The sequence below is a fragment of the Strix uralensis genome, chromosome 10 (genome assembly GCF_047716275.1).
Source record: "Strix uralensis isolate ZFMK-TIS-50842 chromosome 10, bStrUra1, whole genome shotgun sequence".
Lineage (NCBI taxonomy): Eukaryota > Metazoa > Chordata > Aves > Strigiformes > Strigidae > Strix > Strix uralensis.
This window is the reverse complement of record NC_133981.1, coordinates 13,599,853-13,669,139: the sequence shown is the minus strand read 5'-3', so window position 1 is coordinate 13,669,139 and position 69,287 is coordinate 13,599,853. Positions and strand designations below refer to the sequence as shown.

General features: G+C 49.7%; 3 protein-coding genes across 9 annotated transcripts in view; 2 read left to right on the top strand and 1 right to left on the bottom strand.

The window, feature by feature from the left end:
- Nucleotides 1-3,154, top strand: part of OXTR (oxytocin receptor) — a 7,823-nt gene extending 4,669 nt beyond the window's left edge. Inside the window, exon 3 of the mRNA XM_074879233.1 lies at nt 1,454-3,154. Within this exon, the coding sequence (XP_074735334.1) occupies nt 1,454-1,701 (248 nt within the window). The 3' untranslated portion in view covers nt 1,702-3,154. The remainder of the gene's footprint in view (nt 1-1,453) is intronic.
- A 681-nt stretch (nt 3,155-3,835) lies between these two features.
- CAV3 (caveolin 3) lies at nt 3,836-9,772 on the bottom strand. The gene is made up of 2 exons (XM_074879234.1): nt 9,567-9,772; nt 3,836-5,803 (listed from the first exon to the last, which is right to left on the bottom strand). Exons 1-2 carry the CDS (start codon nt 9,678-9,680, stop codon nt 5,462-5,464), a joined length of 456 nt encoding a protein of 151 aa, XP_074735335.1. The 5' UTR covers nt 9,681-9,772; the 3' UTR covers nt 3,836-5,461.
- Nucleotides 9,773-28,011: 18,239 nt separating this feature from the next.
- Nucleotides 28,012-63,227, top strand: SSUH2 (ssu-2 homolog). Of its 7 annotated transcripts, XR_012630257.1 has the most exons (15): nt 28,012-28,182; nt 28,372-28,430; nt 29,797-29,895; nt 30,099-30,159; nt 30,670-30,799; nt 31,342-31,402; nt 31,893-32,017; nt 32,838-32,900; nt 34,938-35,032; nt 35,634-35,726; nt 36,536-36,641; nt 37,371-37,472; nt 37,910-38,083; nt 39,167-39,209; nt 47,108-47,183. XR_012630257.1 is itself a non-coding variant. In XM_074879226.1 (14 exons), exons 1-13 carry the CDS (start codon nt 28,160-28,162, stop codon nt 38,048-38,050), a joined length of 1,158 nt encoding a protein of 385 aa, XP_074735327.1. In that variant the 5' UTR covers nt 28,012-28,159; the 3' UTR covers nt 38,051-38,083; nt 39,167-40,154. The 7 variants fall into 7 exon arrangements, 6 of the variants coding, with proteins under 6 accessions (XP_074735327.1, XP_074735331.1, XP_074735333.1 ...); XM_074879226.1 differs by lacking the exon at nt 47,108-47,183 and having other exon boundaries at nt 39,167-40,154; XM_074879232.1 differs by lacking the exons at nt 28,012-28,182; nt 28,372-28,430; nt 29,797-29,895; ... (7 more) ...; nt 36,536-36,641; nt 37,371-37,472 and adding exons at nt 42,154-42,250; nt 47,796-47,877; nt 49,986-50,115; ... (6 more) ...; nt 60,669-60,776; nt 62,764-63,227 and having other exon boundaries at nt 38,016-38,083; nt 47,108-47,203.
- Nucleotides 63,228-69,287: the final 6,060 nt, after the last annotated feature.

The window sequence follows — 69,287 nt, the reverse complement described above, 5'->3', positions numbered from 1 at the left end:
AGAACGGGGTTTCTGCTGCATACACCTTACAGATAACATACGTTACAGGTGGCATTTTGAGCTTTGAGTCAGAGTTGGCTTCAAGCATCTCTGAAGATACTAGGGAGGCTGTGAAGTGGCATAGCTCTGTTACATTGGTCCCTTAATCTTGGGAGTTGGTGCCCTGGATCATGGACAGTGAGCAACAGCATCTCTGGATGTGGGAATCAGTGACAGTCCTTGTTTCATTTCCGTTCTGTAGTGGTGTTCACAGCAGAGCTCCCTTCCCCAGGCACAGCCTCCTGCCTCTGCTGACCCCTCCTGCCAGTGCAACATCCCCAGCCCCGTGCCGGGGGGCTCGTCCAGAGCCTGGGGAGAGCGAATGTTCCTGAGGAACAGAGCTGCGCTTTGCAGCGCCTCCGAGGGGTCTCCAGCAGTCCCGCCAGAGAGGGGACAGACCCACACTTCAGACCTGCCCTGCAGTAAGCTCCATCAAATTCAATTTATCTGCCACAGAGACAGTAGAGCTGAGTCAGCCCTTGGTAGTTTTTTTTTAAGTGGATAGAAATGCTATGATGTATTTCAGGTCTTGCGCCTGGGATTTGTAAGCCATTCCCCGTGGATTTCTTTTAGCGTATGTTTGAAATTAAAAGAGGTTGGACCGCACATCACTAGAGCAGGAATTATGCATGAGTTGGCTAAAGGTGAATTTGGAAACTGGTATTCATTATTCACACTTCTTTTCTAGTTTAAAAACTGTGAGTGGATTTTTGCAGAGACAGAAAAGGACCAGAAGCAGCCAAACCCACGTGCACATCCTTACTTCTGGCACGTCTCCTCAGAGCATGAGGAGACCAGAAGATGGGCTGAAAACACAGGGAGCAGAATAAAAACTCTGTCCCTCCCCGCAGGCACTTCGCGGAGGTGCTGCCCCATGGCTTCCCCACAGCCTGAGAGGATGAAAGCCACTAGTCCACGCCAAATTGGCCGCTGGTGGGGAAAAATGAGCCACCCGGCTCTTTTTGTTCCGGTCCCGCTCTTTACCATGGCAACTCTGAGAGGCCGTGCTCCCTCCTCCCCGATTTGGGCAGGATAAAGGCAAATTGTGTCAATGATGCTGGGGGCAGCTCTGCCTCTTGGTGAGGCATTTCTAGGGTAAAGCCGAGCAGGCAGCAGCACAGGACCTGAGCGGGGGAAATGCAGCTCTTCGGGGGTGGGGAAAAAAACCTAAACCCAGGTTGCTTAAACCCAGACTCGCTTCCCACTAGCTCCTCTTTACCGATGTACTGATGGTGGTGTTCCTACAGCCAGGGCAGCCCATCCCCGGTGGGGGAGGAAGTATCACGGTGCCGGCAGAGCTGGGGGCTCTTGGCAGAGCCCACCGTGGGCTGTGTCTGATGCCCACCACCTCCCTGGGTGCTGGTTCTTGCTGCCCACGCCGTGCCCTGACGCTGCCCTGCTTTCTGCCTTGCAGCCTCCCCCTTCATCATCGCCATGCTCCTGGCCAGCCTCAACAGCTGCTGCAACCCCTGGATCTACATGCTGTACACGGGGCACCTCTTCCACGACCTCATGCGGCGCTTCCTCTGCTGCTCCGCGCACTACCTGAAGTCGCGGCCGGCGTGTGACCTGAGCGTCGGCAAGAAGAGCAACTCCTCCTCTTTCGTCCTCAGCTGCAAGAGCACGAGCCAGAGGAGCTTCACGCAGCCGTCCACGACGTGAGGGCATGTGCAGCTGGGACTCTACCACGCTGCCTCTGACGCTTCCCTGTGAAAAGCTGGGATTCGGACAAGCGAGGCAGGGTCTATATAAATAGGTGTATATATGTCTGTGCGCCTGTAAGCATGTACAGCGGACATTATTTAACTGAGGCGGGAGTGGGGGGAGGACTTCTGTGGTCCAAATTTCAGTGCAGCTGGGGACTGGGCACCAGGAACCTGCTTCTCAGCCCCCAAACCACTGCTATCAGTGGCTTTTAGATACCGCCAGAGGGACAGGTTTTGCCCTGAACAGTGCCACACTGCTGGGGCAGGCATGCTATGTCCCTGTTGGGTACAGGGGGCTGGAGCACAGGCTGACAACTGCCACCCCGGGCAGACAGGCATTGGGCACCGGCCCCATCTCCACTCTCTGCAGGAATTCTGGGGGATGCTGGCACCTGGCACGCTTGCTTTGCTCAAAGATGCCCCATCCCTGCATCTCTGCTCAGTGCCGGCCCGGTGTCCCCCAGCCCAGGCTCACCGGTGGCACCGCTGGCACGGGGCAGGGCAGTCCTGCTGCCACAGGCTGGGGGGACAGCAGGGACAGGGCTGGGGACAGCCCTCCCTGGGGGACAACGCTAACGTCCGGGCATCCCTGCACCCCCCAGCGCTGCTCTGTGTGTGGTGCGAAGCTGCGTGCGGGTCAGCAGGACCCAGGGGACTGGACACGGCTGCAGGGCCAGGGGATCTGTGCAATAATATGTTTGCTGAGCAGGCTCAAAAGCTTCAAAGGCAGGCGTGTGGAGTGACAGCAGGGCTCTGTGGGGTTTAACAGAGAAACCCCTGCTGTGTCCCCCGAGGACAAGCTTTTGCTTTGGGTTTACCACAGATCGCATTTAGTCTTTTACACCCATACAGTTTTATTGCTCTGTAACGCACAAGGTCATGCTTTATGGCATGGATTTTTTATTGTTAAGAAACACCTGTAAATAAAGTTTTCTGACTGTGTCTTGATGGAAAGTGGGAGGGGAAGTGCAGAAGGAGCACCAGACTAAGAAAATGAAGGAAACCAATGGGAAACATTGCTTTAAACACAAGACCCAAGTATGCTCAGTGTAATGATGCTTTTGTTTGTCGAGTACTGCACCATTCACTCAGGACCTGCACGCTGCTTTATGCCATGGCACAAGGCTTGCCGTGATGTGCCCGTCGGGATTGGCACAGCCAGGGGGACGTGCAGCTCTGGCTGAGGGCAGCAGGAGCTTTCCCGGGAATCTGGTGGCACTGGAATCCGGTGGGGGCAGGTGCTACTCCAGCCTTTGCTCCCGCTGCTGCCCGGGTCTGTGGCCGGGGGGTGTGCATGCAGTCAAAGGGTGATGTGATTTGGCCTTACATATTGGGAATGAATATGAAAAATGCGTTTAAATGTGTACTTTATTTTTTCACTGTCATCAACAGGTACATTTTCACCTTTCATATCCTGGAATTCCTGATTTTTTTTGTAGTAGCTTCAAGGGACCTCTGAGCACATTTGCTGAATATGACCCAGCACATTCAGTCTCATCATATTTTACCAGACTGGTTTCAATCCTTAGGAAAGAATGTAGTGTTTTCCTCCCATGTTCACCTTCTTTCTCCTTGAGAATAATGACCTCCTGCACAACACAAAGAGGGGGGCTTCCATTTTATAGTGAACCTGGGGCATCCTCTGCCTGCCAGGAAGGGAATGCAACGTGGTGATAGATTTTAGCAGGATTGATGGCCGGAGGAAGACGGAAGGTTTGGGGGAGGCAGGACATTGCTTCGCGAGCTTTGGTTGTGATTCCTGCCTGTGGTTGTGGGGTCAGGCCGTGCCCCACGAGTGATGCTGCAGCCCATGGCCAAGCTCCTGCGCCGTCCCTGGGCTGCAGCAAGACAGGGATGGGGAGAGGAGTGCCAGGTTTGTTGCAGCGGAAGGATGTCGAACATGTTGCCAAAAAGTTTTTCATAAGGGTCAAAAGTAAAATAGAGGTGCTGACACCTGACCGGCATGTGCTCCATGTGGGGGGAGCCCACAGATCACTGTGGTGGGGAGATCCAGATTTTGGAGGTTTTTTTGGGGTTCAGGCTGTGAGCTACTAGAACAAAAAATAATTAAAAAGAATATAATCCCAGTATTGTTTTTAATCATTTTTATTCCCACAAAAAGCTTTAAAAAATGCTCATGATAAAGTGTTTTTGGAGAAGTTTTTCCCCCTACAAATATCTTTTTTTTTTTTTGTATCACTCCATCCATCTCAAGGCCCGGTGTTGTTAGAGCATGGGGGCTATATTGCTATGGAATAATGGAAGTCCACAATCCCAAGCCATTGGAAGAGCACCAATAGAAAATCTGGCTCTTTCTTGTCCTTGGCATGGCACTAGAAGAGATTTTTGGCTCTGAGTTTTGGAAGCCAAGGGAAAAAAGCACATGAATACAATTGAGAATAACCTCTGAACAACGAGACCTCCTGGGCCCTGATTCAGCAAAGCACTTAAGGCCAGAGCCAAAAAAATGTTTAAGTGCCTCAAAGTTAAAGTACGGTTTCATGGAAGATGGACTAAACAAATTAATTGACAGTACAGGGGAGGAAGTGGTGCCGAACTGGACTTTTTTTCCTCTCGTCCCTGTGTTTTCACTGGAGCCAGAGCGGCTGGGAGCGGGCAGTGTCCTGGAGGAGGCTCCTTCCTCCGCTCCCTGGCATGCGATAGGAAGGGGACTGGCTGGAGGGAAGGGTGCGAGGCAGCACACTGGATGGGGGTCTGCCCAAGGGTCGGTGTGGTCCTACCCCCCCAGCCACGCTCACTTCATCCCAGCACTGGGCCATAAGTGCATTACTGTCAGCTGGAGCTTACCCAGCACCACACAAGCAAGCACGTAGTAAATATTCTCCCCCAGAAATGAGCCAAAGCTTTACTTAAAGTCAAGCTTTGTCATTTCTCAAGTGAAATTATCAAGAGCCATCGCTTCTCGCTGCTGCCATGATGCTGCCCAGCTGCCCGCTCTGCAGCCCAGCGTGCTCGGGGTGATGCGCAGGGATGCTGCCCACCTGTGCTGTGCTGCCTGTGGAATCCTGACCATGAAGCACGACGGTGCCCCATGATTAAGTAGTGAGTGTCAAACTGCCACAAAGATTTTTGCAATTGCTGGTGGCCCCGACTCAGCACGTACTCCCAAAAGGCAGATGCAACATTTCATGCACTAATTGATCTGGATTGCAAAGCTTTGCTGAAATGTAAACACACATGAAAAAAAAGTTTGTTTTCACTATTCTATCCATAAAACTTTTGTGCAGCGTGATTTAATACAGAAGCTTCCACAACAACAATTATTTGCAGCAAATAATAATTCATATGCAAGTATTCCTCTTGGTGTCATGCTAGAGCGAAGGGATGCAGAAGCAGGCGGGGTTTGGTCTGTTGTCCAGCACCATCTCTGCACCCCTCGCTCTGCGGCTGCAGGTCGTGGCTCAGGGCTGTGGCCCGGGAGATGCTGGGGTCCCTCCTGCAGGAGCAGGGGTCCAGGAGGGCAGGGAGCTCTCCCTGGGCTGCTTGCTGAGCCTCCATGGTCTTCTCTTCTCCTAAAGCTGCTGGCTTTGGGATGGAGGAACGGGCAGCCCAGCATGCCTCTGTCTGCAGGCAGCACCCCCAGCGGCGCTGGCACCATGTGGGTCTCTGGGCATGGGTGTCCATGTGCCCGAGGGCAGGGCACGCTGCACAGGGGGTGGTTGTGTGCAAGGGCCAGTTGGGGCGGCTGGAGGGACCTAGATCTCCTTCCGGAGAGCAACTCTGACATTGCTGCAGATCTTGGAGAGTGCCTCAAATAGCGGGTCACAGAAGGTGTGGATGCAGAGGGAGTAGATTCGGCTGACGCACTGGATCTCTATCAGGTAGCTCTTGATGCAGGGCACCACTGCCCAGATGTGGCAGAAGGAGATGAGGGCAAAGAGGAAGCCCCAGACGACGGCCAGGGGGATGCCCAGGATGGCAGAGAGCAGCCGGTAGCACCAGTACTTGCTGACAGTGAAGGTGGTGTAGCTGGTTTTCCAGACGCCGTCAAAGCTGTATGTTCCCACAGGCTCAGCTATCACATCCTCAAAATCCACCTGGGAGGAGAGAAGTGTGAGAGACAACTTGTAACTCCCTGAAACAGGGCCTGAGAGAAACAGGCCTGTGAGAAAAAACAGCCTGAGAGAGTTAAGGGATGGGGGGAGCGAGGTTCCTCCGAAACAAGGAATTTCTCAAACACTCGCAAGTAACAAAACTATAGTCAGCTATACATATATATATATAGGATAATAAAGCTGCCTGGATAGCACAGAATGGGCTGCAGGAGGGAGCCCTGTGAAGGCAGGACGGTTCTGCTCTGGGGCATTGTGTAAAGCTTCAAGGGCCATCTGTCCTGTGAATGACCTTTGTTTCATTATCCACAAAATGCATATTAAAGTTGACACCCCTGCATATGCTAATGAAGATTAACAAAATCATGCTGATTACATCATCCCATGAAGCACCTTACCCCTCCCCATCCATGGGATACGTAGGTATGTGGGTCTACCTAGGGGACAGACCCAAGGAAAGTGGGTATAAATTGAGGGGGGGGTGAGGAGTGAAATATAGAAAGAAAAAAGAAGACATGAAGAAGTGAAGAAGATGGATGCATCCCTGACAAACTCGGACTGGACCAATGCAGGAACCCAGACCAGTGATCTCTACTTCTCTATCCTCTCTCTATCTCTTTTCTTTTTCTCCTTTCCCCTCACTACCATGAAGTAACGCAAGGCATACTATATCACCTGTCATAACTCGTTATATATTTAGCCAATTATCATGTATCCAGTTAATACATTGTGGGAAATTAATAAATGTCTGTGCACGGACTTTGAGACTTGTCTCACCGTTGTCCATGTGGCTGGGGATTTATGAATCTAAGTCACTTGTCTCCCTTGTCTGAGCAGGATGTGACAAGAAGATGGAGGTAAGGGGGGGTTTGGGGGGGTTAACAAGTCTCCAGTGCAAGGAGGAGGATCTGCTGCAGTGTGAGAGGAGAGCCAGAATGGAGGGGGCTGGGGAGAGCAAGGGCCGTGGCGGCGGGACAGATCAACTCCCTGAGCAAGGACAAGCCCTGGTGCAGCTGGGGAGCCCCTGCCCTCGCAGGGGTCCAAGCGGAGGATGGCATATGGCTCCCGGCAGTGCCTGGCCCCAGCCCGTGGGCAGCGTGGCACGCAGGCTTAACCCCCGGTATGAGAGCTCAGGCTTGGCTGCTCTGGGACACGTTCCCAGTCCCAACGCCTGAGCTGTGGCTGGTGCTTCCAGGTGCCAGGGCTGGGCACAGGCCCTCGGAACGGGAGCTGTGCATGGGAGTGTTTATCTGGAGGAGGCCAGAGCCCGTTCCTACCCTTTTTTAGCATTCAGGGACATAGGCTGCCTGCTCATCAAGAAGGTGGTTTGTGCTGATAAAAATCCAACAGCCTTCCTGATTTACGATTTATTTATTTCTATATGCAGAGGCGAGGTGCTCCATTCTGTCTGTCTGTGTTCTGTCTGAAGAGGGAGAGAGATCTGCTTGGCTGTGCCCTTACAGGGAGAGCATTGTTATGTGCAGCCACTGGGAGTGTCTCTGAATGACAAATCCTCTTAAAAGCCTCCGAACTACGCTTAGAGATCTCATTGTGGAGTAGCTCATTCCTAGGGAATATGTGAGCCAAGCTCTTTGCCTTGAAAAATAGCGTGGCCTTTCCTTGGGAAGCTGATGTGTCTCTTTGTACTTTTATGTTAAATTGCAATATCCATTCTGGTTTCGGAAGCACTTTGATCATAAAATCATTCTGCATCACCTTTAATTTCCTGGAGTGGGCAGGAGGTGCCAGGAGAGATACTGATGTGAGTTAGGATGCAGCAGATCACTGGTCCTGGGGTTCCCGATGGCAGCTCCCAGGAGAGCCCAGGCAGGCTGGAGCAGCAGGTCTCTGCACAGCTGCCTGATGAGCTAATCAGGGGGCAATTAACGAAGGGAGCAGCAGGCTATAAGGAGAGTCTCTGCCTTACTGCTCCTTTTGCTAACAGGGCACCAGAGGTGGGTCTGGAGGAGCAGCGCAGACAGAGACTGAGCCCTAGGCACTGCCCTGAGGTGTTTGGGGACCAGCAATGGCAGGTACCGTGCTGTCGCTCTCTGCTTTCCCTGGGACAAGGCTTCCAAAGCTCTGCAAAGCCTCTGTGGGTGCTGCCACTGCTCTAGCTGTAACGTGGTCCCAAATTCTGGCTGTGGCACTGTAATGCTCAGGATGGGTTTATCTATGGCCATGTGAACCCTTCAGCCTGCAAAGAGCCCTGCTCCCCCCCACCCCCCCACGCTGGCTGCCTCTCTACCTCCTGTACATTTAGAGCATCCTGCGCTTTAATGCCCACGGTGTTTTCCAGGGTGTTGCTGCCCACTGTAGAGTGGGGAGGCTTTGGCTTTCCCTTTGGGATGCTGTCCAGTGGCAGTGGGGTGAGTTGTGCTCCCCATCCCAGGGCTGGCTCTACTCTCCCTCCCCAGCCTTATCAGCCATGCTATTTTTAAGGCGGGAGGAATGTTAGGTAGCTTGAGCAAATGCTCTGAAAGCTTCCAAAGCTGATGAAGGAGTAGCGTGGCCATGTAAGTGGGTGAGCTTGAAAATCCTCTTACAGACTTTTGGGGATCCCCGAGTGGGGAAAGGCAGGGGTGAGGGAATGGGCCTGGCATGAGGGGTTAGGGATGGCCTAGAAGGTGTTGAAATTACCCCCCCAATAGTAGACATCTCCAAGCTGGGGAGCAGGTAGGTGCTGTTGGGCATGGGGGTGAGCAGTCTGCGGGCTGTCCCGGTCCTTGCCATGCTGGCAGCGTGGCCGATGGCAGGGCTGAGCACTGAGCCAGGGCTGTTGGGACGTGCTGTCATGGCACAGATGTGGGACGCACTTGAGGTACCGAGGTGCCCGGCAGCTGTGACAGGCACGTCTCGCTGTGCTGGAAGGGTGCCCAGCTAAGGCTGTTGCTGTCACAGCATATCTGGGGGACTTTTAAACTGACTATGCAGTGGTTTTAGCTGTAATAGTGTTTTAATGCACAAACGCAGGCTTGCATTTCAGCACTGTGATCGAGGTCACGGCCCGTTACAAAGCCTTTGTGAGCAGGCTTGGTGCATGCTGTCCCTTCTGGCACATCATCCATTTTGATCTCTCAAATACAATTTTAACAAAAGCCTTCCATCTCTTCCTGTTCTCCTTTGGGCCAAAATTATCTTTGGCATAATGCTAACAAAGCCTAGAGCACCCGCATTTCAGTGGTCAGCATTCAGGAAAATGTTTCCCTGTTCAGCTAGACTGAGAACTCCTCTTGATCAAAAATAGACTGAGGAGGCTCGCTGCACCCTCCTGCTGCCGTGTGGGAGAAACAACCTTCTTCCAAAGAGGACAATGCATATCTGCATGCTCTGGTGCTCAGATTGTCAGATCTTGAAGATTAGTCTTTTTCCAAGGTTCCCTGTAGATCAGTGATATGGGCTGACCCTGTTTAATTTTTGGCTCCCTGCTTACTGGTACAAAGGAAGGCATCTCCATAAATATTCAAGCTACAGCCCATGAAGTTGGAGAGTGCATTCAAGGAACGGGAAATATGGCATTAATTGGAGCCATGCATGCCACCCAGGGGGCTCCTGGATCCCTCTGGCAGCAGGGTGATGGCTTGTGGCAGGTCCCTGCACCTCAGACAGGACCACCTCTTCAGGCACATGCACCAGGGACTTACAGCCCTGGCTGAGCTCAAGCCAAGTGCACAAGGACGATACCAATATGCCAATCGCGTTAAGGAGGCAGCGATGCTACTGAAACACAGTGCTGAGAAAGTCCTACCTTGACAACATCCTCGTTTATATGCTTTGGGTCTCTGTTCACCAGGTCGATCTCCTTGGTGTGCTGGTCCTTGATGATGATCCTCTCCTCCAGCTCGGTTCGTTCCTCTGCCATGGCTGCTCTGCTGCCAGCTTGGCTCCCGACAGTCCCGGAACAGGGAATTGGGTCTCTGCTGAAGAAGGACCTGGGGGAGGGCAGGGTGTGGAGGCACTGGCCCCCCTCAGCCACCGCAGCAGCTGCCCTGCACCCCTGGCAGTGCTCCAGGCTAAAATTAATGTCGTGCCTCCTGCGGCCGCCCTGAAGTGTCCCTTAAAGGGGCTTTGCTGGGGACAGCCCCCATGGTGTCACCTCTGTGCAGGGGGGACATGTGTATGGCTGGCTCTTGGCCCTTGAGCTGGGGCAAGGGTGGCACAGAGGGGTGGGTGTGCAGCCCCCCCAGCCCAGCTGTGCAGGTGGGGTTTTCTCCCCGTGTGGGAAGGCAGTGTGGGAGAAACGATGCCCAAACTGGGGCAAAAGTCCTCAAAAGCCTGAGAGAAATAGTTGTTTACTAGCGAAATTATTGTTTATGAATCTGCAAACGAAGCGGCTCAGGGAAGACAGGAATCATGTCTATAAATATCGCCCAGAGAAGCCACGTTGTCCTGGGACAGCCAGTGAGCCTCAGGGTCCCTCTGGGAGCTCAGAGGGTGGCTCACGGTATCAGCTTGGATTTCTTCGATTCCAGCTTTTTTCATACAGAGAAACTCGAGGAAATCCAACAGACCAACCCACAGATCTATAGTGGTTGGGATATCTCCACAAACACTGGGCACAGTGACATTTAGTATATTAATGAAGATTTATTTAACTTGTGCTGTGTTTTGATAATCTTCATCAACCTTTTCAGTGCTCTCCTGGTTTTTGTAAACTGAAGGTTTGTTTGAAATTAATGGTTTTGTGGAAAAAAAATCCCCAACAAACCAACAACCAGACAAACCAACCACCCAAATCTTCTGCCCAATCACGTGTTTATAGACATGTTCATTTGAAGTAGCATTGGGATAAGAGCTCTGTTCTCCCACCGTGTGTCCCTTTGGTAAAGGCTGCCCTAGGGGTGCTCTGAAGCCTCTCTGTGCAGTGCTGGGGATGCCCTTGGTGACGACTGTGCTGTCAGGGTGACACAGCCAGTGGTTGTGACTTACCAGCAGCGAGCCCCACATGTCAGTACTGCACGCTGCAGCGTTCGGGGGCAAAACCTCTCAAGGGGGCAACGGTGTATTAACCCTGTTAATGTTAAGTGTTCATGAGGTGCGTGTGTCTGAGTTGTTCTTGAGCCATTTCAGGTGTGAACTGGCACAGACGTGGGGTACTGCTGGCTGGGAAGTGCTTTGGGTTTCCTTGCTGAGGTGAAACGTTGCCTCTGGCAAAGCCTGGCAGGGACAGCCGCATCGCTTTGCCACTGCAGAGCTCGTGTGCCTGGCTGGCTTGGCGGGGGGAAGTATTTTAACTGCAAAAGGCTGCTGCCTTCCAAAGCCATCAGTGCCTGTGCAGTGCCGTCTTTATCAAACCACGTGGCTTGCTGCCTGGAACTTTCAGCGCTGCAATAGTTTTGTTCCAGCCCTTTGAGTTGATATAATACAGTGCAAAAATGGGATTGTGTTCCTTCATTTGGCTGAGGTGTCGCAGGTGTCTCGGGTGTATTCATTTTCCCTGAGAACTTGTGATGGCGAGGGCTTGGCTGTGCCTTCCTGCAGATCAAAGACTGCCAGGCTCCTCTAACTCCTGCTGCTGCCTGTGGGGTTTTTCAGTATTTTTTTTCTGGAGTCAGGGTTTTTTTCAGTATTTTTTTGGTTCCTCAGTCTGGAAACTGTTTTTCTTGGGATTTCAGCTCTAGTGAAAGCAGATGTGGTGATGCCCTGGTTTTGACATATCCGTGGCTAAAACTTTGATGACTGTGGCTTGTCAGGGACCCCCTGATCCTCCTGTAGGGAGGGAGAGGGCAGAGCTGGGGGTGGGAAAGTAGCCATGCAAACCCACAGGGTATTGCTAGAGCAAAAAAAACCTGTGGAGTGGGGAAAACTCTGTGAAGGTTTATGAGTGTAAGGTTGTGGGTTTAGATCTGGGCAGGTTGCTTCTGGAGAGGAGTGCCCACCAGCAACCCTGTCCTGGCTGCATTCCTCAGGGTGAAGGGATGCTGGAAAACCCTTCAGCAACACTGGTTCCATGTCTCTGGGTCTTTCACCAGTGGGGTGGCTTGGGCTGGCCCCACTCCTTGGTCTTCCCACAGCATTGGCTGCCTGTGGTAAAACATGCCCGGAGCTGGTTGACTGTGGGAATACCCCAAGCCTGGCTTGAGACAAGCTGCCTGCTTGTCCTTGACCTTCAGAGGGGCTCTCGGACCCTTGGTCAGAGACCTGGCCCCCTGTCTGTGGTGTCAGCACTGGCTCCTCAGCAGCAGCAGCTGGAAGAGCCCAAACCCAGCACAGGCTGGCATTGAAAGTAAAAAATTCTCCATGCCCCAAAGCTTTGGGCACTGGCTTTAAGGCCAGAGTGGGTCTGTCATGGCTGAATTCCTCTCTATCAGAGTTTTGCAGCACCACTGCTGTGATGGCTGAGCAGATTGTGAAGGATGTTTTTGCAAAATAAGCTGTTTTCCCCTTACTCTGAGCCGAAGGAACACGTTGCTGGTGTGAGTGGGACTGTGAGCGGAGGCGGCATGCGTGAGTAAGAGCAATGCTCGCTTGGCTGGGAACCAGCACCGAATTTAGGAGGCACAGCTGCTCCTGGCAGTGCTGTCCCCCGACAGACGGAGGAGTGCGACACGAGGTATTTGCTCTGCTGCATTTTCCTTGACCCATCCTGTGTGGAAGGCTTTACACTGGGAAGGGGGGGGTTTGATGGTCTGGGGAGCTCGGCCAGCTGCCCTGAGCCCCAGGGCTGTGCGGAGGGATGGCAAAGCGGTCGTGGGGTGCAGCATGTGCTTGTCCCTGCTTTGCTGGGCCCTGCCCCACCTCTCGTAGGGGATTTCTAACAGCGTGAGTCACTTTCTGTCTTTAGGCTTGGGCTGGGCTGGTCCATGCTGTCTGCACTCAGGCACGCGGCTTTGGTGTCCCAGGAGTGGGAGTAGGAAAATGTGAACCCGCATAGTAGTTAATGTGCAGATAGTAAGGGTCTCAAGTAGCAATGAGAGAGGAGAAATATTCTGTTGCACCGTAGATGCTATAAATAAATCTATTTCCGAGTACTTTAAGACTGTGAATGGGACACCATGTAAAAGCTTCTGGTGTGCAGATGCTACAGTGGACTAACAGTAATATTAGTTTGTTAGTAACTAATGACAACCAGAAGTTTAATTGTCAAGTATAGATGATGAAACAATAAAAGTTTTGGCAAATATTAATGCTCCACTGGGGCTGGATATAGATGAGATGCACTGAAAGAATTTGCTGGCCATGGCATGTCTTGTGGAGACCCTCTCCCAACCTGGCCATACAAGAGACTCGGCCTTTAATCTCTTGGCAGTGCCCTTCACTAGTACCACCTCACACTTCAGCTGTGCAGCAATAAAGTCATTGTGCCTTTCAACACAAAGTTCAGCTTTCATATAGCAAGTGCATTCCTCCTTCCAAACCAGGGGCTTCTCCTTGCAGAGGTTTTCTTGCACCAGCCTGCCCAGGCGCTGGGCAAGTCCTAAGCTTCAGCTGGTCCTCTTGTCCCCTGAGAGCAGCTGCCCTCAGCCAGCCCTTGTCCATACATCTGTCCAGGTCTGAGTGTGGATGAAGGGGATTAGAGCTCATGCAAAGAATGGGGCAGATGGCGTGTTCCTTGCCTGCATGGAGCACACTTGGGTGTTTTAAAACCCAGCTCCACACCCCAGTGCAGGAATCTGGGGTGCCCATTACCAGAGGATGGCTCCTACCCTATAAATATGATATTGCTGGTGGCCACTGCACTGAGAAGCCTCTTTTATTCAGCTCTTTGCTGCTGCCATGCTTTCTTCCCATCTTATGAGCAGCTCCTCTTGAAGCTTTGTGCTGCAGCACGGATGGAGGAGGAGGTGCAACTTGTCTGCTGCTGGGGTCACCATTTCAGGCTAGAGCTTTCCAGAGAAGCAGGGCTTGGGTGTGTGGCTTGGTCCTCCTCATCCTGAAACCTTTCCAAACCATCAGGCATCCTTTAGGATATGAAGGAGACTCCACTGCTTCTGTTTAGCTTGGAGTGTTTTTCCTATACTTCCTGTACATCAAGTCTTTGAAGGTTTTTTTTCTCCCAGGAAAATGGAAAGAGTTCCATACACAGCGGAGGCAGGAGAGGCAATCCAGGAGGAGTGGGGCTCGGCAGTGCAGGACGTGCCTGCTCGCTGCTACTCAGGTCACTTCTTGTTCTCTGATGGACAGACCTTCTCCAAAACGGGTGCCACTGAGGCTTGCTTTGCCCCGATGCCTGGGGCGGGTACTGCTCCCCTTGCTGCTTCTCTGCATATCCTGGGTGTCTGGGGGCACCTGCGGGAGTCGAAGCCCAGCTGCACTGAAATTCAAATATTTTGCTTTGAGAACATTTGTCACAAGTTTCCCTCTGCAGAAACAAATAGTTACCATTGCCCCCCTGAGCAGCCTTTTACATGATCGCAAGGGGAGTATTACTTTTAGTAAATGGGTTATCAAAACCTGGGCTGGCTATGGGCTAGAAGGACTGGTGCTATGAACTGAGAAGCCTTCTAGAGGTCAGATAAATAACCTGCTGCTTGGTCCCAGCAGGTAAAATATATTTCTCTTGAGCAGAGAAAAATAAAGCAGAAATAAATCTTGCAGAAATCAAAACTCCTATGAAAATAGACCAGAATTGCAGTGAAGGAATAGTAAAGAAGGAGAAGCAATAGGGAGATTTTGCTGTCGAGTGCTCCGATAGTATGCAGTATGCTGTGGGAGAGAGGAGAGTCAGGTACAAAGTGATGCTGGCAAATTAAGTCTTAGGATAAAGCAGGAGGAATAACTCGGTGAGTAAATCCTGACCTCGGGGGCTTTTAATCCTTCAGCTCAGTTTAGCATGTGTAGCAAGGCAAGGAAATGAATGAGTATTTTGTGTGAGTGGAAGGCGCTTCCAGATGAGTGAGGGTAAAGGATCAGCTCTGCCTTCAGTGCTTGCAGAAGAGCTCTCCTTTCATCTTTTTTTAAAAAGCAAAGCAAAACTACTTTCATGTCTCCTTCCCACAAGCACTTTTTATCTCTTCGGATTATCTGTTGCAGGTTAAAGCTCAGTTTTAATGATCCATTCCCTAGTGTAACTTCTCCCTGAGAATGGGAGCCTGCAAGTGACAGTGTTGTGTGACACCCCCCCGCCCCCCCTCCGCCCTTTGGTTTCTCTTGCATCTTGCGAAGTGATGCTGCAAGTCAGAAGCTGGAGGCTGGGTCTCCTCTGGTGGCAGGAGAACGCGTGTGCAGGCTTGGTAGCGCTGGGATGAGTTTCTCTTATTTTGGGTACAAATCTGCAAACCTGGCCAGTGGATCTGTAGACAGATCCTCTCCTTGTCTTCCTTTGCTGGCTTGAGGGAGCACCAGGATGAACCGTGGGCAATGACTCTGCCATGTGAGGTTTGCACTTTACAGCATCTTGAGTTTCATGTACAGAAATCATTTATTATTAAAGTAAACAAGTTGGATTGAAATACACAGAAGCAAAAGGCCCAGGTAAGAAAACTGTTAAATGCACACTTTTCCTTGTCAAATCATGAACAGCTGAGGGAATTATGTGCAATTCCAAGTGAATGGGATGGGTGTTCTCTGTCTGCCTTCAATTCCCTCCCTCTGTTCCTGGTCTCTCCCTTCTCTCACAGGGACTGCAAACCAGGTCTCTCCTTGATCACAAACAGTACCTTGCCCTTTTCCTGCTCAGATCTCTTCTCTGTTAGTGTGAAAGAGGAATCTGGTCTTGCTGGAGCTGTTTGTGTTGGAGTCCTTGGGTGAAAAGTCTGGTCCCCATACGACTGGTCTGGAGACCAGTGCCCTGCCTCCCTGCAAGTGGCCCAGGGTCTCCTGTGTTTAGGCTAGTCCTCACTCTTCAGTCCTGAAGTACAGAAGATACAGAGGGTAGGGATTTAATAGCATTACCATTTCAGAGGCAGCTAAAATAGGTGACTGGCAAATAAAAGTTTCAGTAGAAGCTCTGTCATATTTAATATCAATTAAAATTAAATTTCACTGAGGAAGTACAGAAAAACATTCATTTATCATTCAAGACTTCTTCTTAGTTTGTTTTGATTCAAAGTGTTTTGCCCTTTAAAAGAGAGAGAAAGTCTATGAATATCAAATTCATGCCCCTGTGGACACACAACCACCTAATCTTTTTGCATTCTTGTCTCCGTAGGAGCTTGAAACCTTCTTCCTGGCGGGATGCAGTGGGCTGTGGATGCTCTGCTGGGCCAGAGAGTGAGTGCTCAGGACAGGCTGGTGCTGTTGCTTCTGCAGGTGTGAGCAGGAGGGGACAAGTTTAGGGTCAAACAGAGCAGAAGCTGGACTGTCCTGGTGGAGCCCCTCAATGTAGAGTAGGGAGGGAGAGCTCAGCTGTGACACAGCATGTGTAAAACTGCATTTCATCCTACAGTCCACAATCAAGAGTTCTTTTGTCTTTAATTTGAATTATGAGCTGCTCTTTGTTTTGGGGGTCCTTGTGCTGAGTCTCTGGGATGCCCCAGGGCTGAGGGTGCTCCAGCTGCGGTCAGAGCTGTTGGGTCTGGGCTGTTGGCAGCACGATCTCCCCCATGGCCAAGGGAGATGGGACTGCCCTCCAGAGTGGAGGTAGCAGCTCCGTGGGAGACCCGAGGAGATGGTGTCATGTTAAGGCACCCCAGGTACTCAAGAATTTCTGCTTCACCCAGAACATCTACGGCTGCATTTCTTGTTATGCAGCTCGTCAGGCGCTAATTGAGCCTGTAAGTAACTGCTAGCTATTTCCTAATTCCCTCTTAATCACATCCTTATGGCTGTGGGCAAATCTACCTTTAAGATGTTGAAAAATGACTGTGTCCTGTATCAGATTAGAGGGGAAAAAAATTGCATTAGGTGCTGGAGCAGCTGGGGTGTTTCAGTGGAGCAGTTGCCCTTCTGCAGCCACAGCCCAGTGTCTGTGGACGCTGTGGTGGGGAACACCCAGAGCCCCCCTGCACCCAGCCCATCTCGGGGACCCAGTGCCCTGACCCAGTGCTGTGAGCCCCAGCTGACAGGCCAGGCAAGCTGGGGGGTATCTCGCCAGCCCCTGCTAAGCCGAGCTCTTTGCAGGGTTGCCACTGGACGGTGCCAAGCCTGCTATGAGAAAAACTGACTTTAGGTAACTCGTGGGATGTTGTTCCTCCTCTGCTGAAGGCACAGGAGGACAGTTTTGGAGTGGCCCCCTTTCAGCTTGTGTTTATATCTCCTCTTAATCTCAGCTCTCTTCTCTCGCACCAGCACTCTAAATTCCTTTGGATTTTCATTTTAAAATAGCCTCGCTTGACTTTTCTTTATCAAGCGAGAGCCTTTTCTTGATTTATCACTTGTGACATAACCAGTTGGGTAGTCTGATAATCAGATTTAACTAGTTGGTGTGCTGCTGATTAGAACTAGGGTCTAAACTTGTCTTTGGCTATTATTTATCGTGGCGTTATTATTTTTTTCTTTAACCAAAACCCATGAAGCAGTAGAATAATGATTTCCCCTTCAACAAAGAGAAACAGTGCTCCAAGCTGCAAGCTCAGGAACCAGGTAATGAGGGGAGGCAGTGCTGGCGTACAGAAGATTGCAGTCGTGACTCAGGAGTAGTTTGCATCAAGCTACAGTGAATGCAATGGGAAACCTGTTAAAACTGTCTTGTTGGCAAGAAAATGACCACAAACAGGGACTTTGCAACACAGGTTTAAGGTAAGAAGAAAGTGATTGTGTTTGTGTATGCCCAAGAGAGGTGAGGCATGCCTATGGGTGGGTGGGGGCAGACCCCCAGGTGCTGCTGGGCTGCCCCTTGGGCCCCCACTCATGTTGAGCTGGTTTAATGATGCTCCAGTGCGTGGTCCCAGGCTCAGGCTCTGGGGAGGGCCCCTTGGCTAGCACACTATGAGTTAGAGCTAGCTGCTATCCCAGCCTGGGCTCAGAGCTCAGGTGGGCTCAGCCCAAGCTCCAAAGCCCCCTTCTCAGGAACAAACCTCCCTGCAGCGATGCCCAGCATGGGGATTTGCAAATCTGCTGGGACGCGGGTGGGTTCAGGAGCCAGCTGTGCTCTCTGTGGGAGCAAGGACGGAGCAGGAGCACAGCGAGCCCTGGGAGGCACAGGGGCGGCCAGGTGGGTTTTACACCAATTACGTTGTTCTGCTCTCCTGACCTCTGCCTGTCCTGGGGGGCAGGGCCCATCACCCCTCTCCATCGGCACCTCTCTGCTGCCCAGTAAGCCCACGGGGAGCCAGGTCAGTGGGATGCGGCCGCTGCTGCTCCCAGGTGGCCGCGGTCACAGAGGTGATGCTGGGAGCAGATGATGGCATGTGAAGCCCTGCTATTTTATCACTGTATTTTTAGAAATGGCAAATTTTGCTGTCTGTATTCCCTGTATTGTTTAGCTTTGTTGCACAGCACCTATTGCCAAAATTATGCAGAGCCCAACCAGAGCTGCAGTTGTAAAAATAAACAAATCCTTCTGTGACAGCCCGGGGCAGCCGTTTTGGCAGGAGCTGGCTGACGGCTGGCATAAAGGGGCACTCAGGGATGGCAAGGCCAAGTCAAATGCAGGTTTCCACCAGTTGAAGTGGGAAGAGCATTCAGCTGGTGTGTATGTAGAACAGTTGGAGTTGGTATTGCTCAGCTTGTCAACCTTGACGTGCCAGTGGAGGCTGGTTGCAGTGGCTGGCTCCTGGCCTGGATGGCCTTGGGGTCTGTTCTCATTCTGCTGCAGTGCAGAGGAGCCCCTGTTGTGCTGTAAGGACAGACCATAAATGCACTTTTGGTTCTGCTCCATGCAGCAGCAGGACCACGCTGACTGTCCTGGGATTGATGGACTAGGCTGGGAGAACAGAACTGGAGCATGTGTCCTTGTAGCCTGCCCCTGGGTGCAGCAAACATGTTGCTGTTAAAAGGAAGGTCTTACTGATGGTTTCAGGACTCTGCTTTCATCCTCCAGACTGACAGTTTTTGGCAACATAGGATAGATTTGAGAGGAAGGAGAGCAAACGTTTTACTCTCTGTGAGGTCCAAGGGAGATCAGGGGAAAATTCACCCTGGTGCAATGACATGAGCAGGGCGTGTGATTTGGGGTTGCTAGATGTCTGACCTGGCCATCTAGGAAGGTTGCTTTAGCATCTGGAAAGCTCTTTGCTTCCTCACAAGGAACGGTTGATATTTTTTCTCCTTTTCCTCCTGGGAGGTTTTACAGTGCTCTCTCGTTACATACTCCAGTGCAGCAGAGAGGTAACACGGTTCAAAGACTGGGGCTCAGAAGCCCAGTCCTTCTTTGAAAGGAACTAGGCTAAGTGGGGCTTTGAATAAAACACTACATGAAGTGTTTGTACGAGGCAGCCAAGGCTGAAGTGTAGAAAGCGATGCCTGTTACCGCTCATAAATAAGAAAAGATGCTGCTCGTTGGATGATGTCATGGCAAAGATGTGCAGAGGGATTTTTTGCAGCGTTGATCGATATTGCTTGGCTGTGGCATGTCCAGGAGGCTCCTAATGCCTGCAAATAAAATACTTTCAAGCCCTGGAATGGGGGTTAGTCTCTTAACCCAGTGCAGAATATAGATGCCTATTTCTAGCACTGGGAGCTTTGCACATGAAAGGTTTCAGCTGCTCTTCCCTGTCCTGTTCTTGTTCTGACCTATTGTGGTGCTCCTCTGTCTGGCAGTGGCTGGCTGAAAGCTAAACACTAGGGTGGACTCAGGCTCCAAAGTAACTGCTGACCATTTTCCCTCCAAAACAGCAATTTTAAAACTGAGGCCGACAGCCAAGTGGTGTTGCTGTGACACTGGTGAGCTGGCTGGCAGGGCTCGGGGAGGGGAGGCGGGGCGGTCCCCATAGGAAGCATGAGCCCTAAAGTGGCAGTGGGGTTACTTTAAGCCAGGAGAAAAGATGACAAGCTTGTGAGCACCTAATATCCCAGCTTAGTATGTGGACAGCTGCTAAAAACCAGTGTTAAAGAGACTGGCAAATATAGTAACATGAAAAGAGAGTTTCCCATCTCCCTCTCCTCCAGGTGAATGTTCCGTCTATAGCATTGCACGTGGCAATGTGCAACTGGAAAAATACTGTCTGCTCAATTAAAAAATATATATATATAAACTGTGGCCCAGTTCTGTAAAGCCAGAATGATCTCTCAACCCTTAAAGTCTTTAACATGATAAAGACTTCCTATTCCATGAAAGATCAGACTGTTAGGAACAGATTGCTGTTTGATCGTGGTCTGGTCTGAGTCACTTTGCTGTTCCCTTCTGGGCTTGAGCAGAGTAATACATATGTTGGGTTTCTTCAGTATAGATACCTCACATGGCTGCATCGAGCCAGTGCACTGGTCTCCGGGGGCCCTGGTCACAGACTGCAGCCACTGGCCCAAATTTTGCTACGGAAAGCAGTCGGTGGCTTGACTGGCACCGAGCCTGTCTCACCCATTACTGACTGCTGCAGACTCCAGGCCCAGAGCTAGCAGAGTCGTTTCCATCTGGTTTAAGTTGCTGTTGTCACTCACATTTTAAACCTGAGCATCTCCTGCTGCGCTGCGAAGGTGAGGACTCAGTGGCAAGAGACCCAGGACAGACCTTATCCTGCCACGAGACAGAGTTTTCAGAGCTTTAGTATAGGTCATGATTTTCAGTCTGATTTACAGCTTGGGAAGATGGGTTTCTGAGCAGAAATGAAAACTTGGTGGTTATTGTTAGAACTCCATGTCACTTTTGTTCTCCCTTGATAAATGACAGCATTACAGGTATTTTCTTCTGAATTTGTCATTTCATCCATCAGTCTCAATGTGGTGTACGTCCTTGCAGTCTGCCCACGGTCTTGCAATTGAAACAATGACAACTGATTTGCCCCGAACCCTCCCTACACTGAGGATGGCCAGTGCAGCTGAGCAGAGCAGAGGCAAGTTTTGGGAGGCAGGTCCCATGGCAGCAGGGGGGCAGAGGTGGTTTTGGCAGCAGCAGTTGCTGCTCCGGGTGTGTTGGGGCCTCCGGCTCTCACCATGGGAGCTGAAGGTCCGTGTTTGCAGCTGCCCTTGGTGGTGCCGATGGCTATTCCCTGTGCCTTGGCAATGGTCTAGCATGGGAGGTATGTTGGGCAGGTTCTCTGAGAGGCTTTTGTGCCAAAAATAATGATAATGGGGGAATTAACCCTTGCCAGTATTCCCATGGGAGTGCATCCAGAGGCTGCGATGTTTTCTGTGGGTTTGCTGTGCGGGTGGAAGTGTGAGCACCGGTTCTGGCTCCTGCGAGTTGTGGACTTCTCGGCTGGTCTGAGCGCAGGGTGCTGCTCCTGGGCTGCCCATTCTGGGGCTTTGCTTGGCTTTAATTTTGCAGCATCACCTGGAGAGCTGCACTGAGCCCAGGTCTGCTGAGCAGAAGATGGTGCCTTACAGGGCCAAGCTGGATCCTGCCCCAGGGGGGTCCCGGGCACCTTCCTTCTCTACAGCCCCTGTCAATACAAAGTCTGTTTCCACTAGCAGATACCGAATAACACTGAGAGGAAACATTACCTCCATTTTTATTTTTTATTTTTCCTGCTAGACCTTATTTATTGAAAGCAAAATAAACCACGTGTCTTGGACAAATATTATGACATTTCATTATTCACACTAAGTGTGATAAGTGAGCTGTTTTAGGGACTGTGGTACATGATTTATTTAGCTTGGATGTGGATATAAATCCAATCTTCGGAGGAAGCACTGTAACTCTGAAGGAATGCGGATGCTCTCATGTCCACTGGACCATAGCCAGCACCTAGTACCTAATTTGTGTTGTTTTAATGTAAACAGGGCACCCAAGGCCATTTGTAACATGTGATAAGAACCAGGTGATTTCACTACTGTCTAAGAGCAACTGAAAAGTGGAAGGTGTATATTGGAGATCTTTAAATGGAGAAGGAAAATTCCATTTAAAATAAACATTTCTTTAGTGCATAAAAATTATTGATTGCTATGCTCCAGATAAAAGGGAGGAATAGAAGAAATACTCTTTATTTTGTTCCATTGCCTTTATCTTACAGACAACTTTTTGGGATTTCAACTTGGACTGTCCACATCCGTAGAACAAAGCCTGCAGAGAAGTGTGTGTCAAAGTTGGAGGGGGGCTGCAGCTGGAGCCTCGTCCCTCCCAGCATGCCAGCAGTGCAGATCAGGGTACTTCCCCCTTGTCCCACTGGTTTTATCTAAGATGCTTGGCTGGGCACGACTCTCCTGGGTGCAGCCTCCTGTCTCGGTGGGATCAGGGCACAGAGCGTTTAGTGTACCCAGGCCTGATACAGTTGCTTCTTCTATGACTTTTGTGTCTAAGTTTTAGTTTTGCTTCAGAGCCTGGGATACTTTCCTAGGTGTCAGAGATGGGTAGCTGCTTTATACAGCAAGCTGGGCTCTCTTCATAGAATCACAGAATAGTTTGGGTTGGAAGGGACCTTAAAGCCCACCCAGTCCCACCTGCGTGACATGGGCAGGGACACCTTCCACTAGCCCAGGTTGCCCAAAGCCCCGTTCAACCTGGCCTTGAACCCTTCCAGGGAGGGGGCAGCCACAGCTTCTCTGGGCAACCTGTGCCAGAGTCTCACCACCCTCACAGGGAAGAATTTCTTCCTTATATCTAATCTAACTCTACTCTCTGTCAGTTTAAAACTGTTACCCCTTGTCCTATCCCAACAGCCCTGATAAAGAGTCCCTCCTCCTTTCCTGTACCCCTTTAAGTACTGGGAGGCTGCTCTAAGGTCTCCCCAAAGCCTTCTCTTCTCCAGGCTGAACACCCCCAACTCTCTCAGCCTGTCCTCACAGGGGAGGTGCTCCAGCCCCCCCATCATCTTTGTGGCCTCCTCTGGACCCTCTTGAGCAGGTCCGTGTCCTCCTGATCTTGGTGCCCCCAGAGCTGGACACAGCACTGCGGGGGGGGGTCTCATGAGAGCAGAGTAGAGGGGGAGGGTCCCCTCCCTCAACCGGCTGGCCACGCTTCTCTTGATGCAGCCCAGGACGCAGTTGGCTTTGTGGGCTGCGAGTGAATGTTGGTGGCTCACAGTCAGTTTTCCATCCACTAACACCCCCAAGTCCTTCTCCACAGGGCTGCTCTCATCCATTCCTCGTCCTGTACAAATGTACACTGGCACTGCAGGCAGCCCACCATGGTGGCATGGCCCTGTGGAGCACAACAGGGTGGGTAAAAATTGCCACTGAGACCATGCCTGAGCTACGACAGGGCTGACCATCTCAGAGGTGACAAAGGATTCATGGAGAAGGCTGGCAGCAGTGAAAGCAAAGGACAGTACGATTGCCTTTACTGCAGTGCTTAAGGTGGGTGTAAGTAGGACAGGAGGGTGAATCTGGCAGGTTCAAGGCCAAGGCAGAAGAGCCACTGCTTCATGGGGATGTCCAAGAGGAGCTGTGACAGCTAGATGTGGCTTGCTTGTGGAGATGTGTCCATGTTGTTCTTGGGCTGCAGATCCAGGGAGGAGGCAGCATCCTGATGGCTCTGTCTGCACTGGACGAGGAAGGAGAGACAGGGTGCTTGTAAGGGCTGAAGGAGAAGCTGTGACTGAGCCACACTGAAGTTGAGGCAAAAGGTGGCCAAAGATAGAGTCAAAGACAATGAATTGACAATGATATGATAGATGGAAGGAAAAAGCAAAGAGGGTCTAACAACATCCCAGCTACGTCAGAATCAGAAGGGATTATATTTGTGTGTGTGTGTAAATCCCTCATTGGAACTGATATCCATATGTGGAAGAAAGCAATACTGCTTTTCTCCTTCTACACACTATTTCTGGTGCTCTCTAAAGTCGTGCCCAAGACTCGCTAGTATTTCATGAAGAAAATGCTCAGTCTTTAGGGAAAGTGGTGCCAGAGTCCAGAAAAATAGATAGTCTAATAGCCATGTGATTGAATAAATGTTATTCTTACCCTTGTTTTTATAATAAGAAAAAGAAAGCTTTATCACTTTAAAGACTGACATCTTCCATTGTTTAAGCCCTACTACTTAGATATGGAGAGGGGAAAGGGGAGCGTTGAACATCCTTAAATGAAATAAGTGGAGCAAGTTGGAGCCTCCAAGTGCTGCCCTGCAGCTGGTGGAGAGCCTGCAAAGACAGCTCGAACCCCTGTGCTGTGGGGAGGTGATGTGACATCTCCTTTGGAGGGAGGCAGGTGGGCCCTGTTCTGGTAAAGGCCAACTTGGTGAGTTGGGATTCAGTGATTCATCTTGGCAGTGGAGGGGGATAGCTGAGAAGTCCAGGGGTGTGCAGAGTCGCATCCATGGTTGACCTGCCCTTCTTGAAGAAGTGTCAGCAGGAGTGAATGGCAAGATCAACCAACTCCGTCCCTTGGTGATAAGAAGTAGCCTGAAGCCCTGCTGTTATTGTTGATTTGGAGCCCTTTCTTGGAAAAAGCCAGAGTTATTCATCCTCAGGACACAGTGGTTATAAGCAGAAGGGCAACATTTTCCAACAGTTTTTTCCCAGACAAATATAAATACACATGTGAATATTTTGTGTGCTCATGTCTGTTTTGCCATGTTCTTGGTTACAAATGCCCTTCCCCCACCTAAGCAGAGCAATCAAAAATCCCATTTTGACATTTTCAGCTCAATCCTTTCCAACGATATTAGGCAGATGCTTTGGGCACTGATACATGGAGAAAAGGGTCACTTTGCATGTTTGTTATGAACAGGGCAGAACATAACAGGGTTAAATGTGCTAGAGAAGGGTTGGGTGTTAGGAGGAGTGTGTCCAGAGGTGAGGATGGAGGGTGGTGACAGTCCTCCCTGTTACAGGTTTAGCTCGTGTGGCTGAATGGGGATGGAAGTGCATGGCACACTTGTACAGCTGCATTGGAGCCTCTCACGATGCCACGTGAGGTCACAGGCAGGCACACAAAGCATGTGTGCCTGAAATGGCACTTCTGAGGCTTTCTCACTGTACACTGAAGTTATTTTTCTTTGACAACAGACACAGCTTCTATTTTGGACAAGGGAACAATGTCCGTTCCACCTGCAAAGGATGAGGGCTGCTGTTGAGCTACATTGACCCACAAGTACAAAGGCAAGGCTAAAACCAAATGTTAAATCTCAGGTGGATCTTACATGAGAAGAAATTCCTTCCTTTTTGTGGTAAACATGGTGGCAAGCAGAGGAGGAGCAGGAGATGTTGGTGTCCCTTAAGGGACTGGGTGAGGCTTTTAAAAGTGCAGTCACAGCAGAGCTGGGCTGATCAGATGTGCAAGGGCAAGGTCACATTTCCAAGGTTTGCTGTAGCTCAAGGAGAGTTCTGGGGTCAGGGCTGTGTGGCTGCGGAGGGTGAATCGCCTTCACTCCCCCAGTTTTCACACCACATGCTTCCACCCAGCCCTCCCATTTCTTTTATTATAACAAGGATATTTGTTTCTCACCCTGTGATTGGAGATGGTCTCAAACAACCTCTGCAGCTCTGGGCAGCTTCAGATTTCTGGTTTGGGAATCCACATTATGTATTTTGCAGTTTGACTCCAATCTCCAGTTCATCTCCATCTCTATGCTGCTTTGGATTAAACTCTTGTCCATTCTTCTTTCAGTGTTATTGCTTTTGAGGCTCTACTTTTTTATTGTTCAGTAGTCTTTGTAAAATGGTTGTAAAATGAAATTAATAACAACCCTCTGAGGCTTTGAGCTTAACCCCTGTGGGAAGCAGAGCTGGAATGTGCTGCACTAGGTCTCGGTTTGTTCTCTAGCACTGCCTGCTTCAGGTTGTCATTAGGAAGCAGAAATTTCATGATGGCAAAGTGGTTACCCTGGGAAATCCAGGAAAGAGGAGGGGAAAAGCGCTAACCTGGCCCTCTGGGGTTGGTGGTGTGCTCGCAGCATGAGAATGATAAAGGAAATCCTCAGTCAGACCCCACTGGGTTTCCTTTCCAGACCTAGGTGGCTGCAAGTATGGCTTTGTTCCTTTAGGAAGAACAATATTTTTGAATATGCAGAAGACCAAAGAGCTGGGTTTACTGACAAGCTCTTCAAGGTGGTGGTTGGAAGGAGATGCTGAGATGAGCAGTGCCTGGTAGTGAGACTGTGTTTGTTAGCACTTAAAATAGCATAGCTACAGGTCTGGAGACAGAACAGCTCATGTAGCCTGAGGTGAAGTTTAAAAAGAATTTGAACTGTCAAAAGCAGAAAAGGGCATTTGAAAACATAACACTCTGCTTTCCCAGTTACTTGTGTAACTAAATCAGCTAACCCATGTATCATCTACAGTCCAATTCTCCTTTTATAGTAAAAACAAATATTGGAGGGACTCAGGGCCAAATGCTGCTTTTTTTTTTGTCAATCTGCATTGTTGGCATGGTTTCCATTGCTGCTGAGCCACCAAATCTTGACCAGAGGTGGGAGAAGAGATGATGGTTTGCACCTTTCAGAGCTGGGCTGCAACACCACCACCTTCCAGGGAAGACCTTGGGCATCCTCAGCACTGTTGGTCCCCAGTTTTGGAGCATGCTTTACCTTCCTTTCGCATGGACACAGCTACAGCTCTTCTTTCTTTAAAATGTCATTAACGAATTATGACGCGTTACAAATGAACTGATGCTGATGGCAGTGTTATCTCTCCTAAAACTAATGACTGGGCATTTTCTACTTGGTTTAGAAAATAGAAAACAGTGGGGAAAAAAACCAAGTTATAAACACTCCTGAGTTTGTTTTGAACAGTTTAAATGCGATGGTGGTTGGTGCAGGAGCTCTAGAAAAATCTCTTTTGAGTGTGTGCAGAGTAAGGACTGAGAGTTAAAACTTTCTCCTGTGTAGAACTCTTATTAAATAGCCTTTATTTTTAAAAAGCTTTTGTATAGACTCTTTAAAGTAGGTGAAAGGAATATTTCATAAAGGTGACTGAAGAATAGATGTGCTCCTATGAGCTTTGAATAAAAGATAGAGGTTGGTAATAGATATGCCAGCCTTAAATATTTTATCAAACTGGAATTATTTAACTAGAATTTTACTTTGGATCAATATAGTATGGGAGACCATAGGAGCTGGAAATGGGGGATTTTAATGCTATCAAAATACTTCAAACATTGATTTGGAAATGATTTTCCACCTCAGAGTAGAGTATTTTGTACTTTACATAACAAATAACACATAGTGAAAAGCCTAAATATTTGACTGACCTTATTTTTCTGGAATCTAGAGGGCTTGTTTTGGTTCAGGGAGAAACCAAACTTTTAAATCTTTCATCACGTTTTTTCAAAATAGACATGAGGCCTCAAGGTCCTGATTAACTCCAGAGGTCAGGAGGCTTTGCATCCTGTGTCTGCTTGTCACGCCGCTGTCCCCGCATCCCTGAATGAGGCCGTGCGTGTTACCCAGCTCTCTGCAGAGGGGGGGTCCAGGGAAGACAGAATGGATGCATTTCGGGGTGTGCACTGCAAAACTTAAAACAAGGAGCGTTTCAATATCATCTTGGAAGCACGGGGCAGATTTGTGCTCTTTGTTACTTTTTCCGTGATAATTTAATGACATCGCGATTACGCCGTGGGGGAAGAGATTACTCCGCAGAGCTACAAGTGGAAAAAAAAAAGGATTATATTTAGTTTATCATAAACACATCGGTGAAAGAAACCGAGGGTGATCCTGTCTTCTAGCAGCGAGTGTGTGGGGCCGTTTCTGAACAGAGAGCTCCATCTAGTGAGGAGCTGCCAGGGAGCCTGGTCCTGTGCCCACTCTGAGGGCATCGTCCTGTGCCCAACCCAAGAACATCCTCTGCCCGGCCCTGGCTCCAGTTTTCCTTAGGGAAAGTTGGCTCTGCTGATTTGCCTCTTAAAGGAAACAGCTGAATTTTGGGGGTGTTTCCCCTGGCCTGGCATGGACAGGCTCTCCTGAGAGCAGGCGGTGGAGCATCCTGGCTTCTGCCTGCCTGGGCAGTGTGGAGCAGCTGGCCAAATGCTTTGGGCTCACTAGAAGGGGATGGCGAGAGGGAAAAAGGCCAACAGCGGTGCCGGGGAAATGTGCTGTGCGTGCCTTTGTCCCTTAAGAAATAGGACTGGATGTGTAGGTGTGCAAGCAGTAAAAGGGAAGCAAGCGATTCTCTGAACTGCAATAATTTCAGTCTTTAAACAATACCTTCTGCAGGTTTGTTTACATGCTGGCACAGTGGGCATGAGGGTGAGAGTCTGAGCTGCTCTGTTGGAGCCAAGGAGAGTTTACATCTGACTTTGAGGATGGTCCTTTCAGAGGCCCTAATATCCTGGAGATGTCCTGTTTGCAAACGTGCATTTTTGTTCCCTTGTCCTCCACAAGCTGGGTGTAAGTAACTGTGTTTTCTGGACCCAAAACCACAGCAGGGCCCCATGGGAGCCCGGAGGCCCCTGCTAACGCAACTTCCTCAGCTGGTGTGGTGTTTCCAGCCCCACGCACCAACCTGAGATGTTAATTTCTCAAGCAAAAGTTAGCTGTGTCCTTGGAGAGCGATGGAGAAAGACGAGTTGAACAGGTAAGATTCTAAGATGTAAGAATTTATCTTCTGAGAAAAGTGCGCAGCTGAAAATACCAGGGAGAGAACCCCTTGCTGGTGCTGCTGCCTGAAGGAGAGGACAGACTAATCTGTAGCTTCCCTGCCCAGCCTGCCTGCCTACCGAAGGGATTTGGTTTGTGATGTGTATGTATGCTGTTTTCTGAGCAGGAACGAGGATCCGGTGAGCTGTGGGAGCCCAGACCCTTCTCCTCCACCCCACAAGCCAGGTATGGGCAGAACTGGCAGCAATCCAGAGGACTGGACTGCTGCTTAAGCTCTTCGGAGTGGCCGCCCCAGTCAGCCCTGCTGTGCCTGTCATCAGCTCGAGCTGTGGATGGGCTATAGGGTGCTCTGGTAAGGGCTATAGGTTGCCAGTTGGCTGCCGGTGCTGCTGCCTGCCACGGTGTACTGGAAGGTGATGTTGTGAAACTCTGATTTGGCAACAGGAGCGGATGTCAGAGTATCCTTTCTTCTGTGGTGGGGTTGCCCCAGTGCTGGGTATTGGGGCTTGCCAGGAAGGGGGGACCTGGCATGGGGCTGCAGTGGCTTGGCATGGTGCAGGGAGGCTGAGGGCTGGGCTGGTGTCCAGCCAGGGTGGGACAGAGGGCGCAACGCTGGGAACTGGTACAAGTCCAACAACGTGATCCACAGCGGAGTGAAACACCAAGAGTTTGCTGGGTGGGTGCTGCAGACATTGTGGAAATTAAATGTTCCTTCTAAAAGCAAGAGGTTTTGGAGCTGGTGTTTTCTGCCAGCACAGGGACGTGCTGGTGGCACTGGGCTCTGCCCCGTCACGCTGGAACAAAGGATGCTGTGTCACGGAGTGAGCTGGGAGGCAAAGCGGGACACAAGATATAACAGTGACTTTATTCCAGATGATTAGAAGGAGAGGGCTGATTCACAGCAGACTGTTTTCTGAGTGAGTTTGAAATCAGTGAGGAGATTGCTCACCACCAAAGTAACTTAGTTTGGCAACTGATTTTGATAAAAGAGCACTGAGCTGGACAAACCTGCCTGAATAAATTTCCCTGGAAGATCATTTTCAGAGCCATTTCTTTTTTCTCATCTATCCAATATTTCAAAGCAGTGGATGGGATGAAAAAGCTGAGAAGGTGAGCAGCCTGGGACTTGCCTTTATTCTCTGCTGTGGCTGTGTGCTGCTTTCCAGCTGCCTGCCTTCCCCTTCCTTTGATCCTGCCTGCCAGCCTGAAATGCTGCAGCCCCTCCATGGTCTCTGCTGTGGGTGGCCGTGCCCGCTGAGGCTGCTGCTGGACTAAGGATTTTGGGCAAATGGGTGATTCCTGAGCCTCTGCACCCCGGTGTGGTGGGAAGCATGGGGTATCCCAGGCCATGTCTGATCAGCGCAGAGCATCCTGCTGGTGGCACATCCCCTCGGACAGGCTCCCTCATCACTGCAGAACCACTGGAAAAGAAAGATCTCATCACCTGAAACGTTAAATGTCGTGCTGGACACCACACATGCTGCTCGTGGTGCTCCTGGGGGCCTCTTCCTTGCAAACCACTGGCAGTTCGTAATGGCGCTTTGGGGGTGTTTCTAGCTGTCACTGCTTCTGAACCCCCTCTTTCACACAGGCACCGTGGCGGATCCCAGTGTCCCCCACAACGTGGAGCCCTTCACACTGTCCCAGGAGCTGGTGGACGTAGGCTCTGGTGCAAAGCGCAGTGGCACAGGTACCTGCCCTGGGTGCAGCATCGCACGGGGATCACACAGGTTGTGGGGGCTGAGGGCCATGGGGAGTGAGAGCGAGGTGGGGGGGAAGGTGAGGTGGGAGTAAAGGAGCAAATCACCCTCTCTACAAGAGGGAACTTGGCTCATGACATTAAGCAATAGTGTTGCAAGTCAGCAGCAATCTTGCCTTCCTGTTTCTTTCCAGGCAGTGAATGCTTTTCCACGCTGTCCCCTCCAAAAATTGTGTCGTTTCAAGCAGAAGAGAGGTAAACCACCTTTTTCATCTGTTGTTGAAACACATTCAAAGATATGGCAGGTCATTTTCTGCCTCCAATGGAAAGGGAGATGTTGGCCATAGAGCCGTGGCAGTCCCAGCGCCGGCACCGGGTGCTGTGGGAGGAGGTGAGCACCTTCCTCCGACATTGCCTACTGTCTCATTAAAACCGATCGGTGAGATTAGCCCTGCTTGTGCGAAGGGCTGTAAGGGGTGATGACAAGCAAACGCAGGCTCAGGCGCACTGAATGTTGGTTGCTTAGTGACAGACCTTTAAACCAGCTCTTTGCTGAGACTGGGGGCTCTGCTCTTAGGGAAAATCACAATGATTTAGCCTATAAAAGAAACCACCTCGATGTGCACAACTTTAAATGAAGCATGGAAATTGCTAATGAATCTTGACTGGTCTTTTAATATTTTTTTCCCTTGTAAATAAAAAACTTTCAGGAGATCACATCAACTATGCATTTTCAAACTACCTGATTTCATTTTTTTTCCCCAGCATCTTATATATATCTGAGGATGAAGCCAAAGATGCCTTCGTACAGTTTGCAACCAACAAATGCTGCTATAGGACTGCCCCAGCAAAACACATGGTGGTCCGGAGCCTGGCTGTGATGAACACATACCGAGTAAGGAGGTGATGTTGTATGCACAGCTGTGTGGTAGGTTTATACCTTGACCCACTGCACTAAGAAATTACTTCAGATATGTTTTTGAGGTGTGTGACATAAAATGAAAAATTCTTGAGCTTTCAGCTTGTGTTATGTTGCCACAGTTAAAAAAAAAATAATAATTTCACCCTGCTTTCTTCAGTAAGCGTGAGGACTCCGCAGAGGACTGCAGGCTGTGGTTAGCAGCACTGCACGCCAGCATCTGTCCTGGGACTGAACACATGTGCCAGGAGCCAGCAGGGCTGGGGACATGGGATGCTCGTTGCCACTCCTCTGTCGGACAGGGACGGCCATGTGCCGGCCTGCGCCGAGGCAGCCTCTCGGCAAAGCAAGAGCCAGTTCTGATTTTTGTTCTTTCCCAGCTGCCAGAACATTGGTGGATGCAACACAGGAACTGGTTCCAGTCCTGCTGGTGTTGGTGGGGAGTGGGGCTCAGCCCACAGCTCTGTCCCCTTCCAGCAGGCTCCCTGTCACCCTTAATTCTCATTTGATTTTGCCAGTACTGGTTGCAAACGTTCACCGAGAGCAGGAGCACTCTTCCAGCCAGCGAGCCCTACAGGGGTAAGCCGATTGGTGTCCCTGGGCAGCTGACTGTCCTGGGGCCATGCAGGACAGGGAAAAACTGCCCCTCTCTCCCAACTCTGGGTCACTCAGCAGGGCTTTCTCCAAAGAAAAAGTCAAAGATGTTGTGTGCAGGGATTGCAGGACCCAACGAGCTCTCCCATCCCTGCACCCAGCCTGGGCTGTGAGGGGTGATGGGTGCTTCCTCCTGCCAGCTCTGCTGGATTTGCTGATGTCCAGTCCCTGGCATGTGTCCAGTCTCTGCAACTGGTGGTGTTTGGGGGACAGGGCTCAGCTTCTTAGGAAAGAGCTACAACCAAAATAGAGGCGAGGGGGGCACCGGGGAGCTGGCACAGTTTGGGCTGTCCTTTTGTGGGTGGTGGAGGTGGCAGTGGCTGTCCCCATTGCCAGTAAGGCGGCTCTGGGTGCTGAGGGGCATCCAGGCAGGTTCCCCATGTCCCTACCATCTTGCCTTGTTCCCCCACCCCAGGTGGGTTTGTGGACTCTCCGGAGGTAGCGGTGCCCCCGGAGCTCTGGGACGTGGCCGTGGACCCCCCTCCTCTGTTTGCTGACTACGAGATGCATCTGCCAGTGCCCCACACCTACAGGGTCCAGGTGAGCTGCCTGAGGCTGCTCTTCTGCAGCGTCTGGCATGGCACAGGGTACTTATTCATTTTAAATCCACCGGACTATTCTATTCAGTTCTGTATTTTTGGATAAGTATCTGCTACATGTACCTATTTTGACAGAGTTATTTTTACTCATTAGAACAACCATTTTTTTGGTGTACCGTTCTATTTATTTCTTCTTCCCTTCATGATTTAATGATAAGAAAAGATAACTCTGGTTCTGGCAGGAAGCATTGTTTTTCTGCTTGAACTAATGATAGTATTTTAATAGCTTCAGATAAAGGATTAGCACTTGATTTTGGCAAAGCCCTGCTTTTACTGCTTGAAATAGTCTGGAGTGTGCATTTTGAGTGGGCAAGTTGCCATGAAAAATTATTTGTACCCACCCAAAAGAACAAAGCCCAACTACTTTTACTCCTGGGATAAAACAAACAAAATCGGGCAGAAAAACCTATCCTAACTGGGGTTTGGCTGAGTGCAGCTAGTCTGGAGAGACCACCTGGCCAGCTCCTGTTCCCATTCAGTGCTGGGGCCAGAGCATCCTCGGGCAGGTTGTCCAGACTGTAGGGAAGAGAGACTCCCAGCCAGGCCCAATCCTGCTCCCTCCAGTACCTGTGCCGGGTCTGAGCGGGCATGGGGGCTACGCCACAGCCCTTAGCCCTCTCTATCTCCGGCTCTTCTAGACCCAAGATGATCTGCAGAGCGAGGTTATAGCGAGACAGGTTTAATAAAGGCGTTTGGCAGTGAGCAGTGGCCAGGCCCCGCGCCCAGCGGTGACAGCCCTGCTCCCTCTCCTTGGCTTCCAGGGCTGTCCCAGCTGCTCCGGAGCTGGTTGGGCCCCATGCGGCACGTGTGGAGGACGTGGCACGGTACGCTGGCCTGGGATCCTCGCGGGGTTGCTCTGGATATTGTCTCCACTGTGAGAGAGAACAAAACGTGTATTTTAAAAATACTGTCAAAAAGTGCGTGTTGCCAGCTAACCTCCTTTGTCATCCCCTTTCTTTTCCTGAGCTGCGGGATGAGCACAGAACTTTGTTGTGTGAAGACAAGGCAGGATCTCTCTTCCAGGTCTCTTGGATGCTGCCTTTGCAATCGTTCTCCCAAGTGGAGGGGATATACAACATCGGGAGTTTATTATGGGATGATGAAACAAGTTTCCTCTGCTTTCCAAGAGGAGAAAGCTACCATACATCTCTGACGGGTTTTGCAGAACAAAGAGGAAAGTGTGAGGGAAGAGGCATAAATCACTGTACAGCAGTTTAAGAACTGAAGATTATGGGGCTGATTCAAAACCTATAAATCTCTGGAAAATTTTATCAGCTGGAGTTAAATCTGACCCCATTTTCTTTGAGAAAAACAAGACCTAATTTATGCTGAATTGGGTCAAAACTACTAACACCCTAAACTGAAAACCTGGTCATGTATTAAAACCATTCCACAGGGAATTCCAGGGAAACACAGAGCATCTGGAAAAATGAAATAAAGGCACCTCAGTAAAGTTAGAAATGCAGTTAGGTTTTCCCTAATGAGGGAACTAGGAGGTTTTGGACAGAGCCTGGTTGCCATGCCAGTGTTCCTTCGTATGGGTTGCACCGAGATGGAAAGATAAAGCAACAATGTCAATAGTGAGGTTTTAGTGCTGATGGCTGGAGTAGAGAGTGTCAGGACGTGCCTGAAGGTCCATCATGTGAGAGTGGTGCTGAGGTGTTGATAAGGACTAATACGAAACAGTTTCCCACTGAAAGTGCTTTTCTTATATCTGTAAATATTATTTTAGTTAACTGCCCATCTGTAGTCAGCTCAGTTTTTAGTTTTTTAGTGTAAATATGCATCCAATGTTATTTTAGTGCTGGGTTTGGATGAGAAGCTGTTTTTTGGCTGTTTGGAGGAGTAGGTGTGTGTGCAAGTGAGGAGGGGATGTCTGGCAAAAGGAATGACTTGTCCCTGGGGCAAGTGGGCCAGGGATAGAGGTGGTCACAGCATCTCATCCTGGCAGGGTGCAGGGTTCTGCCAGGCCTCTTCTTGGGAGAGCTGCCTGTATAATCAATCCATGGGGTCAGAAACGCTGAAATGCTCGTTGGGCTAGCTGCTTTTAAACAAAGTGTGCCCGAAGAGGTGGTGGGATGCGATGGGTGATTGGTCACCCTTGTGACAGGACGGGCTTGGTCTTGTTCCTCCAGGAGGGCTGCCCAAGCTTGCCCAAATACAGCCTCTGGGCAGCATGGGCAGGTGAGATCTCATTCTCTGGGTCAAATTATAATGAGGAATTGCCCTTGCTGGTGCTGAGGGATAGCAGGATGCTTGGTGCCAGGATCCCTGCAGAGCACTCTCGCCCCCCATTGCAATCCCTGCCTGACCCCAGCATCTAAGAGCAGAACAGGCAGCCGGGCAGGCAGAGACCGGCCGAGCTGTGCCGGTGGCCATGGCACGGGCAAATGGGGATGGCAGGGAGCCCCCAGCACGGGGGAGCTGGGTACCAGGTCATAAACAGCCTCTTTCCTCTAATGGAGTTACGAATGCCCTGCAGAGCAGTGTCAGTGGCACAGGGAGCTGTGCTGCCAAGGGCAAGCTGCACGCTGCTCCCTGCTCTCAGCAATTAAGTGCTTGGCTGGATATAGGAGACTTATTGTGAAGGCAAAATTGAGGCATGAAATTGCTGCAGGGGCAGAGGGCTGGCAGGGGAAGCTCCTGAACCGTGGAATGTAAGTCCTGAAACAGATACATGTACGTATGCTCCCTGCACGGGGATGAGTAACAGCCCCTGCTCAGTTCTGCTTATCCGCGTGGGACTGCTCTCTGGGCCTCACTGAACTGGTGGTATTCAGAAAATCGACCTCAGTGATTATAAATGAGAGAATTATTCTTTTATTAATGTTTTTTATTCTTTGTTTTCTTTCTGCATGTAGCGTACCTGTATTTTCTGTGGAGGAAGTGGTAGATGCACTAGTGGTGATGACATTTCTAGTCATTGCCTACATTGTAACGGTTCAGGATGGATAAGGTAGGAAAAACTCAAATACCATCCAAGTGGCAGCTTGGTTACTAGGAGCTTGTTTTCTCTCTGACAGTGGAGGTGAACAAATAGATGCTATCTGCAAACCCAGCTAAATGAAGAAGACACATCAGTGTATGGGGGGGGGGGGGGGGGCACAAAAAACCTGTTTCTAACAGAAAATTAGAGCATGTGTGCCGAGCTTGCAATGTGCTTTACAAACACAGACAAAGCCCCAGGACATGGTGGCTTGGTAACACACAGGATCCGTCATGAGAGCTGGCTTTATACCCGCCCTGTGCAGATTGTTATTAACGAATTACGCCATTTTAATGCCTGATTTCCCCAGTCAAAAGAAATCTGTAAATCTGTTCTTTCCTCTGCAGAGACATTCACTAGGCAAGACGTAGGGATTTTTTTTCCCCTTTAGAGTTAATACCTGAGTGCACAGCTGCCAACACTCGGTTTGCTCAGCTCCTCTCTCCCCGCTGTCGCTCCGTGGCACTGGTGAGGTGCAGCACAGAGGGACACAGGGCTGTGGGCTGGGCACGCTTCCTCTCTGCTGGTGCTCACACCAACCACCCAAATTCATGTGGTTTTCCTTGTGCAGGTGCTTCTCCTGCCATGGGGAGGGCCGCGTGCCTTGTGCCCGGTGCGACACAAAGGGCCTCTTGCTCTTCCACTCCGAGCTGTCCATAACCTGGTGAGTGGGAGCCCAGCGAAGCCGAGCGGGTGGGTGTCATGCTGTCATACTGGGACTGGAGCCCCTCGGCGTGGTGTCACACCTTCAGCCAGAGCAGCCTGCTCCGGGGACCAGACAGGCTACTCATGCTGCTGCTGGTAGTGCTGGTGTTCAAGGAAAAGGTGAAGATTTTGTAATTTAGAGGAAAAACAAAGTGCATTGTAAGCCAGGCTGCTCTGCTAGGCTTAGCTATGCAATGTGAAATGACAGTGTTTACTGTACCTGCCTTCAAAACATTCAGAGACAGGGAAGGTGCAAAGCTGGTAGAATTAGACAGAAAAAAAAATTAATACTCAGGCCCTGAGTGGTTGTGTTTAGTAAAAATAACCCAGCATGCTAAACGAGGTGACTTCAGTACTGTTCTCAGAAGGCATGTCCGCATGTGCTGGTGGGTGTTGGGGTACTGCTTGGTCATTCTCCACCACTTGAGTCTTGCAACTTCTTTTCCTTCCTGGGTGCAGGCTGTGTGGGTTCCTGCACAGGCCATGAGTGAGGGGAGGGGGGGCTGCCCTGTCCCTGTGGGAGCTGGGGGTACCTGGCTGGGCAGCGGCTGGCGGTTCCCACCTCCCCTCTGCCTGGGGAGATGTGCCTTGTGCCTGGCACCAGGTTTCACAGAGGGGGAGAGCTTAAACACCAAAGAGCAATTTCCATGTGCAGCCGAATTCTGGCTAAAGGGGTGGAGGGAGCCTGAGACATCTGTCCTTGGCGTGCCCCGCTGCAGCCCCCGAGCGGGGAGGGCGGCTCAGAGCTCACCCTGCTCTTTCCCCCAGGAAGAACAGTGTTGCAGAATACGTTGTCGACAAGAACCAGGGGTTTCCTCTGTCCCGCTTCCAGGAGGTGACAGGGAAGGAGCTCTTCAGTGAGGAACACGACTTGGTAATCTGCCCATTAATTCAGCAGCTCCGTTAATTGTCTGGAAGCTACAGAACACACTGACGTAGTTGTGAACTTTCTTCTAACCGTAAAGTAATTTTCAGATGCAGAAATTGAGTAGGTATAAATGGCATAATTTATATAGGAGAGTTTCACTATTTGTTAGTAGGAAAATGTGACAGCAGTTTTCCAGTGGCTGTATAACATGGAGTCTTTCATAAATCTCACTGGATCCTCGTGGGTGCTTAGAGCCTGCCTAGATGTTAGAAATACCTACACAGGTTGGTCATTAAGAGGGACAAACCTGAGCTGCAAACCAGAATTATGGATCTTCAGATGTAGAGATTCAGAAAGATGTGGCTCTGCAGGTTGGGCCTGAGGAGATGGTGTTGACGAGTCATCGGTGATGGTGGGAGCAGGGGAGGGTTGGGACCCTCCTTGGGTGCAGCTTTCTGGCTTTGCCCCCTGGGGCCGAGGGATGCTAGTGCTCCAAGATGCTGCTTGCACAGTCCTGCAGGTGAGCTGCTGCAATTCAAATGAGTGAAATGATTGTCTCTGGGGAAAGGCTTGTACATAAAGTATATGCCAAGGAGCACATAGATGGTCAATATTTGTCTTTCATGATAAACAGAAGTTAAGGCATGTGTGTTGCATCTCTGTGAGGATTTCACCTTAATTTGTTTGGAAAGCGTCTCTTGGGTGCTGAAGTGCATCCTCTGTCTCACCTGGCAGGTGACTCCTCTGAGCTTCCCCCAGCCCATCGCACGGGGCGCTGAGTCCTGCATTGCCCTGCATCAAATGCAGGTGTCAGAAGAGACACGGATACTGAGACAGGTAAGGACGCATCTGGGGACTGAGCCTCCTGTGGAGGGACTGCAAGGGGATCAAATACCAGGTGGGGGCCTCTTCTCCCCAAATCTGTGTGTAAAACAGACGTGTCCAACCATCACACAACACAGCAGGGGAGCATTGGTCATGGGTCAGTATCCTCTAATCCATAAGGACTTTGCTTTGGGGTTAAAACCCTCCCAGCTCAAGATGTGAGCCTGCACCAAAACCTCTGGCCTTCGAAAATCAGCTGACGTTTGGTTTTGCTCACCCTGTTGCAGGTGCTCTTCTCATCCTTCCCCAACCCCTGGGAGATCATCCCAATCCATCCAGTACCACCATTAAATAAAATAGACCTCAAAATGCATCTCATACACCAATGTCCCTTGGATTACAATCAGAGGTAGTTAAAAAAATACTTTTTTTTTTTTTCCTTCTTGCAGAAACATGGTATTGAGCTAATTCCCCTCACTAAGATTGAATATGAATGGAAAGGGAAGGCATATTCCTACTATGTCTTCGGTAATGAAAAGCAAGTCTATGCAGAGGATTACCCAGGAAAATGTTGTTGTGCCATCATGTGAGGGTGGTCTGGTCCTGCCGAGAGCCGAAGCCAGGTAAATCTTTCTGCTGAATGATGAACACCCAGAGCAGGGAGGGAAGGAAGGGCTGGAGGAAGGGAACTTGAGTCACCTCTGAAGAGCAATTTCAAACTACAAGATGAGAGCAGGAGTCAGGTTTTTCATTCTAAATCTTAATTTTTTCCATTAAAAAGCACCTAGATTTAAAACAGAACGGTGAATGCTTTATGAAGGGATAAAACTCTTTAGAAAATGCAGTGTTTGCCTTGAGCTTGAGCAAAATTGGGAGGGGGTGTGACTATGAGCAAGTTTTTGGTTGGAAAAATTTGCTTCTGGAGAAACTTAAACTGATTTTTTGATCTTAGTTGTTTAATAGAAGTGAAGGAATTACAGGAAACTAATTTCTGTGCAGACCTTCAACTTTATTGTTGAGCAGTGTAGCAGATCAATAATTATTCATTCCCTTTAGATTAACCAGATATTCTTTTCCCAATTTTCTTGTAGCACATACAGTAACTGTCACCTACCAGTACAGCATAAAGGCTCTGTTTTTATCAGTGCAACAGTAAATTGTGGAGTATTTCTTTAGGTCTATCTTCCCTACTTGTGTTAATTCTGTGGAGCAGGAAGCAATGGCTTAGTGCAAAGCTGTTTGGAGTTGACACTAGAGGATGGATAAAAGTGTAAAACCTTCTATTTCTCCCTTATGGTTTTGCGTTGAAATATCATATTTAGTTCACTAAGTATTTCTGAAAATCCCATGAGAGAGGCATATGCTGAACTGATGGGACTGTTGGCTTCATCCTATATTTTTGTGGGATATGAGGAAGCAGAAGATTGTGCCCTATAATATCCAAGCGCATTCACTTGCAGATGTTTACGGGGACCTGCCAGCTTTATCTTGTGAGAAACCACCCCAAAAGCAAGTGGGGGATGAAGCAGGGTTGGGGGAGCTGGGCATCCTGAGGACAGCACAAGAAGATGTGCATCTTGCACAACAAGATCAGGGTCTTCATCCCTTTGGGGCTGATGCAGTAAAATGCCCAAATCTGCTCCTGCTTTGAGATGAAAAAGAAGGATTTCTGAAACTATAGTGTTGTGTGTTTTTTCTCTTTGTAGGACCTGGGTGCAAACTACCAGACAGACCTACTGCTGTTGCCAGGTGCTGAAACTGCTTGAGAAGACCCTCTCTGGGCTTCCCTTGGGGCTGAATGCACCTTCCTACCCACCCATGAGCTTTTTGTTGGTCTTTCTGCTTAAAATAGGCTTAATTCAGTTTGTGGCTCAGGAAGCATCAGTTCTGCTGCTGTCCTCTGAGACACAAACCCAAGCCATGCTGCAGTGTTGAGGGGTGATGGGTGGCCATAGTCCACCCAGCCCAGCCCTGGGCTGCTCAGGTCAAAGGCAGCCCTTTTGGAAACTGAATAAACAGGATTTCTGGCACGCGGGGGCTGAGGAGGCTCTGTATGCTTGTCCCCACTGAGGGTCTGTACGTTTGGTCTCCCAAGCACAGAACAGCAGCGCTCACAGCTCCACATCCCCCTTCTCAAGTGGAGAAGATATTGTCAGCATCCCTGGCCCAGCTCTGGTGCCATCCCTTTTCTTCCCATGTCGCTCATGCTTTCCATTAGGCAAAAGCACAACTCCACTCTTTTTTCAGGGAAGGTTTGAGATTTCATTAGTAGTTAGGGGTAGATTTCTGAAAGACCACGCAGGATGCTATTTCTGCTACTGAATTTTCTTGATCAAAGTCCTGTGTGCTGGCAGCAGTGTTAACACATGTGTCTGTTGGTTTGCTCGTAGCCTTAGTCCAGAGCTGCCGCTTGCTTCCTAGGCCACTGACTCTCTCCAAGCTTTAACAACTCATCTAAAATTTACTGTGACCTTCTGTAAGCGATGCTTGCCTACTTTTCAGAAATGGCACTGGCACATACCCTCTGCTCTGATCCTCGGTTGTGGGGGCTGGGCAAGATGACAGCTTGCTCATAGATAACTACAGCCATGTCACTTTTCTAATTGCATATTATAATCCCCACATCCCCTTGTTTAATGCTGTTAAGCATAACCCATTATCCTGTTCCACAGAATCAAGATTTTCCTTTGCTCTGGTTTGTGGGTTGTTTTTTTTTTTTGTAGCTTGGTTTTTTTCCAGTGAAAAGGGACAATTCCGTAACAATGTTATCATGATCCAACAGGCCCTTTGGTACAGCTTTGTTTTCCTTTGTATCATGCTATTCACATACATTTAAGGGTGTGAACACTCCTAAACAGTTATGGTTTTGAGCTCTTTTAAAAACTACACAGAATAATTCTACTGTTGACAGATTTCAGAGTCTCTGAGACAATAATCAAAAATAGAAAAGTGCTTCCCAAAAGTGTCTCTCCAACAAAGCATGAAGGCCAGCAGTAAGCACCTAGCACAGGCCTAAATAATGCTTTATAGCTAGACAGTCAGCGTGGAATTGTAAAGATGCTTGTCAAATGTCCTGGTGTTTGACAACATCAGCTTGGCATCACGTATGGCTGTAGCTGTCAGGCAGTACCTGTCAGGCAGACTATGCAATGGTGTACGCTGGGGCTGTGTGGCTGTAAGTTCATGCTGGGATGTCAAGCTCTCAGCAGACAGTGCAGCTCAGTGGTGCTGGATGGCTCAGGGAAAATGACAGCAATGTCTGTACCAGAGAAGCTCTGCACGCTGCCTTGCTAAAGGGAATTAATTTTCCTTTCTGTTCCGGTGTTCATCCTGTGCCCCCTGTGAGAGCTGTGCGGAGAAGTTCTGCTGGGGGACAATGGGGTGGGTGCTGACCTGGGGAACTGGCACACTGGCATCCTGACTCACCTACCCGCAGCCCTCTTAAGCTGAGTGATAAATTTCTGTTCTCTGGCGTCATTTGCACGGCTGAACATAACTGTGTCGGAGGCTGTCCTTGCATAAACTGTCTGAACATAATTAAAACCAGCTTGCATTTGTGGTGTTGACAGTCCTAGCTACGTTAATTATATCTCCAAACGAAGCTGCCAGTCTCCTCTGTCCAAATTTGCAGCATGCCACTGTGAATGGAAAAGCAAATCTCACCTGCCTGTCATTACAAAAGGCTTCAACACTCAGGGCTTGAGGTTCATGTCACAGCCCAGCTGCCCTTCGGAAGACTGCAGTGGTTAGCTCCCCTGGTTAGCTCCCCTGGTAGCCCTGGTGCTGTGGAGGAGGAGGATTTGTGCGGCTCTCCAGAGCTACTCTGGAGGGCAGGTCTTCCCTGCCTGCCCCTTATCACTTTTCTTTGTATTTTTAAGAAACTGGCTCCAGCTCTGGGCTGCAGCAGCACCCTGCTAACGTGATTAACGCTGCCTGCCATACCGCACAGACACGGTGACAAAGAGCAGAGCCCCTCTGGACACATGTGGCTAATGGGCTTTATTAACATGAAATCCAATTAGGCAGTTACTGAGACAGGTTTGGACTTGGATGGGAAAAGGATAATCTGGTGTTAATAACCACAGTCAGGCCCTGCCCCTTCTGCTGCCCCTGCCAGCTCAGGGGCTGTCAGGGCTGGAGCTGGCACACTGTAAGACTTTGCTGATGGCCTCTGTGGGCTCCCCTGGCAAGTTCTGAAGCCCCAGTAGATACGAGAAGGCTCAAACCTTGCAAGTAGCATGGTGTAGTTGGAGCCCTGAATGTATTTAGGATGCTTAAGCTATTGATTTAAGCTTTAAAGAAAATTAAAAAAAGAAATGTTATTATCAATAGTTGCACAATTTAACTTGAAAGGACCCAAAGGGATGACAGCTCCTCCAGCTGCTGCTGTGATGGATCAACAGCTGCATCTACATTTGGAGCTAAATACTGGACTAAAAGGACACCTCTCTCCAGCTGACAGGACCCCATTGTGCCGCTACCAGCACAGTCACTCCCCTGCAGCATTAACTGAGTTATTCACACAACAATATGGGTGGACAAATCACTGCAGAGAAGCAAACCCTTCTCCCGCTGTTAGAGCCCATGCACGGAAATACCTCAGAGTGAAAGCTCAGGCTTTTGCAGACCATGATGTTGGGACAGAAGTTGGTCCTTTTGACAAACTCTGAGGAAATCACCTGCGTTCTCACAGATACTTGCGTGGCAGCCCAGTGTATTGGTGTGCAAACCTTCTCTTCTGATTATTCAAGTGGATAGCAGCCTTTCAACTACAAGAATGACTACGAGAGGTAAGGTCTGTTGAGTAGGGACATCTCTTAAAACCAGGCTCTTTTCATAATTTATGATCGTCAACTAACTGGCCAAAGCCTCTTGTTAGCTGGTTTCGGAGACCATAGTCACCGGCTTATAAGCTTAACAGCATCATGCTGCTCCCTCCCTGTTCTCAAGGGCTGATGATAGGCTTGGGGAGAGCAAGTGGAGAAAACACAGCCATGAGATACCCGAGAGGAAGGTAGGAAAGCTGAGGATAACTCAGTGACCGTGCAGTCATTAGCTCATTGCATAGCTATCGTGTTCCATGGGGACTCGACTTCGGTAACGTACAGGGCTTGCACACAGTTTGGCAAGAAAAAGGCACTGAATGAAGCACTGGTGATGTCTTCTCTAGCATCTACACCGAAGTTAGCAGGTATTTAATAATTATACTAGATTCTAGAAAAAAGCTAACACCAAAAACTTGGAAGACATGGAATATTCCTGTGATGCTCCAGAGGCACCTGCCTGCATGCAGGCACCCAGGCAGCTCCCTCTCTGCAGAGGGAAGGGTGCCTCGAGCTGAGCCCCTGGTGAATACATCTTGTGCCTCATACAACTGGGTTTCAACCGTACCATGAAGGGGTCTGAAAGATCTTCTAGTCTCTTTATGCCTCTCTGGCTGTAATTTGGTCCCATGTGCAGTCTCTGTGATTTCTGAACATCTTCCTCTCCCGTGGGGCTTCCCTTTGGGAAGCCAGCATCGTGTGCATGGGCTGTGTGGCACTTTCCTTCCTGGCAAACTTCTGCTTCGTCCAGCTTTGACATCAATCCATTAATTCCCAACATCTGCATTGTTTGGCAGAGGGGAGTGGCTCGTGGGGGATGGGTTTCATTGCTGTGAGCACAGAATTTGCAGAAAACAATGTATTCTAGAGGAGATTGCTGGGACAGGATCATCTCTGCTCCAAGCCTTTGAAAATGGAACAAGAAATGAAAGTAGACAGTAAGTAAAACTGAAAAAAATACATTGCATGCCATGTTGACAGGTTTCTCTACTATTTTTATGCAGTTGTACTTCTTGATTTAGATAATCATAAACTGTTTTTGCAAGTAATATGTCAAAAATAACTGTGTCCAGAACTGAACTCTTCCACCAAACATGTGCACTTGTCCAGTCAGTGTTTTGGAAGGAGAGGAAAGGGTTGGCAAATTGGCTGTGCCATGTCTGTGACCTAAAGGAGTTGTTACACCTTTAGGCATAATGCAACGCCCACTGATTCCCGTGGGACAGGGACTTAATCCTTAGAGGTATGAATTTAGCCTCTGAATCTCTGCTTCTGGGACGCTTCCTACCTTTGTCTTTAAGGTGGGATTCTTGGAATACACTATAAACTGCCTGACATGGGTTAGAGATTAAACTGGGGTTTGTTATCTTTTAACAAAATGCTACTTAATCAAAATATCTGTCATGATGGAGCTTTGATCTTATGCCCTTGACTATATCTTTTTCATTAGATGTTAATATGATGCCTGAAGAAACTCTAATTATGTAGCCCCCAGTGAAATATTGCTGTCACTGATGTTACTGAAAAGTAATTGAGTTCTGAGGTTCTTTAATTTATGGTTGAGAAAAGCTTTGATTAGCTTAGGAAGAAATAATGATGTTACAGGAAGTTTCTGTTTAATCAGATGGGAAAAAAAAAGAAGTTTGTGGTGCTGGAGGTGCTGCGTGGAGGGCTGACACCCAGCCTGACCAGCCTGAGTGTGAAGCAGTCAGGGAAGTGACTGATGGGGACAAGAACTGCAGGTTAACTGCCAGAGCTTGCCAGAGATTGAGACTCAACCAAACTTTTGGCTATGGGTTCCAATCCTAAATACAGTGCAAATGGGGGTCTTCCTGCTGACATCCATGGGCTCGTGCTCAGGTGCTGCTTCCCAGCTGCAGTATTTGCTGTCCCCAACGGCTGCCTGGAGGGGTGTGCGGGGAAAGCAGCGATTGGCCTTGGTTTACACCTGCCCGGGACTTGTCCTTCTCTGAAGAGGGATTTCCCCAAATGATAAAATACAGTTACTGCTCTGGCAGGAGGAACCCCACCCCGGTTCCCTTACAGAGGTGCATTCATGCCAATATCCCCTCCTTTGGCTGCCCTCTGTCATGAGCCACATGCTGAGCCTTGACGTCGCAAGTGAGTGCTTAGCGGACAGCACCCTTGGGTGAGACACAAGGGCTCTTCCAGTTGAGATATAGGGTCTGAGTGCATACGACTGTCATGTCTGACTGTTCATAAAAGCCTGACTTTAGACACCTGAGGAACATAATTGTTAAGTGCAGATGTTCCCTGTAGATCTTGGGCACCTCAGGAGAGCGAACAGAGGTTTCCACCCAGGTAGGTCTTTACTTGGCTTGTGGCCTCTCACCCTCATTGCGGTCGATCTCTCAGAGCAGCAGGGAGAGGTGACAATGTCCTGGGGTCATTAGAGGACAGGGAGTCCTTCTGTGGAAGATACTTGAAGCCGTTGGTGTCCTTGTGCAGGAAGGGCAGGACACGGCAGTGCACAGAATTGCCCAGAAAGGTTTGGCCATATTTTAACAACCATCCAGCATGGCCCTATTTGCTTACAGAAAGGCCAAACCTCTGATAACCTGATTTTCAGCCAAAGGTGGAATCACATTTCGATGCCAGTTGGAGCCACCCAGGTGGTGTGCTCGGTGCCCAGGACCTTGCAGCACGCTGGGCTTTGGGGGATGCGGTGATGTGGATTGCACACAGGTCTGACAAACGGAGCTTCGAGCCCAAGGCTGAAGCTCGCTTCTCTGCCTCGAAGTTTTGCTGGCTATTTTGGTGTGTCTAGAGCTGGATTCCGATGATACAGAACAAAACCTGAAATATGGGATGAGTAACAGCCTAAGCTCTGAATTTCCTGGCTTTGTCAAAGTCTATCTCAGACTTATTGTTGTTTTAAAATGGGCCTATGTGTTCATGTTTATAGACTATTGTGATTTCCAACAACATTACCGTAGCAACAACTGTGCAGTTGATTTATTTACTCCCAATTCACGATATTTTTAACCTGGTCATTTAAACCATTTCCACTGGACTGGAATTTGGTACTTATACTCTTATCTCCATCTTTTGTTTTAAATGGGTTTTTGTTTAACATTTACACATTAAGAATAGGCAGTTAGGTTCTCTCGGTAACGTGTACAGAAATCCATTATATTTTGGAATGAAAATCAAGGATTTCTTGTGATATAATAGTTAACATGAGGAGTTTGTGCTCCTGGAATATTTCTCTGGAGCACACTAAGGGAAGGCACTCGTCCTCCCTCTGCCCTTCTTCCCCGGTGCGTGCCGAGCACAGCACTCGCCTGGGGCTGCACAGGCCTTGGTGAACTGCGGACAGGGAGCCCTTGTTGAAGGTGTGCAAAATCCTTGCAGTCCTTAACAGTTTGTAAATGCTGCATTTTCTGAATGAGGAAATTCACAACATTTTCAGTCATAGGTGTGTGTCCTTTTCCTTATGAGTACACAACTGCAGACAGACATATCAAACCCACCAAACAGCAGTGCCACACCAACACAGAGGGAAGGAAAGGCACCTCTCGGGTGTGGTTTCCTACCCTGGGACATGGAAGAGGGAGCTGGAGCTTTATCATGACTGAAGCCCCCGTAGACTCACATGGTCTGCCAACTAATTGGCCAGTGAATCCAAAATTGTTTGAGATACTTTACCCACCACTTGAGGAAGATGTTTCTGTTTGGTCTAGACATGACCGAGATAATCACATTGAAGGCGTCTTACTGATTTATTTTTCACAAGGAAGTTCTCCGTAGCACTAACCATTACTTGGAAACCTGTGCTCCTTCAGCTCAAGGGCAGCCTTGTCTTCTCCTGCACGAGGGATGTGACATTTCAAACGGAGCGTGTAGTTTCTTATTTTCATAGGAAGAAATAACAGAGAGTTTAATTTAGCTTCCTGGAAGAAATGAGCATGCTCTCAGAAGAAAAGGCTAGTAAATCAAGTTGATGGATGACCACCCTCAGCTTCCCTCTGTGCTGGTCAGACTGTGTGTTGTTGCCAAGCTGGCATTTCCTGGCTCCTCCGCACGCTCTTTTCTTGCACAGACTGAATTTTCGGAATCAGTTGTTGCGATATGAAAGGTCACTGGATAAAAGGCTTAATAAAAAGCATTGTTTCTGTGTTAGGCACCAGGAGGACCAGCTGCTACTAGTGGTTATTTTTAGAGTGGTGCCTAAGAAAAAAACCAGCCAATGTCCCACAAGGTGAATTAAAATAAATCTGAAACTTTTAGAAAAAGGCAGTTGCATAAAGAGCAGAGTCATTGCTGGTCAAACTGAGGACTGACGTTTCAAAGGCAGTGAGAGGTGCTGACCTTCACGTCTTTGTTCGTGTCCCATCAGAGATGTAAATGTGTGTGCAGTTGTGAGCTCTTCAGACAAGGTTTCTGGGTCTTTGGAAAGCCCCTGGGGCCTTTCTCCTGTCTGTGTGCTTTACCCAGCCTGGCCTGGGTGTCCGTTCTGGCCAGCAGCCACGCTCCCCGGGGCTCCTGGCCAAGGGGTGCCGATGCCACAGGGTGATGGGCCAGTTTCCCCACTAGCTGGGCTCCTGACCTCCAGGGTTTGTAATGCCCAGGTCCCCACTCTCCCGGGCCACGGAGGGAGCTGAGTATCTGCAAGGCTTTGTCATCTACACAGGGTGTCAGTGTTGTTCCACCTCAGCACGGGAATGAGCTCGGGAAAGCAAGACAGTGGGAAAGGACAGCAAATACTTGGACAGTGTGTTGGCCTGTGACATCTGTTTGGTCTCTACATGCACTGTCCGACCTTGAGGCTTCCTCACTCACTGACATGTCCATGCACTATAGGTGACCTGGACCTGGACCGGAATCTGGGACATCCCCTGATGCCTTCTGCTCCCCTGGGACGGCTGGATGACTACAAGTGGATCATCCAGGGCAGAGGTATGTGCATGGCACCGACCTCTTGTTTTTCGGACAGTTTGCTCTCCTGTAACTTTAATCTTCTGGCCGTAAGGAAACAACAGCAGCTGCCAAGGTGGACAGTCCCGTGAGCCTTGTATGCTACGGCTACTGCAAAGGGCATGTGCCTGGCCAGCTCGCAGGCTGCTTTTTACCTCCTGAGCTGCTGCTCCTGGCCTGCTCCTCTTGCAGACAGATATGTTTTGGAAAGCAATTGGCTTTGACATCTGGCTGTGCTTCTCTCTACTTAGAAAGTCATCAAGACCTCTGCTGAGTGGGGAGTTGGGACCACAGCCCTGCCCTGAGCATAGCAGTGGGGTCAGCGCTGGGGGCACAGGCATGGGCACAGCTGCCCAACTCACCTGGGAGCCCTCCCAGTGCTTTGCTGGAATGCCACTGGGATGAGCTGGACTGGCAGCAACTTCTCTCTGGGGTGTGTGAGGTGTTTGGTGTGAAGCAAACTGCTCACCCAGGAGTGGCTTTAGCTGCTACAGCTGAATCTTCCTGCAGTTGTGAGCAAAATCTGTCTTGGGTTTAAATTGGGCGTGAATTCCTCAGCTGCCCTTTCCCGTAGGACCAAAGCTCCTGTCACCACCTCTGGCCCCGGCAGGTGAGCCCGTGGAGCAGAGGAGCAGGTCCCCCTTCGTGTGGCACAGGTAAGCAGCTTTGGGGAGCAAAGTGGTTTATGCACTTTTCCCTGGAAAAGCAGCTCAGCGCTGCCCCGGGGTGGGGGAGCCCTCCAGCAGCCGCCCCCATGCTGGCTGGGGTCCCAGGGCCCCAGAGGCAGCCAAAGAGCTGATTCCACTGCAGGCATTGGCGGTGGGGTGAAGGTGTTTTACAGATCCAGCGGTGCAGAGAAGCACCAGCGCTGACTTGCGTGTGGGAGAGCCTTAGGCAGGGGTAAAAACTGAATTTACAGGAGCAGAGCTGCCTTCCCCCCAGCCCAGCATCCCCAGCCGCAGGACAGATAAAAGATCCTCTGTCTGGCCATGACCAGAGCAGATCCTTGGTGGCAGGGCCCAAACTCCTGAGGCTTTCTTTGGAATATAAGTATCACATGGGTTTTGTACTAGTCCTTCTCTCAGAGATCGGGTTGTACTGTCTTTTATATATTGCTTATTGTCTTTGTTTCTCTCCTGGTTTTCATCTTGAATTTAAAAAGAAAACCGAAACCCAAACCAAAACAAACACCTTTTTCCTTTGCACATGGAGAAAAAGAAAAAAGAAGCACAGCTCAAGAAGCAACATTTGATCCGAAGTAGTATGGGATGGCAGGAGTCTGCTCCTGTTTGTTTTCTTCATTTACACACGGGTTCAGACTGGATAGCTTGTGGCATTATGATTCTCAGCCTTAATGAGAGGGGAAAAGATGACTGCAAGACAGTGATCTGCCTAAGCATCTCATGAACACAGTCCTGCAAGGACAGGAAAGTGACTAATTAAACTAAATAAACATGAATTTGATCAATGCCTGGTGAACACTTGTTAGAGAAGCAAACATCGGGTCAAAAAAGAGAAAAAGGGAATGTGAAGGTTCAAGAATACTAGTGCTAAATTTCCTTTGGAGGGCAGCGGGCTTGGGGACAAGAGCTGAGTCCCCAGCCGGCCGTGCCAGTGCCGGGGATGCTGTGGGTGGGTGGTGAAGCTGGGGGAGTGCTGGGAGGGCCTGGCCAAAAAGTCTTCCTCCCCGCGCTGCCATCCCTGCCAGCCGAAATAGCTGTGGGAGCTGTGAGATCGGTGATTGCTCTTATTGAAGGGGGTTTCTTCATCTCAGCTGTCACCCCACTGACAGGGAGGGTTCTTATGAATATGGTCTGGGGTTGTAACAAAACAGTGTGGTTGGCCACTGAGGCTGGAGATGCGATGAGTTCTGAGGAAAGGATTCATGGTTGAATATTCCCCCAGAGCAAACGCTGACATTATCTCCTCTGCTACCACTTACTTCATGGTGTTTTAACATGCTTTCCACAGGTGTTAAATCAGAGAGATGAAAAAACACGTAATGGACAGTCAGGTGTCACAGTGGGACAGAGGGACCTGTCTCAGTTTTGGGCAGCTGCTGTAGGTTTTTCTCTCTTACAAAGACAACTGATGAGGATTTTTGAGGAACCACCTCTGAAAAACAGCTTTTAGGCTTTTTTTTTTTTTTTTTTTTCCTTTTCTATAATATTACTCTATCCCCATTGGCAGGGGAGGTAGGAGTGCCCCACACTGCCCATGACAACTCCAGGGACCTGCTGCCCTGGCCGCACTTGGGCAGAGCTGCTGCAGGGTGCCAAGGGAGGCACGGGATGTGCTTCATGCACAAGTTAGTCTTTCTGCTGCTGTTTCTATTAACAGAAAATAGAAAACAGCTCATAGTAACAGGGCTCCTTGGGTCTGGAAAAATAAAGAATGTCATTTCTAATCCCATAAGCTGACAGGGAAGCTGTTGATTAGCAGCTTGCAAAGACACAGCAATGTTTTGAACCGGCTCAACTTTACCCAGCTCGCTGAAGGCGAGGGTTTACACACACATGTATTTATTTCCGACCACTCTTTAATACTGACCTTGCTGATATTACATGAAGATATTTTTTAGAATGAAAATCTCTTTTTCTTTTGTAATAAGAAAGATGCCAGCTGTGATTGTGTAAAAAGGTGGGCGCACCCAAATGGGCTCTACTTCACTTTTTTGCATTAGGTTAAATACACTGAATGTTTCTAGCTAATTCTTTAGGACAAATTAAGAGTATAAATCTGTTTTGTTTCCGTTGCCTCCCAGTGTGCCCCCGATGACAGAGGCGGCGGCCAGGCAAGCCCTCCTGCGCTTCGTGGCCTCGCGATGCTGCTACGGGAGCAGAGCCGTGGGCCAGCTGGCCATCCAGTGTCTGCGCCCGCTGGGCATGTACCGAGTGAGTACCTCCAGATCGGGTGTCTTGGGCACCTCTTCTGAGCACCTGGGATAATTTCCAATTACATAGTGACATCAGGTCACAAAGAGCCATCCATTCATTAAATTAAATAGCCTTCATCCTACTTCAAGCGCCAAGTGCTTTCCAGGAAGAGTCTACCTAAGAGTTGACTGCAGGTTTTATAGCTGAAGGGTCCATCCTCCTCTACAGTAAAGCACCACCTTGGCAAAGCCCCTGGAAGCCTTCTCTGACTGCCTAGCTTTGGCAAAAGAGCCCTTTCCTTACCTAAACCACAGGAACCTGCCCTGCAGCTTGGTATTTTGGGCTCAGGCAAGCACAGAGTGACCTGTAATGCCACACATCCCCCCAGCCGTGAATCTATTCTGGTAATGTTTAATTTCACAGAAAACATCTGGGCTTTGATTCCTTAGCGTCACACAGAATCACACAGATTCATCAAGGTCGGGAAAGACCTTGAAGATCATCTGATCCAATCATTAACCTAACACTGACAGTTCCCAACTATACCATATCCCTCAGCGCTATGTCTGGGAAGTTAAAGTCTCCCACAAGAACAAGGGCAAGTGATCGTGAAATTTCTCCTAAGTGCCTATAGAATATTTCATCCACCTCTCTGTCCTGGTTGGGTGGCCTATAGTAGACTCCTACTACAACATCTGCCCTATTGGCCTTCCTCCTGATTCTAACACAAAGACACTCCACCCTGTCTTCACTATACTTGTGCTCAAAGCAATCATAACAGTCCCTAACATACAGCTCCACCCCCTCGCCTCTCCTTCCTTGTCTGACTCTTCTAAAGAGCTTGTAGCCATCAACTGGCACAGTCCAGTCATGGGAGACATTCCACCGTGTTTCTGTAATAGCCACTACATCATAATTTTCCTGTTTCATCGTGGCTTCAAGCTCATCCTGTTTGTTACCCGTGCTGTGTGCATTGGTATAGATGCACTTCAGATGGGCTGATGTCCCCAACACCTTTTCACATTTAGAAGTCCTAAGTCTGGCCTGACCTTTCACAGGTGTTACCACAGTTACTGATCCATCCATATCCCTTGCATCTTTGTTGTGCTGCCTGTCTCCATCCCTTGCCGCCACTGGGATAGCAGGGTGAGGGTCATCGCTGGCACAACAGCCCACAAACTCTGGTAATCTACCCTGGGGCTTATGCCTGGTGAGTTCCAGTTTTGTGCCCTTCCCCCTTCAAATCTAGTTTAAAGCTCTCTCAATGAGCCCAGCTAACTCCTGCCCCAAGATCCTTTCCCCCCTCTGGGACAGGTACATCCCATCTGATGCCAAAAGCTCTGGCGTCCTGTATACTAACCATGATTGAAAAATCCAAAGCCGTGCTGGTAACACCAGTCTCAGAGCCACAAGTTCATCTATTGGGTTCTCCTGTAATCTTCTTCATCCATCCCCGCAACTGAAGGGATGGAGGAGAACACAATTTGTGCCCCCGACCCCTTAACTGGTTTCCCCAAGGCCCTCTTCATTGGGGGGGCCCCCCAAATCTCTCTTCATTGATTTAGGACTTTTCCTGGTAATATCATCACTACCTGCCTGAAAAACCAAGAGAGGGTAGTAGTCCTTGGGTCTCACTAGAGCAGGAAATTTAGCCGTGAGGTCCTTCACCTGGGCCCCAGGGAGGCAGCAGACTTCCCTATGAAGTGGGTCCAGTCTGCATATTGGGCCTTCGACACCCCTCAGAATGGAGTCACCAACTACAATGACCCTTCTGGGGTTCTTTTTAGCATTGGTTTTAATACCTGGTCTAGAGCGACCCGGCCTGGGTGGACCTTGATCTTTCTCCTTGTTTGACTCATTCTCTTCATCCTTCTCTACTTCATTCAAAAGTTCCAGGGCCCCGTATCTGTTGTGAAGGGACATCACGGAAGGTGAGGGAGGTCGGGAGGGGATTTTCCTGCCTCCCTGAGCAGGGACCTGTTTCCAGCCTCCCCCATCCCTTAGGTCCCCTCCTTCTGCCTGGTCGCAAGAGGGTGAGGGATCACCTGCCTCTTTTGGAGCCTCCATTTGCTCCTGTTGCTTCAGGGGTGCCAAGGTGCTACTCCACCAATCAATTTCCCTTTTGCACTCCCGAATACTTCTTAATCTTTCAACCTCTTCTTTGAGCTTCACCACCAGGCTGAGCAGGTCATCCAGCTGATCCCAGTGCACACAGGTGCTGTCACTGCTGCCCTCCGACAGGACTGACAGGCTCAGGCACTCCCTGCAGCCCAGGACCTGGACCGCTGCATGTTTGCGCGGCAGCTCCGTCTGGGTTGCCACATTCTTTCTGGTGATGGTTTTGACCCGAGTGGAGACCATGGTTCAGTCTACTCGGGGAGGATGATGACAACTAGTTCAGATGAGCTCTAGACCCAGGAGAGGGACTGTGCCGCTCTCCTGCCTGCGCGAACTGCTGCGCAAAATGCCGTCCCACGTCCTTCTGACCCACCACACCCTGTTTGCCCGCCCTGTTGTTGCACTCCTGGTTGCTCACACTCCCTGGGGGCTGCTCTTGTACGTGAGGGCTGTTGGGTGTCATCACTCCAGGCTCTGCCCACTCTGAGTCCCCCCTGCCCTCGCTCCCAGCTCACTCTTCCCGCTCAGGGGGAGGCGGCTTGAGGCTCTCCCTCTTCCCTGGGCTTCTGCCTTCTCGGCTTGCAGTTTTGCTGTGGGTTTTTTGATGCTTTCAGAAGGGTCTCCCACTGCTATCCTCCTCTTCGGAGCCCCTCTCCTCAGCAACTGAAAATCACTATTGCAGATTTGGTGCTTGCTGCCGTGAGCAGCTGGCTCTCAAGTCAGTCCTGGGTTGGGGAATCGCCTGTGGGGGAGTACCCAACACACCAAACTGGTGAGTTCAGGGCCAGGCTTTGGTGCGGGCCTGGCCTGGGCAGTGTCCAGGGGAGTGCTGCAGTGCCCACCCCTGCTTCCTTTTCTGGGGCTTCTTGGAGGGGATGATGCAGGAGCATTGAGAAGCAGGGTGCTGGGAGCGCCCTTTGGTAGGCACTGTGGGGCAGATAGTCCTTTATGCTAATGTTTGTTCCACTTCTGAGATTATTCAGATTACTCACAAACATTATCTGGGCCTTCCCTAGAAAATAAGCCTCAGCTTTTTCCAAATAATGGTAAAATGCACTTTTGCTGTTAAAATACCAACCAGTTTTTCTTATGCAAGTTGTACTCAGAGACAGAAGAGTCTGGGAATGCCCTCAAGACCCATTATTAGCAAGACACAGTTCAAATTTAAATACCTGCTTTGTGCAAGTTGTCTTTGTGGTGAGTGCGTGATTTTTCTCTTCTAGTATCGACTGGAGACGTTCAGTGAGTCGAGGTTAAGCGAGTGGGTGTTTGAGCCCTTCACCAGTAAGTGACTGCCCTGAATCCCAATGGAATAGCTCTCGTGGGACCTGCCCCGCACGTTGAAGCTGGGGTCTAAGGCAGTGCTCACCGTTCAGGGCTCATGGGGCTCCTGGAGATGACTTGAACCTGGTTTAACGTGCATGAGGTTTACCTCATCCCTCGTGGCCTTTTGCACTCTGCAGAACCCCTGAAGCTGGGGCAAAATGCTTTCTTTTACAAGCTTAGTTTGCTTTCCTCATGTTATGGGAGGTTTTGTTGCATGCCCTGGGAGCAGAGGCCGTTAGCTCCCTGCCTCCTACGAAGTGCGATGTATATTCAAATCTTGCCAAGATTTACGATGAGCACCTGCGAGTCCACTTTTTACTGACCTGCTGAGGAGTGCACAGGACCCCTGCCCCTGTTTTTTGGGTGATGGCTGATCCCAGGGGGCTTCACTGGTTTGGGCGGATCTGCTGGGAGGACTGGGGGGGAGACAGGGGCTGTGCTGTGGTGGCAGGAGGATGGTCAGCACCTCGGGATGGTACAGACTGTGTAGGGTTGGTCCCTGGTGCGATGCCTGCATGGGGATGGGGTGTGAAGCCATCATCCAATCACCATCTCCAGGAAAGTGAATAAGATGCCATTCCCCTCCTGCAGACCCCAGAGCAGCTGGACCCTCTGGTGACACCCCCCTGGACCCCTGGGACGTGGAGGTTGGGACCCCCCCACTCTTCCAGGGCCAGACGCGGCGCTGCCGGGTGCCCCGCTCGGCGTTGGTCAGGGTGAGTCCCCGCTTGCTATTGGCTGCTCATGGTAGCCCCTTCCCCTGCCGATGGGCTCCTCAGGGCTCTGGGAGCAGCCCCCAGTGTCCCTTCCCCAAGCCGATGGGCTCCTTGGGGCTGGGGGAACAGCCTCCAGGGTCCCTTCCCCAGGACCAGCTCCCCGGGATAGTGATGGGTACCTCACTATGGTTCTCATTTTCTTGGGTTTTTCATCATTGAACACCAGGGAAAATAGTCAGAGATCCCTTCTTCCCTGTGTTGTCTCCCTCTAGATGTTTGAGGACAAATCTTGCTGCAGCCTTTTCAAGAAACAGCACCAGATAATCTTTCCTCTTTTGTTAATTTTTTTTTTTTCAATGTTAGCAGAACATTTGTTTGCATGACAGTTCCCATTTAGCTTTTGACAAGCTCTATAGCTGGTCAATTTATTTTACTTTTTAAGTGAAATGATGAATAAAGAAAAAAAATTACTTTCTTTTGCCAGCACTACATAGACATTGGCCTTTGTTAAATAATTATTATTTATAACTCCTTTAATGGTTGTACAGCACAATTTTATGGTGTTGGATTCTGTCCCGTTAGGACCAGAATTTTATCACTGAATTTAGATGCAGGAAGAGTGGATGTGCATAATATGAGATATCTGAAATCCCTGGGCAGCTCTGTGCATGAATAATCTTCTGATTTCAGGACTGTCACAGATGCCGTGGTCATGGCCGGTCCAAGTGCGGGGTATGCCATGGGGCAGGTCGGGTAAGGAGCTGGGAAACCTTCCACCAGACAGCCTGCCTTCCCTAGTCCTCTGAGTTTGGGGGTCATTTGCAAATTTACAACATGTTCTGTCTTATTGCTGTGCTTATTATGAGGGTTGGAAATCTGAGGGCAAGTTCTAGTTTATTCCCCCAAACCCATTTGTGTTCAGTCCAATTTCCTGGGTCCTGCAAAGATGCTGGAAGGGGTTGTCAAAATCCTGCCCAGGTAGAAAAGATGTCTTACCGCATCCTCAGTCAATAGCCTGTGTGTTATGATGGGGAGAGGGAAAGGAGAATTTGCTTCTGCGCTGTTGAGAAGAGGTCAGATCTCAGGTGTGAAATGCAGCAAAGTGTTTGCTGCCTTTCAGAAATGCTCAGTTCTGCATTTAGGGTTTCTGAATGGGAGAGGAGACTTAACCCAGGGATGGAGTGCAGCAACAAATCTGCCCTCCTGTCTTTATTTGTTCTTCTGCACAGATATTCCCAGACAGACAAAAGGAGTATTGTCATTGCACAAATTTGCTGCTTAATTAAAGTCAATCTGATGGAATAGGAATACTTAAAGTATACTACTAATGACAAGAATAAATAACAGTGGGAAAACACACGTGTAAGAAAAAAGTCATTTCAAGCTAGAACATGTGTCTAGTTTGCATCACTGATGAGTTTGACTGGAACACCTAATTAATCCAGGGTCACAATTTATGGGCTATTTTGTACACTCTTCATTTACAATGTACATACCTGGCATATGGCTTTCTCTGCAAGCCTGAGTTAGCAATTATTTTGATAATGTGCATAAAAGCTTCTGATTTATAAACCTGACATGTTTTTATTCTAGCAGCCACCACCTGTTTTAATTCTTCGGTATATTTGCAGACGAGGTGTGTAACATGCAAGGGGTCCCGCCGGAGGCTAAAGCAGCAGAAGAGATGCCAGCTTTGCTCAGGTACAGGTCGCAAAAGGTACGATGGGCTCCTCTGCGCGTCACTTGGTGTGGCTCTGCTTGGGCCGAATTGCTTCCCTTAGTCCGTGTTCGCTCACGCAATGGTATGGTTAGCAGAAACCAGTCACCCCGGTCCCGCTGGCTTGGTGGAGGTTATCAGCTGAGGGTCTATTAGTAGGAGGAAAAGACTGGGAAGTTGGTAGGGGAAAAAAGCCGTTAGTCCAGTGTGATTGAGCCAAAATGACTCCACTTGCGTGCCTCTGGCAGCAGTTACAGCGCAGAGCTCTACATGCTTGTGCACTTTTGTTATTTCCTACCATGAAGACACCTAACAGATAAAGCAGTACAGCAGTAGCTTTATTCTCCAGGAATAATGGTTAGAAATAGCCTTTTTCCCCTCTGATTTTTAAATGAAATTTCATTTTAACATCTGTTATTCATTCTGTGTGGCCTACTCTCAGCATTCAGAAACCAGGCTGGTATCCCAGACTCATGAGAGAAGTTCTTAAGCATTTGGAAAATAGTATCTTTTTGGCTAGCCTTTCTTCCATCTTTTTTTACCTTTCTGTTACAAGACGGTCGCCTTTCCCAGCTTCTCTGGGAAACTGGAGAGAGCTTTGGGTTTTCCAATGAAAGCAGATTTTCTCAGACCTTCAGGAGCTGCAGCAGGAAAGAGACTTCGAGTGTCTCCAGGTCGATGCTCAAGCTCCCATCCTCGGTCTTGGCAGGCTCTGCTCGGCTCAGCCGGGGAGGGGTGGTGGGACGGGCTGCAAGGAGCCTGCTCAGGATGGCAGCAACAAATTTCTGAGTGGCTCTTTTGTTCGGTTCCTGCAGCGCCTGGTTGGGCTTTGGCAGGTTTCACGGCGAGTGCAGCCTGGACAATTATTACCACCCTCTGTTTTTTCCAAACATGATACTTAACAGGCTTAAAAATGATCTTTAAGTGACAAAAAAAAGAAAGCACTATTCTAAAACTGTTTTGTTTATGTGGCTCCATTAAGTTTAAAATAACAGAGATGGTATCGTGCATAATCATGGCAGTCATTTTAAAGCATGAATCCACTGGGGCTAATGATGGCTTGAAGAGCCTTAATGAATCAGTTGTTAACTGCTGCTAATCTGTGTTGCATTGATGCAATCAAAATGCTCCATGCATAAGCATATGCCTCCTGCATCTGTTAGAAGCACAGGCAGCAGCGTCTTCAAAGTGACACTCGCCTTCCTACCGTTGTGTGGGGAAATTGTGATTATCCTTAATTAGATGTACAAATACATTCTTTGACTAATTCCACATTTACAAATAGATTTGAGGCTGGCATTAGTCATTTGTTTTTCCCAGCAAATATGTTATATCCCTTGAGTCACAGACTGGGGGAAGATGTATGTGCGGTGCATCTGCTGTCGTTGACTCCTGTAGCTGCTGACCCAGCTGAGCTACACAGACAGTCTGAAATAAATCACCCCCAGGTCTGAAGGCCTCTGAAAGCTGGCAGTGTTTAAAAAATCCTGTTTAAATTCCTTTTTGTTGCATCCAAAGGTGCAATACCTGTTCTGGCCGGGGCAGCAAGACCTGTGTGACCTGTCAGGGAGAGAAAAAGCTCCAACATTTCAAGCAGCTGGTGATAACTTGGTAAGTAGTACGGGTAGAAGTTCAGAGCTGTTCCTTTTATTCCTTGTTTTACTGCAAGACTTGGGAGCTCAGCTGGTCTCACTAAGGGGAGGCTGGGAGAGTATTTCTTGCCTTTGGTCAGGCAGAAACAGGGGCTTACAGGAGCAGCTTTAGTCCTTAATGATGGCAGTCTTGTCCACGGGGTATGGTGGGAGCTGCAGTGGGTTCTCAGAGTTAAAGGATGGCCCAAGGTCACACAAGAAGTCAGAGATGGAGCTGAAGCAACTGAGCAGAGAGGGAGCTGGCACAGCCCAGACCTAAAGCCCCTGGCAGCCCCCAGGGCAGTGGCCCAGCTCCTTTTCCCGGGGCTTTAGTGATGGCCCAGAGCTGCTGGCTCTGGTGTTGCTCTGGCACGTCCCATTTGGGAGCTGTAACACCAGAGATAACAGATGGGGCTGGAAAAGATCTTAGCTTGTGAGGTTTAGCTAAAAGCCATTACCTGCCCTGCTGGGTGCTTCCTGAGCACTTTCCCATTTTTGTACAAAATGCCTTCAATTACCCTGTGTGAAGACCAGCATTTTTTGAAACACCATCTCCATCCATCCTGAGAGACTGGAAATTGCCCCAGCCATGCCCATCATGCTGGTGGGACTCTGGGGGGTGCAGGGGCCCCAGGGCTGTGCTACGCCAGACAAGCACAGCTCTGTCACATGAGACCTTCAGTTCCTTTGGCACTAACCATGCCCCTGTCCTACAGGTAATAGAGAAAAATGGTTCACTGTAAGAGGAACTGTGGCTTTGGAAAGGGAATAGAAGTCCTCTCCTGCAGCAGGGAGTTAATCGGTGTACGAGGCCCTGAAAGCTGTAAGGCAAGGGGATCATCATGAAGGTCTGTTTTCAGGATTATTTACACAAGAGCCATCCATGGTTGTTGCACACACAAGGTTATTAAGAAACTAATGCGGGAGTGCACAAAGGTTAGGCAGGCATGACTATTGTCCTCAGAAATCAGGGAGCACCCAAACATTACTCGGGCATTTAGACAGAGCCTGGAACTAGCTCAGCTCGGGTCGTTCAGTTTTCCCTCTCTCTTGCAGGAAGAACAATGTATTTGAATTTGTTTCTGAGCATCATCTGAACTTCCCAGGAGAGCTGCTCAGCAAAGTCAGCGGGGCGAATGTATTTAAAGATGAAAATGTGGTGGTGAGTGTGACTTTGGGGGCCGGAGGGGATTCCTCCCTGAGCGACTGTAAAGGAGGGGGGATGTGAAATGCCTTCCAGCTGCGCGCCTCTACTGCAGTGCCCGGGGCTGCTCTGGACACTGTGATAACCAGTGCCCTCTCCTGCAGCAGAGCTGTGGTCCCCCATTTGTGGGACACAGCTTTTCCCATTTCTACAGTCAGGAGAAATTTAGGGAGTAACGGGATTATAAAATCCATCAAAACTGGGTCTTTTTCCATCAGCAACCCCTGGGAAGCCATGACTTTGCCCCTCCCCACCGGGCCAGGTTGCTCTTGGCTGGGACAGAGATGCTTTGGGGGACCCACAGGTGACCTGTGCAGTCTGACAGAGTGGCACCAGTGCCAATGCAATGGGGCTTCGGGCCATTGTCCCTGGTGCAGAGCAGCCTGAACTTCCTCTGAGGAACCAAGAATTGTTGGGTTTTCTGCCTGACAAAACGTGACCAACCTGTGCAGCGGCAGTCAGCCCTCAACCACCCCAGGTTACTTTCCGTGGCCATTGCCAGACTAGCAGAAATCCACCCCAGAGTTGTTCTCCACAGCTCTCCAGCAATAACAGGACACATCCAGCAGCACATCCATCTCTGGGGCTTTTTATATTGTCCCTTGCACATCTTCCGCTGCCTGCACAGCATCAGTGCCACCGGCTGCAGGCTCGGCAGGGAGAGGCCATGGGACGGTGGCTCTTGCCCCTTGCCGGAACGCCTGCAGGGCATTGCCATTTGCCAGCAAACCCGCCTGCCTGCAGAGCCACCGCGAGCTCATCCTGCAGGCAGGAACTGATCCTGGAGCTTCGGAGCCAGGACCCAGCACAGAGGTGCTGCTGCTGGCTGGGGCTGCTGGCTGGGCTGCCGTGGAGACCTGTGGCTGCAGGGCCCTTCAACAAGATGGTCATCAGTGCTGGAGATCTCTTCTCCTCCAGCTCCTGTGGTACAGGGGTCCCAGAGGGAATCTGCCTCCGTGTACCTGCAAAAGTCTGGAGTAAACCAACCCGAAAACGGCTGAAGCACAGTGCCCTCCTACAGCCAATGCCATTGCTGTACTGCTCCGTTCTCAGCTTGATTTTTTTTTTTTAATGCGAATGCAAATGAGTGAGGATTTAACTGTGCCTTTTTATTATTTATTAGTTGTTTTTCAGTAACTGTACAAACTTTGGTCATGTACCAAGACGGGGAGATAGGCACCATCCAAGCACGGACCAGCTTTCCTCCAGAGAGCTATTATTCAGTGTCATGCATCTGTAGCGAAGACTTTGCATCTGGTGTTGCAGAACCCCTTTGGGATTTGAATGATGTTTTAGCATCTGAGTCACTCTCCAACAAATGCTTTATCTCTGAAGTCCTATGAGCATTACAATCAGTGGGCCTCTTACATAAATAGGTATCACTCCTGGCTATGCAAGAAGTAGCTGACTGGTTCTGCTTTGCCCCCAAGCCCAGTATTTCTTCTGCAAATTGTCCATATGCTGGGGGAAAACAGAAAGGCTTAAAAAAGCCTTTCAAATTTAACAGTGCTGCACTGCTGGAGAAGGTGACAGTGAATCCTGTTGGGGCACAGAGTCAGAGTCACCCAGTGCCACTTTTTAGCCAAACCAGGATGGGAGTAGCAGCCTCTCCCCATGCTGTCCTGCTCCACAGGCAACACTAAGCTCTGCCTAGAGAGGCACAGTCTCTACTTCGGACACTTCTACATTTTGCTGGGGTGGGATGGACATGCCTTTGAGACTGAGCTTACCGTTTGGTTTATGTATTTCCATTCTATGCCCAGGTCTTTCCTTGCATTTGCTGGTAACAGGTGAAATGAATATGCTTGTGCCAGACAAATAGGGTCTCTCTTTTGCACAGTTGGGTTTATTTCTTGCAGGTATACCCCATCATCAACTTTCCTGATCCTGAGATCTCCCTGGCCTCACAGCGAGCCATCGCAGAGCACAGTGCAGCACTGGCCACGTCCTCCCGCATCCTCCGACAGGTAAGGGGGGAGCCCAGAGCAGAGCCACCCCTGCACCCAGTGGGCAGCTAATGAGGCCCGATTAGTGAGCTTGGTCAGACACTATAAGATGTTGAGAATAGTAACCGATTTCATTTTTTATTTAGAGGTGATCTTTAGCAAATGAAAAAGAAATTCTAATTATCAAAGAAATCTTAATTATCGAGTGAAATACCAGGGAAATAATTTTTCAGACATGTATTGAAAGATGGAGGAGACTGTGGTTATTATTGTTCCTTTTACCTTTTCAAAGCCCTGGCAAACATTATTTATTACCACTATTTTTATCTTGGAAGCTAATTTTGAATAAACATTAGGATTCCACTCCATCTGATTCTCGCTAGAGTGTTGTAATCTCTGTCGTTGCTATTATAAATGTGATTGCAAATGCAAAAGTTTAGCTAGAACATACTGTCTTTTCACCCACAGGAAAGAGAAGGTTTCACATTAAAAATGCAAGTAAACTGAAAGACCAAAATAAACTTAAAGGGAGATGGTTTGATTTTCCATGTGGTCTGTCAAAACCAGCTCTCTGGCAAATTTTTGTCTTCCAACTTAATTCCAGCCTATAATTTCCACTTCTCAGCATCAAAGGCAGTTTGTTCACTAGATTGCTGCACTCCAGCCAAAGGCTGTGCTAGCTGTATGGCAATGCAGGTGCTGAAAACCTCCCACCCTGCCAAATCCCCGGCACCACGCGGTATTTATGCTGGTCCGGACTGCCTTCTGCCGGTGCTTTCCCCACCATTGAATTTTTCATCCCCTCTGCTCGTTGTTGGCTGAGGTTCCTCCACTTAATATTCAGCATCTTTTGGAAAAAGCTGGTGGTGGTGGTGGGGGGAGTCTCTTCTTTGCTTGCCTGACGCTATTGTGGTTTCTTATGACGTTAGCCATGTGTTGGAGGTCAATACCTACTGGGGTTAGAGGGGCTGGAGCCCGGAAGACTTTGCTGAGCTCATAGAGCTTTATTTAAAACAGAGACTTTGTGTGTGACTAGAACAAGATGTGAGAGCCGGGGTGGATGCTGGGGCTGCACTGGCTGCTCAGGAGACCTGACCATCTGCGGGGCACCGCGCGGCTCTCCTCCCTCTCCCACCCCACTGAGCAGCACTAAGGGGCTGGGCATGTCGCTGGGCTCGAGCTGGCCGGGGTCCTGGCTGATCATAAACTTAAAATTCTCCAAAACTTGGGTTTGGTTGGTGTTAGGGAAAGGTGGAGATTGCTAAACTTTCTGCAAAGAAAAGAAAGGAACAAAGCGGGTCCCTCCAGGAGGAGATAAGGTACCACCGCAGCACTGACACCAGCCTGTCTCCTGTAATTCAGCCATGAATAATAATTACCAGATAAGAAGAGATGTAAGCAGCTTCCTTACCCCTCAGACTGGGAAGGGAGCAGCGCAGCAGGGGTTAAATCTGCAGCAATTTCTGCTGCAGTAACACAGCACAGTGTGGCCCAACACTGGCATCTCTTCCTGCTTCCAAGGGACAAGGGTGACACATGTCCACAAAGGTGGTGATCTACCACCAGCACTGGTGGTTCCTGGTGCGCCCCCAGACTTCCGGGGCTCCCCGTGTTCCCAGGGCACGGATGGGGAACTACGGTCACACACAGACCTCAACCATGCACAAGACAGGGGCATATGCTAACGCACCGAGGACTGGAAACAAGGCTTTAAGGATTTAAGGAACTAGCTTAAATAGCCATAAATGCAGCAAAAGTGGTCTAGTATACAAAGGCCAAAACATGTTAGCTCCATGCTAGCAGCACTAGGGGAATTTCTGATGGCTGTAGCAATGGGTGTCCATTGGGTTTTCCTTTCCCCTTCATAAAGCAGCAGCAATCTTGGACCTGCAAAGTTTGTGGCTAAAAGTTGAGGCTCTTTTCCTCTTTACATCTCTTGGTCTAAAGCGAGATACAGTGTCTGCTCCAAACTGCTTATTTAATTTGAGCTTTTCCTTTCATTTCCCAGCGTCAAACGATTGAGCTAATCCCCATCACAGAAGTTCACTACCAGTATTCAGGGAAGCCTTACCTCTACTACATCTACGGGCTTGAAAACAAGGTATATGCGCTGGACTACCCCGAGAGGTGCTGCTGCAGCTGCACCATCCTCTGAGAGCTGGCATGGGAGAAAGGCACAACTGCGGCAGCAATTGTGGGGACTTGGGGATGCTCCGGGACCTTACCCATCACACCAGCTGTGCTTGCAGAGGACTGCAAACAAAATGGAGAAGGGGAAAAAAACCATGACTCCCCTCCCTCCAAACTGCTTGTATCTCAGAGCCAGGCCCAGCTCCAGGCTGCTGCTGGGCGCAGGACCTGGCCTTTGGGTAAAGGTTCCTGCCGTGGATGTTTTCCTTCCTTGTTGCAGTGCTGTATCATTAAAGTGATGCATATTGACAGAGACATTTTCAGTACAACTATGCAGTTTATGACCGGTGCCTGCCTTTCCCTGTTTTATTTGTCAGTTTTCCTGAGTTACTACATAATCTATAATGATATATTTCAAAATCTATCCAATTAGCAAATCTAACTTCAGAGGATTTCGTTTTAAAATACCCAGTAACACCATCTGAGGGGTGGTTGTACCATTATGAAAATTATTGTCTAAGAAAAAAAGAATAAAAGGCTCTTGCATGCGCTGCCCTGGGTGGCTGCAGGGATGGGGAGAGCAGGACAGTGCAGGGGGCAGGACATGGGGTCACCCCTGTGCCTGTGGGCTGGGGAAGACGAGCTCTGCCCCTGGGGACAGCACCCGCGCCCGGGGCCTCATCCAGACAAGGGGCATTGGCTCAAGTGCCCGCAGGAGGCAGTTCTGCCACGTCCTCCTCTTTTTTTTTATTACCAGTCTTGCAACATTTATCTCAGAAAAGCTTGCAGGGGAACCTCAGCTCGCTTTGGGTTTAAGGCTAATTTAATTTAAGTGCAAACACTTGTGTTTGCAGCGCAGAGCTTGAGGAGATAAAGCAAACAGACCCTAAAAAGTTCAGAAATGTGCAAGCAAACAGAAAGACACCAACACTCCTATTTAAAAACAAACCAAACAATCCTCCTCTCCTCCCCCACGATTTTTTACATAGTTCCTGCACTGTTTGGGGCCTAATGGAGGGGTTTCGCATGGGTGGTGCTGGCAGCCCCCAGCAGACTGCTGCATCCCATGGGATGTGCTCCCCTGCAGCCTGGCACTCTCGTTGCACTGAAGTGGCAGCTGAGTCAGTAGGTTATCACAGCAAAGTCCGCATGGGAGAAACACAGCTCGAGGGGCTGGGAAAGTTTTAAAAGATAAAGACCCATATGTCGGCTTGAACGGGGATTGTGAGGGGTGAGAGTGAGGAAAAATCGACTGGGGAAAGACACTTAGCAACTGACAAATTTTAAACAAGTGAGTTGAAAATTACTTTATAAAGGAAGTGTTTCTAAAATGAAACAAAAACATGTGGTTTCTGCTCATATGTAAAGCAGAGAGGATGAGAGGGAGTGAGAAGCTTTCCTGATTTTGCTGGGGTTGAGGGGAGAGACACAGGCAGAAGCTGCTGTCCTGGCCCTGAGTGATGCTCCCCCGTGTCAGCTCTGGCACTGAGCAATGCTCTTCTGCATCAGTCCTAGCCCCGAGTGATGCTCTTCTGCATTGTCCCCAGGCCTGAGGGCGGGTGTGTTGGGGGTGTCAGATCGGAGCTGGTTTCATCCTGTCCCTGACCCAGTGTTCCTGGGGGATTTTGCAGGCAGGCACAGGGGGCAGGGTACTGAGAACCGCGGGCAAAGGGGCCTTTGTGCTCGCTGGACAGGAGACGCATGCAGCTGATGTACCACCTCTGCAGTCTGCTCCAGGGTTGGGGTGGCTCAGGGGGGCCCCTGCTGCTGCCATCGAGTGCTCTGCAGCCAAAGGGCACATAGGCACTGACAGCTGCCTTATTAAAACACAGATTTAAAGGCTAATTTGATGGCTAATTCTGGACTGGCTCTTTACCCCATGCATGCCCATGTAAGTGTGCCCCAGAACACCACCCAAACTATTCCTGACAAAAGTTCAATCTTTAAAAAGCCACAAGGATGTCACTTCTTTTTTTTTGGCAAAAACCCCTTCACTTCAGAGCTTCGAGACTCCAGAGCAAAAGGAGGTAAGAGCAGGTTTCCCTACAGAGCACTGCAGGACGCACATGCAAAGATGTTCCTTCCCATATATATATATATACACACATATCATATAAGTGTGTGTGTACTCACATATAGATACATGCACATTTTCTATAGCCAGGCACAGCGGAGCAGGCCAGCGTGGCACATAAATCAAGCAGGCTGCCTGCCTGGCAGTGACAGATTGGTTTAGGCAGTTGCATCTAATGCAGTTTTAGTCTGGCCTTACTTGGGTTAAACAAGTCCCTGACCTGCGTAAGGCTGAAAAATAACCTGAGGAGCTGATCCTGTGGCTCATCGTACTGGGCAGCCTCTGGAAAGTGCTGCAGGCTCACTGGACGTGGCCATGCAGAGCCCACACCACTCATACACAGGAGCTTCGTTGCAGTCCCTGCAGCCACAGTCTGGGCTTGGTTTTCTTTTGTTTGAGGGGTTAAACCTGGCCGAGAGGCTCCTGCACCCGCAGAGCCCATTCAGCCTGCAGCTGGGCCAGGAAACCCGTGGGGAGACCCAAACTGCTGCACATCAGCATAGAAATGGGTATGACTTGATGCACACACAGAAGGTAAATTGAGAAGAACAACAGAAGAGAGTGCATAAAGAGCTGGAAATGGCTCCCATATGCCAGGCAGTTAGGGCTGGTGGGGGAGAAGGGGGAGAAGGGGGTGTAGGGATGCTCAGCCCTGGGTGGGGGACAGCAGCTGAGCTGCCTCCCTGGGGTTGCCCACCAAGGTGACTGGGCTAGCAGCGAAATGCAGCTGGTGGCCATCCCCAGGCAAGCGTCCATCCTCTGCGGAGGCTGGACCTCCGGCTGTTGGAGGGTATCTCACCGACTGAGAAGACCACCCAACACTATCATGGCAAAGAGGAAAGAAAGGAGGGTGTTTTTCTTCTGCGCCACCAACAGAGAGGGACCAGACAGTTTGGATAAGCTTTAGGAGCAATCCAAATAGCCTAAATAATCATCAGGCCAGATTCTTTCTGGACTGAGCAGTTGCTAGTGGTTGTTCAGAAACAAATACAAACCCAACTTTGCTCTCATCGAGTCATTCTTGAAGCACGAGATAAGCTTCATCCTCTCTGCTGCTGCTGCCAGGGTGGAAAGGGCCAGACAGTGCTCCCTTAATGAACAGCACCCTGACCCCCCTGGCAGGGACGGGCAGAGGAACGGCTGGTCCAACATCCTCTGTCTGCGATACTCCTGCCCCAGTCCCACTGGGGCCAGGGGGCACTCACTGTGGGAGGGAGCTCAGAGCCTTGAGCCCCCCAGTTTCTGCTAAAGGCTCAAGCCCTCTTGTGTTCCCGGGCTTGGGGAACCGCTGCGCTGCTGGTGTCTTCCCTGGGCATAGGATGGGGGGCAGTGGGAGCAGGCGGAGGCTGTGGGAGGCAGAGGGGCCATCAGCCCTTCCTGCCCCACATGCTGGGCTTCTGTCCCTGTGCTAAACCCCACTGAGGTGGAACGAGCATCCCTGGATGAAGGCACATGTGGGAACGAGGCACCCACACCCAACACCGGGTGCCGCCTCCCCCCCGTGACAGCCTTGGGGTGGGAGTCTGCCATTCCTGGCGTTTTTTAATAGAACTTCAACTATATTTAGATCAAAAATAAATACATTCTTGGCTTGAGCACACTTCTCAATGCCTGATGAATGAGCAGGACCTCTTTCACAGGAAACTATAAAATTCCTGGGGTGACGGCTTGCCTCTGCCGGGGCGAAGGGAAGCAGAGCTCTGCGCTGCTGCTCCGCCTGCCAGCCTGTGCTCAGATGTCTTCACTTTCAGAGCAGGCTGGTCATTACTAATAACCGCACTACTGTGTTTATTATTCATGCTGTGTGGGAACAAGGAAAGAAACTCGATGATGCTGAAAACCTTATTCTGTGTTTTAAAGGAAGTGAAGCTTTGTAAGGCCCTGTTGGGTGAGGGCAGAGGACCCTGGCCTGGCTGAACCATCAGAGATGCTGTTTGGGGACAACACCTGAGTGTGGCCATTTTCTGGCACCTCTTCCCCTCATGTTCCCCAGCACTGTAACCAGGGGTGCTTGAGGGCCTTGGCTAGTTCCTTAATTTCTCTTTATGGACTTGCTGCCCAGGAATTCATCCAGGCTGCTCCTGAGCACACCCACTCTGTGTGCCCGGGGTAACACATCCCATAGAGGCAGGCTGCAGCTCGAGTATAACTCTAGGTTTGCTTAAATGGACAGTTATTTCAGTCACTGCAGTATGTGTCTGAGTAACCTCTTGGGGGGGGTGTCCATCTGTGACCAAAGGAACAAACTGCTGGGCGAGTGCAAAGTTTTGCACTGTCCCCCGTCCCCTGAGTCTTTGAGGGTTTATCAAACAAGTTCAGTCTTTTGACACAACAGCCCCTAAATGCAATTTCATCCAATAAATATGATAAATTGGTCGCAGCGACTGTGCTGGATTCCCGGTGGGTTTGCTCCAGCCCATAACCCAAAAACCTCCTCCATGAGAAGAGGGAGGAGGGTTTGCACCGAAGCCTACCAACCTCCCACCAGCTCCCCTGTGGCCCCAGGGCCACTGCTGCCTGCCTCAGCCCTGGGAGCTGCCAGCAGCAGCGTAGGGTCTGGGGGAAGGAGCCGTGCCCTCCCCTTCCCCACTTCTTCAGCCCAGTTGAGCTTCCTCCATGTGTTGTTGCTTCTAGCACCTTTAAAATAACATTTCTTCTATCTGCTACAGCAGGTTCATTGCTTTATGTTGAAAAGCCAAAAGCATACTGTAGAAACTCTTTAAAAAACAGTATCTTCCCAGGAAAAAAAATTCTCACTGCATTGATCTGTCCATCTATCTTAGCACCGAGATTCTTCACATACTGACCCCCTGACACAGCCTGCTTTTGTGGAGAAAACTGCTCTGAATTAGGCTGCTTTTCCCTCATCTTTCCAGGTCGTGGATGGTTTTTTCCAGTGTCTGAGGCTGTGTGGGGCTCTTGCAATCTCAACATGGTAATATCATATCTGTGTTTTGAGCTCGCTAATCATCAGTCAAACTCCCATTTTAGGACATATTTTCACTAAAATGCTACCTTATTTGGCCTTTTCCTCTCTGTGATTCCGGTGACATCACCCACCAAGCAGTCAATTCAAACAGCTATCACCCCAGTGAGTCCCTGTGCAGCAGAGTGAGGGGGAAGGCGGGGGACATGGGGCCAGCGTCCCTTCTGTCAGGGACCAGGAGATGGCAGGGCTGTGAGCCCGAAACATGGCCTGAGAAGCTGTGGAGTCTGTGTTTGAAGGGAACTGCCTCCACAGCACAGACTGGGATGCACTGGGATGCCTCCACAGCACAGACTGGGATACACTGGGATACACATGCCCAGTGTGCCAAATCCTGCCCAGCCACCTGGGTGTGTTAAAGTGAAAACCCACCCCCAAGGTACTGCTGAGCCCCCTCTTACACACATCTCCATCACACGTGGTGTGTTACAGAGCGCTTGCAGAGGTGTGGTTACCAGAGCCAGCAGCTCAGATGGCCTGGCCAGGGAGGGTCGGCTCTGGTGCTGTGGGCTGCAGTGAGCTGGGTTTTTTCCATGTCAGTAGTTTTCCTCTCCCTGCCTGCCCTGCAGATCTGACCGATCCGGCAGTAATATTTACTGGTGACGAGACCAAGTAAATTGGTGGCAGCTCTGCAGTAAATTAGAGGTGCTATTTCCTCTGGTACAAGCCAGACGTCTTTTGCCCTCAGAATAACAATAAACCAGCTTCACAGCTTACATGAAAGTTTCTGTTCTAAATCCTGTTCCCCCCAAACTCCATTATTTTCTGAATAATCCACATGTACATCACACCATTTCCAGCCTCGCCTGAAGATCATCCACTGGGGGCTGCTTTCACTGTCTTGCTCCCAAAGCATTGTAGCCTGAGACCGCTCAGCAGTTGGTTGTTCATGGCTGGCAGTTCTGGCTGGAAAGGCAACACCTGTCCTGACAAACATGTGACAATGAGACCAGTGTCTTAATTGTCAATTATTTACCGTGGACCTGGGGACAAGGCATTCTCCCACTGGGACAGGCTAAGAAACTACTACCAAAGTCCTGCCATCCCGTGTTTGCAGGCAGTGGAGCTGTGCTAAATGCCAGTGCTCCCAGCTCTACCACCCAGCAGACCCAGCACCGCAGCTGGGATGGCATGAGACAATTGGCTTTATTTCCCTGGGATGCTTTGGGACAACCAGCTTTATTTCCCTGCTCCGGAACTTTCTTCTTGCTGTGTCAGAAATTCACATCCCGACTCTATAAATCTCCTTTTGGCTGAAGCCCCACTATAAAAAAATCCAGCGCCAAGAGCTAATTAGAAATAAAAAGAAGACTAATTTTGAAAAATCAGATGAAGTGGGATA

What these genes read in the sequence shown, in the direction of transcription:
- CAV3 (XM_074879234.1), bottom strand. Translation starts at nt 9,680, where the DNA reads ATGGCAGAGGAACGAACCGAGCTGGAGGAGAGGATCATCATCAAGGAC. An exon ending in TAAACGAGGATGTTGTCAAG is followed by an intron (nt 5,804 to 9,566) that starts GTAGGACTTTCT and finishes CTCTCCTCCCAG; the next exon opens with GTGGATTTTGAGGATGTGAT.
- SSUH2 (XM_074879226.1), top strand. Translation starts at nt 28,160, where the DNA reads ATGGAGAAAGACGAGTTGAACAG. An exon ending in TCCTCCACCCCACAAGCCAG is followed by an intron (nt 28,431 to 29,796) that starts GTATGGGCAGAA and finishes TCTTTCACACAG; the next exon opens with GCACCGTGGCGGATCCCAGT. An exon ending in TCGTTTCAAGCAGAAGAGAG is followed by an intron (nt 30,160 to 30,669) that starts GTAAACCACCTT and finishes TTTTTTCCCCAG; the next exon opens with CATCTTATATATATCTGAGG.